Raw genomic sequence first — 71,776 nt, forward strand, 5'->3', positions numbered from 1 at the left:
TGTGTGCTGGTACCTGGGACGTATATTGTTGATACCATATTGTTTTTGTTGATCCTCTTTTCCACTTACAGAGCTAGTTTAGTGTTTTTCTTTGAAATAAATATTAAAAAACGAATACACATTATTTAGATAATATTTTCTTATCCCGGAGTTCAGCTTTAGGAAAGCAAAAAACTTTCATAAACAAGCAAAATATGTCACTACATCCAAAACTAACTTGTTAAAAAGAACTACCGGGTGCCTTCGACTTGCTGCATGGTACCATGGAAGCCTCAGCACCAACCAGTATGCAACCTGTGCCTTTACAAATGTTGGTGCTGAGGAAATGTCCCCACTGCATCTCACAATAAAAGGGGTGTCTTCCAGGATCCTGCTGAAGCCACATGTTGTATTGTGGGGTGAGGTATACCTCTGTGCTGACGTTTCTGAAAGCTAAAATAATACAGGTGTCCCAGGAATTCCCTGTGGATAAGTACCTGCTGCCTCTCCTGTGACCTTCACTTCGCTGTCCTGCCCAGTGTCGTACAGCCTATTCTTTAAAACAGGTGCTGTTCCTGCTATACATGTGTCCCATAATACCTGTTCATTCCTAAGAAGGCTGCAAGTACGGAACTAGCCATATGAACTGTACTGCACAAGGGTTTGATTATTTTATTTTTATTTTTTTTGCAGCGAGAAGAGTTTTAGGTTATTCAACCATCATATAAAAAAACATTTTGCTTAGTGGCCTTCTTTATAACTGACTGTACAAGAAATATCACCTGGTTTACGTTTACTTCTATGGTTTGTTGTATTTATTGTCCATAAAATGCTATGAACATGTACATGTTTATGTTGGATGATGTGTTAGTAATAAAAAGATAGAAAATGTTAGGTCTTTTAAAGTAAATATAAAGTTCATTATGCCTAGAAGATCTCCAATACTGTCTGCCGGTCTATTCCATTCAGCATTATGATGGGTTCTTGTCTTTACTGAGGCGATCAGCAAATTCAGTCAAGGTCCTTGTGGGGCGCCCTGCCATTCCTTTGCGCATGTAAGGAACCTCATCCTTGTTTGACATGACGCCAGCGATGTCTAGATGAGCCCAATGAGGCATGGTAACAAACTGCTTCAGGAATGCCGCTGCAGTACACGCTCCTCCAGACCTGCAACGTACCATAAAAGTTAGTCTACTTCTACGATACTGCTGAGATTTGCAGTCTTGAGTTGAGACTGCCAGTGACATCTTAAGCCTCTTATAGACCCCAGTGACTTCAGCTCCTCAACAAAGCACCTGCCTCTGCTCCCCCAACACTGCATGTAGACTAATAGTAAAGCCAAAACCTTGTATTCTGAATAGAGTGGGAAAGTGATAAATCCCCTGCCAAGTTTTTATCCATGTCCCCATCAGGAAGATCTAATTTTATTTCCCATCGTTACAGGAACTGATTGGTTAATCGGGGACCTAAAAAAAAAAAAAAAGATAACTTGCCTAGTGATAATTGCATCCCTTATTTCTTGTAAGGGCATCACAGGCACTATAGCAAAATCTCCCCAATGCGGTCATAGAAATAGAAACTTTTCTCCACTTTATATCCATAAAAATTGTCAGGAGTTAGGCTTTAATCTCTAAAGTCAACTGGTGCAGATGTTATTCGTTGTCCTGGACTAAAAATAGTTTTTTCTTTTATATAAGTAGGTTTTCTCAAATGGCCATAGCATTATGTTGTGCTGCCATTATTAATGCAAACTGTGCTGATTGACAGATAAGGTCAAAGAAATGGTATTTGAACCTGATTGAATTATATTGCTGGCATATAATATATAACACTGCAATTTTACCTAATGTATTTACTTATTACAGGCATATCGCGCTGACAATTTATCCAAAAATTTACATACTATACAGTCACACCAGTCCCTGTCGTTACAACTTAATTTTGCTATGCATACAGTTAGCTCCAAAGGCTACCACCAAGTGTGGGTACAAAAAAAAAAAAAAAAGGGGGAAAGCTTTCATTCATTCATTTAAAGCCATCATACCTGCTGTATTTTCCAACATTATTAAGGTCAGCAAGGGCAGACTCTGTCACTTGTTTACTATAGTGCTCAAAGAGAGGCATCCTCCATACTCGGTCCCCTGTCACAGCACTGGCCTGAAAACAATTAATGCAACAAGTTTAGAAAACACAGATTAATGGGTTTTAAAAGGATAACTTCTGACCATCAATAATTAAACCAATAGAACATGCTGAGAGGCCGAGCCATTGTCCAGTCAGACATTTATTGTCGGGATCCCTCCAGAGCCTGGACCAGCTCTGTGACGTCAGAAGATTTTAGCCCACTGTTAGCCGATTCTGTGTCACAGAATCGCAGAACTAAGTGCACTCCTGTGACCCACAAAAGAAGTATGGCCAAAAGAGATTTAGAGGGATGCATCCATAAAATTACAATCCGGTGTTCCCGATTAGGTGCCAAGGATTAGAACTTCATTTGGGAGTACACAGCTGGAACACGTCTTATTTAAACCTCAGATATCTGGGGTATTTGCTATTGACATGTGTAGAGTCATCCTGCCACGACCAAGAGAGCTCTCTAGGGTCCCCAGAAAAAAAAAAATTGTGAATGCCTAGGAGTCTGGCAACATATTTAAAAAGATGACCAAATGATTTGAAAGCAATCATTCCACTCTCATCTATAAGTGGCATGGACGTTAAACAACTAATTAGTCCGGGATTGGCCAGCCAAATTTAGCTGAAGAGCTGATTCTTTGATGCTAAAAGAAGTCTCCAAGAACCCTACAACTTCATTTTGGGGTGTTCAGGTAACTCTTGCAACAGTGTGGGTCAAAGTGCATACATCTAGAAATCAGAAATAGATTGTACCGATGCAACCTGCATAATAGGTGTTTGAAGAAAAAGCCTTTGCTGTCCAAAAAAAGAATATTGAAGCGTACAGTCTGCGACTGAAAACACAATAGGGAAAAATAATTATTTGATCTGCAGATTTTGTAAGTTTGCTCACTTACAAAGAAATGAAGGGTCTATAATTTTTAACATAGGTGTATTTTAAATGATAGAGACAGAATACCAACCAAAAATCCAGAAAAAAAAACACATTATATAAACTGAGTTGTAGTTCAGTGAGTACAATAAGTATTTAATCCCAAAGCAAAACATGACTTAGTACTTGGTGGAGAAACCCTTGTTGGCAAGCACAGAGGTAAGACGTTTCTTGTAGTTGGTTACCAGGTTTACACACATCAGGAGGGATTTTGATCCACTCTTCTTTACAGATTTTCTCTAAATCCTTAAGGTTTCTTGGCTGTCACTTGGCAACTCAAAGTTTCAATTGCTTCCATAAATTTTCTATAGGCCACTCCATGACCTTAATGTGCTTCTTCTTGAGCCACTCTTTTGTTGCTTTGGTGGTACGTTTTGGGTCATTGTAATCCTGGAAGACCTATCCACGACCCATCTTCAGTGTTCTGGCTGAGGGAAAAAGGTTCTCATCCAAGATTACACAATACATGGCCCCATCCATTGGCCCCTCAATGTGGCAAAGTCTGTACCTTTAGCAGAAAAACAGCCCCAAAGCAGAATGTTTCCACCTTCGTGCTTGACTGTAGGGACGGTGTTCTTAGGGTGGGTCATAGTCAGCATTTTTCTTCTTCCAAACACGGCGAGTCAAGTTAATGCCAAAGAGCTCAATTTTGGTCTCATCTGAGCAAAGCACTTTCTCCCAATCCTTCTCTGAATCATTTAGTTGTTCATTGGCAAACTCCAGACAGACCTGTACATGTGCCTTCTTAAAAAAGAGGGGGACCTTGTGGACGCTGCAGGTTTTCAATCCATGGTGGTGAATTGTGTTATCAATGGTTTGTTTGGTGACTGTGGTCCCAACTGCCTTGAGATCATTCACAAACTCCTCCTGTGTAGTTTTGGGCTGATCCCTCACTTTTCTCATGATCATCCTTACCCCATGAGGCGGAAATTTGCATGGAGCTCCAGACCGAGGGCAATTGATGAGTATTTTGTATTTCTTCCATTTGCGAATAATCGTTGTCTCCTCACCAAGCTTCTTGCTGATGGTCTTGTAGCCCATTCCAGCCTTGTGCAGGTCAACAATCTTGTCCCTGACATCCTTTGACAGCTCTTTGGCCTTGCCCATGATGGTGAGGTTTGAATGGAAGAAAAAAATTCTGTGGACAGGTGTCTTTTAAACATAAAGAGTTGTCGTTGGGAGCACCTTTTTAAATTGACAGGACTATTCTGTGTACCACATGAGCACATACTATAGCCAGTCTGTGGGAGCCAGAATCATTGTTGGTTGCTTGGGGATCAAATACTTATTTTACTCATTGAACTGCAACTCAATTTATAACATTTGTATCAGGTGTTTTTTCTGGATTTTTTGGTTGATATTCAGTCCCTAGCATTTAAAATACACCTATGATAACAATTATAGACCCTTCATTTCTATGTAAGTGGGTAAACTTAAAAAATCTGCAGGGGATCAAATAATTATTTACCCCACTGTATAAGCAAAGATAAGGCCTCCTGGAACAATGTGCTAAAGACTGACAAATCAAAGAGAGCTGTTTTGTCCCAGTAACAGCAGGTATGTTTGCCACCAACTGAAAACAGAATTTCAAGAGAAGAACCTTGAACAACTGTGAAGCATGTTGGTGAAAATGTTATGGTTTGCAATTGCTTTTCTGCCTGGGCAGCTCACAGTCAAGTCAACAATATGTTCTGCATCAGAGTGGGCTTATTTGTGAAAAAATATAAGTTAAGCTAAAAAGGAGTCTTTCCACACAATAATGTCTTGAAGCACACCAGCAAATCCACCATGGAATGACTCAAAAAGAATAAATAGAAGGCTATGTAGACTGCTCTAATCAAAGCCCTAGTTTGATTCTGATTGAAATTTTGTAGAATGCTTTTGAAACCAGCAGTTCATGGAAGAAAACCCACCAACAGCTTTCAACTGAAGGAATTTTGCTTGGAGAAGTGGTCAAAAGTTTAACTGGTGGGCAGTTATACAAAACGTAATTGTTAAAGTAAAAATATATTGTAAAAGTAATTTTTGCTACAGGGGGCAATATCAGCTTTTGATGCCAATGGTGTGTTTCAATGACTGAAAAGGCACATTTTCTAAGTGTTCTTATTCAAGTATATCATATTTATTTATAGGCATTGCTAGAATAAAAATCAAATGTCTATCTGTAAAAAAAAAAAAAAAAAAGTCAACAATTTTCACACGCCTGTAAGTGAGCATTTTATAGTATATTGCTTACATAAATGTATAAATAACAATCAAACCACATTTTGGCACAGATTGTTTTTATAAGTGATGGAGAACGAAGAACAAGAAGAAAAAAAAAAAAAAGTGTACTGTGCGTGTCTATCACTCACTAATCCTCCCCCTTTTCCAGCATTTGACTGCCCACCTAAAAGATAAACATACAGCTAGGAGGGGGCTGTACACGCCTCCTGTAAAAAAAAAAGTTAATCCATTGGCTCACAGTTGCAGCAAGGTAATCCCATTTAGAATCCCTATTTAAAAAAAATAAAAAATCTGGTTGCTGACTCCCCAGTGAAACCTCAGGCTGAAAGTAGTAATGAAGGAAATTCCTGGAGGGGTCCTTCCTACACTCTTCTCCTATGCTGCCTGACCTTCCCAGAGGACAGTGGAAGCAACTAAACAGGGAGGCCCTTGCAACTAGCAGAGAACCTTGGAGAAAAATAAACTGCATGTTGATTCTGGTGGTCCAGAGGAAACACAAGAACTGAGACATGCAGGTATGTATGAATTTTTTATAATGGCGGACATTGCGTTTCTTGCTTGCAGATGGGAGGAGCCCTCCCTCTCAGATGCTGCCCTGGAAGATGACTTGTGAAAACAGACATTCAGGAGGCAGCAGTATCGCTTACTAAATCCCTGCAACTACTGCTCTACCACCCTCAGAAAAGCAATCTATAGCAGATTGCTTTTCCAATAGGTTGTAGAAAGTGCCACACTTATATAGTTAACCCAAATGTTGCTGTCAAACAAATGAGAAGGCAGAACACGGCAGGACTGGGAGTAGCTATACTGTTCTGTTTGATGCTTTTTTATTACCTTTTTAGCAAGGGGAGCCCGCTCTATGAATGTCTTTGAAAGGGAATCTCTCTTAGGCCTCATACCTCTGACTTCTTTGCCAAGTCTGCCCTCACCCCATTCTCATATCCAACAAGAGCAATTCAGTTCACCAAAGAGGTATTTCAGAAAAAAGTCAGTGCTTTTAAAGTTAGGGAAGTAAAAAGCTTATTAATGAAGTTAAACCAGGATCAGAAGTGTGCACAGAAAAGATTTTTCAATCTAACAAAAACGGTTGGAATATTCGAGGAGGTGGCGTTTTGTATGAATTATGGGACCATGAATAAAAAATCAAGCCTGATTTATACATGGCATTCACATCTCCATTCCCTGTACCTTAGACCAGCTATTATAATAATTACAGTTTACATATCATTGTGTGAATGTATTTGTAAACTGCACAGTTCTGTAAAAAAGGAAATAAAAAACTCTGAACCTCTTGAAGATGAGTCCACAGCCAGGAAGAATTGGTGAACACACCAGTAGCAGCAGATCCCAGAGCCACGTCCATAGCACCTGCAAGAAAGTGTACTGTAAGCAGAGAGGAATATGGGCACTTATCTCACCTGACCTCATTGCATATGCTAGTTGTGTGGTCATCTCTGCCTATGATACTCTTAAATCACTGACATTGAAAAAGGTACATAGCAAGTGGTGTCAGAACACCTGATCTGCATATTTCAGGTCAGACAATCAAAGTATTGAAGCCATTGGACATCATGACAGTCAAGCAATTAGCATTTTCAGTAGAGTCAGCAATATTAGCTTTAATTTTCTCAGTTCAGGTTTCCAAGATTTATTCCATTTGCAGGATGAATTCAATTTCAATAACTTGTGAAACTCCCTGAGTGCTCCCTTACCCAGGACACACTATTATGTGAAAACAACAACTTAAGAGGCTGAAATGTATATTGTGACCAACCCCTCTATACTTTCCTACCAGTCAGCGAGGACAACCAGTTTTTAGCCAGTAGTAAGGTACGTTGCGGATTTTTAAAAGGAATCTCGGGTAGGGAACCACGTGAGCCATGAGAGCATAATGACCCTGCACTAGACACCATCGAGATGTTCAGCTCCAGCTAAATGTGCATAATCATGGAGGTAGTCAATGGGCAAATCAAATTTACATATCAGTAACACCTTTGCAATCCCTAGATCCAAAAATGACTTTGCATGTGTGGTCCACATCCAGTTAGTTACATTGTTATTTATTGGCAGATCTACCATAGCAGGTCAAAAGTCAGAAATAAAGCTCAAAAATAACTCAAAGCCTATTTTTATAGTTTCTGCATTGTACTATTCAATACCAGCATATACAGTACATACCAGTTAGCGTTGCTGCATTTACGATGGCTCGTGCGTTGAAATCATGTGCATAACAAAGGGCATCAGCCAACAGCAGTCGCCCTTCAGCATCAGTGTTGTCCACCTGTCACAGAATGTTTAGGTTTACCAAATTTGAACTTGTATTGAAGCATAGGGGGTTTAACAATTATGCAATGGGACAACAGTCTGACTACAGCAATACGGTAAGTTAAATCAGCAGTTCAGAAGTTATTGTTTGAACTGAAGCAACCCTCCCTACAAACTTTTATAGAGCTAACTATCCTCGCTAAAGCTATGGTAATCATGATCACCAGGACCAGAATCATCATAGCAACACTCATAGAAAATGCTGATCTCTGTACAGAGACACTTTAGCTGTGCAATACAACATTGTTCATGCATAGTTTACCCCTCCAAGCATGTATACATACCCAGCCATGCTCCCTCACTCACTAAACGTTTTAGAAATTAGATAGGATGACATCACGGCATCCCCATCTACATGACAGAGTTCAGGCCTATTAATTGAGTGCTCAGACCTGAACGCTCTGAAATAGGGAAGGTCACAAGTTCCAACATACCCAGAAGCCCCATTCAACCATTCAATTAGAAAGGGCTCAAGTATACATGCCGGGGGGGGGGGGTGGAGGGTGTCAACTATGTGCAGACACTGCCACTTTCTAAAAGTAGACTGTACATTCCCCTTTAAAAATGTTTTTTCTTTTTCAGAAAAAATGAAAAGGTGAACACACAACACCCTTCCCTCCCTCTAGTCCCTGATGTACTCACCTCTGTGGGTGATGAGCTGTCCATGCCCCTGCAGCCAGTGTAGCAGCCTGGGGATTTGAAGTCCCCATTCTTCTCCCCCTTGTTTCTGGCTTCCAGGACAGATCGGAGTGATTTGCTGTGCCAGTGCCGACCCAATCAGAACTGCTCTGATCCTAACCAGAAGCTCTACAGAAAGAAGGGGGAGAAGAGTGAGGATTTCAAATCCCTGGACTGCTACACTGGCTGTGTGGGCACTGCCAGCTCATCACTCATGGTGGTAAATGGCGCGGACTTTGGGGGAGTGGGAAGGGTGTACGTATACCTTTTTCTGAAAAAGTGAACTTCCACTTTAAAGCCAGCAAGTGTTTTACCTGAATCGTCTTTCCATTCTTTGCTCTCACAACATCACCGGGTTTATTTGCTCTGCCGTTGGGCATATTTTCACACAGTGGAGCCAAACCTGAAGAAAATTTGCAATGCAAATCAATGTATCAATCTCTTCTGAACATTGAACAAATTAAATGTGTTCTGGTGTCAAAGTCTAAGGACCTTAGAAATAATCTCTGTTTTTACAGCCTTTAATGGATTCAATAAACAAACTGGCCAAGTAATTCCTTTTTAGATGAACTGTACAAGACTTACAGCCATACAGGATGGGAGAGGACATGCCAAAACACTTCCTCTAACAGATCAATACATTTTGCCTACTTGTGCAGTACTAAACACAATCTGCTGTATTCTTTGCTAAGCTGTGGGGTCACTCATTGGACTGTAGATGTTTTTTTTTTAGACTTTAGATATGATTTAATATTAATTTTGTCCCTTTAGATTAGGTACCACTTTCTGCAGCAATTGTTTTGATGTTATTTTGTTTTTCCTCTTGTTAGTAGCATCCACTCCTCAGAAAGTGAATTTATGTACATGAAAATATTGCAATATGGGATGCGGTCTCATTATTTGACTGTATGGCTACATTTATGAGAACAGTTTGATGGAATGGCACACAAATATAGTGTATGCTTTACATAGATACATACTGAAATCTAGCAAATCAGCTTTCTAATATTAATCAATCTCTTATGTATGTATTGAGGTTGTTGTGTATAGATCAATAAATTGTTATTTTATGTCTAATTAATTTGTGTGTTGGTGATGTGCTTTGTTTTAAAGCCCCATGGGCAAACAAATAATGTTTTGCAATTGTTAAATAGGGATGGAGATGCATACTTATGTGCATCAGATAACAACAAAATTTGCTGTGTGGCCAGCTTTACTCTGCTTTCCATCAAATACCACCAGGCCAAATGGCAGCACTTTTAGTTAAAGGAGTATACTTCTCCTGGGGAGCACAGGAGTATATACTATATTTACCAAAAGTATTGGGACACCTGCCTTTACACGCACATAAACTTTAATGGCATGCCAGTCTTAGTCTGTAGGGTTCAATATTGAGTTGACCCACCCTTCAGCTTCAGCTCTTTTAAAATGAGCGAGTTGGGGTGGAGGAACTTGACTGTCCTAACCTCAACCCGATAGAACACCTTTGGGATGAATTAGAGCAGAGACTGCGAGCCAGGCCTTCTCATCCAACATCAGTGCCTGACCTCACAATCGCACTTCTGGAAGAATAGACACTCCTAAACCTTGTGGACAGCCTTCCCAGAAGAGTTGAAGCTGTTATAGCTGTAAAGGGTGGGCCAACTCAATGTTGAACCCCATGGACTAAGACTGGGATCCCATTAAAGTTCATGTGTGTAAAGGCAAGCGCTCTGATCTGCACTTCTGTGACCCATTTTTAGCTCTCAGCGGGCTAAAGCACGCTGTTGACTGATGTCACTCAGCCGGTCCAGGCTCTGGATCGGTCCCGAGTTTACAGTTAGGGTCCACCCAGATGCTTGAACCAGCTGCTTCTGTCGCCTTTACAGCCTAGTGCTCATGTGAGCACTTAAGGGGCAGAACTGGGAGCTGGCGACTGACAGTCACTGGCTCTTTGCTCAGGGAAGACCAAGAAATAAGCAAACAGTGATCTTTGATCGCTCAGTACTCAGTCTTAGAAACAGCAGGTGACAGATGCAGCATCGAATCAATGCTGCATCCACCTAGGAGAGTATAAAATGTTTATTTAAAAAACAAAAAACAAAAAAAAAGAACAAAAAACATACTTCTGTTTTAACTGATTTTTACTTGTGTTTACTTGTGTTCATACCACACATATTAAAGCATGCCACATTAACCTACCAATCAGATTGATGGGCAACTTTAGTGTTGCAGCAGTTAATATGGCAGAAGAGACAGTAGCAGCTCCACCCATATCTGCTCTCATTGCATCCATTCCAGACGATGGTTTTATAGAAATCCCACCACTAAAAAGAAAAAAAATAAATAAAAAAACAAAAAAGAATTAGAAAAATAAGATGGTAGAGCTGCACGATTCTGGCCAAAATGAGAATCACAATTTCTTTCTCGTACATCACGGGACACAGAGCCTCAGTAATTACTGATGGGTTATACAGGGTATCACTAGGTGATTGGACACTGGTCACACCCTAAACAGGAAGTTCAACCCCCTACATAATCCCTCCCCTTACAGGGATACCTCAGTTTTTTCGCCAGTGTCTTAGGTGTTGGACTTGTAAAGATGTCCTGTGCTGAGCTCCAAAGGGACTATCCTAATCCTATACTGGGGCAAGCCAGGCGAACCGGATCCATTTTAAAGTGTCCTTTCTAGGCCGAATTGGATGGTACCCGGGCCTCGTGTCTGAAGAAACAAACAAGGTTTTACCTGTAACGCTTCCTCTTTTTAGAGAGCTGGACCCCGCATTTCAGAATTTGTTTTTTCTAGCCTAATTCTTGGCCAGGTGCTTTACAGGCCCAGAACTGCGGATCCCCCTATCCGTAGGGGGCCCCAGTCTCTGAAGGTTTTCCAAACTGAGCCCACCGTGAGAGGTGAAGATTGGGTCTGTATAACAGAACCCTGCAGCTGGATAAGGTAAGGGAGATTCCACCAAATTTTTTAATTCTAGTAGGTTTCTCCTTTAAGTAAATGTATGCTATGCCTATTGTCTCCACCGGGGATGCCAAGAGCACATACCTTCTCATGCTGATTGTCTGTCTCAGTGTTTCACGCTGCACAAGCTCCTCCAGCCGAGCTCCAGGTAGGATGGGATGGGGGGCTCTCCTCAGGGATATTCCCCCCAAGATTGGGGGGGCCGCAGTTGGTCTGTGAGGCAGTTGTATACCGCTCTATCACCGCCGCCATTACATATGGAAGACCCCATCACCTGCCGGCCTCTCTCCTTCCTCCTCCACCCCCAGCCTCCCCTCCACACTTGTCCCGGAGGGTCAGTCGCGCGGGAAAGCGCTGTTTTTTGAAAAAAACGAGGGGGGGTGGTCAGAGGAGGGGGGGCGGAGCGTCAGCGCAACGTCCGGCGTGATTAGACGCCCACATCGCCGGCTGCAAGGCTATATGAAGCACACTTTTCAGGTGCACACAGCCTATGGAGGGACACAGAGCTGACGGTCGCATGTAAGATGGGACACAGACATTCCCTAGGCAGCATTTACTTAGGAACACTAAGACTGGGCATTGGTAGCAGTGGCTGTTGCCGGACTACATCGCTCAGCAGTCAGTGTTCATTTTTTGTGATACCTCCACCTTGTTGCTTTGCACTATGGGTAGAAGAGGTACAAATACCCCAAGAACCAGAGGCTCTAGGGAATCTCCCTCAGGTTCTGAGGACCCCCCTTCTGCAGCACCTTCCCCCCCTGAAGGGCCAGGAGCGGCTAGCCAGGGAGAGCCCTTGTGGTCAGGGGCTGCATCTGCTTCTGGCACTTCAGCCCCTGTATACATTACACAGGAGGTTTTTTCCTCAACCATTAATGGTTTAGAGGAAAGATTAATGGCCGTAATTGCATCTTCACTCAGTGGAAGAAAACGCATTAGGTCTTCCTCTGTTACCCAGGACCCTCAGGCTGAGGAACTCTGGGATAAAGGAGAAGAATCCCTTTCAGAGGATCGGGATGGGATGGATGATTCCTCCTCTGAGGAATCAAGTGGAGAAGGGTCCTCTTCGGCTTCTCAGGATGAGAAAGTCTTGGTACAGATCCTTGCTGGATTGGTCCGCTCCACATTTAAAGTACCCATGTCTGAATCAGTTAAAGAACCCTCTTCTTCTTTGGGGTCACTGAAGCCTCCTCAAACAACACATGCTTTTCCTGTTCATAATTTAATTGAAAAGCTCATTTATTCTGAGTGGGATCACCCATATGAAAACTTTTTAGGCAGAAAAAAATGTTTAAACACTTTATCCTATGGAAGAAAAGCTTACAAAGATGTGGGGGATACCGGCCGTTGATGCCGCCATTTCCTCCATAAATAAAAGTCTGGATTTGTCCGGTAGACAATGCTCAGATGCTCAGGGATCCTATTGATAAAAAGATGGAATCCCTGTTGAAGGATGTTTTCTCCTTAGCAGGTTCAGTAGTTCAACCTGCAGTGGCAGCAATTGGAGTCTGTCAATACTTAAGAGACCATGTTAAGCAGGTCATCAAAGTTCTACCTGAACAGCAGGCCTAGGGGTTGGCTAACCTTCCAGCGGCCTTATGTTTTGCTGTTGACGCCATCAGAGATTCTATCATGCAAACCTCTCGTCTTTCACTTGGGTTGGTACATATGCGTAGAATCTTATGGTTAAAAAATTGGTCAGCCGAAGCACCATGTAAGAAACTTCTGGCTGGATTTCCATTTCCGTGGTGCAAGGCTATTTGGAGAAGATCTAGACAATTATATCCAAAAGATCTCTAGTGGGAAAAGCACTCTCTTACCTGTTAAGAAAAAGAGTAAGCGTCCCTCTTTCAAACGGACTCTTTCCCCAATGCCAGGTGCATCAACCTCCAGGCAGTCGCGACGGCCTCCACTGTCCGGGTCTAAAAACAAGAATCGACCCCAGGGACAAAAGATGTCCTGGGGGAAGAAGCCTGCTAGACAAGACGCTAAGGCCCCTTTATGAAGGGGCGCCCCCACTCGCTCGGGTGGGGGGGGGGGGAAGACTGCTAAAGTTCTCAAAGCTCTAGCAGGAGAATTTCCAGGACAGATGGGTAATCTCCATGGTAACTCTAGGTTACAAACTGGAGTTCCAAGAATTCCCCTCTCCTCGTTTCCTCAGATCAAATGTCCCCAGAGATCCAGAAAAAAAGCAGTCGCTCCTTCTAGTGTTAGTGCGACTTTTGTCGCAAAAAGTCATCATGGTGGTTCCCACGAAGGATCAAGGATTGGGATTTTATTCCAACCTTTTTGCGGTCCAAAAGCCAAATGGGGATGTCAGACCCATTCTGGATCTAAAGGATCTGAATCGATTCCTAAGGATTCGATCCTTTCGCATGGAATCAATTCGGTCAGTAGTCTCCATCCTGCAGGGAGGAGAATTTCTGGCATCAATAGACATCAGAGATGCGTATCTGCATATACCCATTTTTCCTGCTCATCAAAAGTTCTTGCGCTTCAAAATAGAGGGGCACCATTTCCAGTTTGTGGCTCTACCTTTCGGGCTAGCCACTGCACCTCGAGTGTTTACAAAGATCTTGGCTCCTCCTCTGGCCAGATTAAGGGCTCAAGGTATAACTGTCATAGCATACCTAGACGACCTGCTCTTGATAGACCGGTCGGTAGCCTGTTTGAGCGGGAACTTGATGACCACAGTCAAGTATCTGGAACACCTAGGTTGGGTTCTCAACCTAGAGAAGTCTTTCCTAAAACCAGTAAGAAGACTGGAATATTTTGGTCTGATCAAAGATACAAGCCAGGAAAGGGTATTTTTACCTCAGGCAAAGATCACTGCCTTAAGGGAGCTGATTCAAGTAGTCCGCCTTTGTATGAGGCTGCTGGGAAAGATGGTAGCTTCATTCGAAGCAGTGCCCTATGCTCAGTTTCATTCAAGACTGCTGCAACACAGTATCCTGTCGGCCTGGAACAAGAAAATTCAGGCATTAGATTTTCCGATGCACCTGTCTCATGCAGTGTATCAGACCCTCAATTGGTGGTTAATACCCGAAAGCCTGCAGAAAGGGAAATCTTTTCTACCGGTTACCTGGACGGTGGTAACAACAGATGCCAGTCTTTCGGGTTGGGAGCAGTTCTGGAACAGTCTGCGGTCCAAGGGGTATGGTCCAAAACCGAGAGGACCTTACTCATCAACATCCTGGAGATCCGTGCGGCATATCTAGCCCTAAAGGCCTTGACTCTCAGGCTACAGTGTTGCCCAGTCAGAATCCAGTCCGGCAATGCCACAGCAGCGGCTTATATCAATCATCAGGGAGGCACCAGGAGTCTGGCAGCTCAAAGAGAAGTGAACCAGATTTTAATCTGGGCAGAAAAGCATGTGCCATGCATATGGGCAGTTTTCATTCCACTATTTAAGTCGCCAGCGGTTGTTCCCTGGGGAATGGTCTCTTCACCCCGACGTCTTTCGGGCCATATGCCAAAGATGGGGGGTTCCAGATGTAGATCTCTTTGCGTCCAGATTCAACAAAAAGATAGACAAGTTTGTGGCAAGGACAAAGGATCCTCTTGCATACGGGACAGATGCGTTGGTGATTCCGTGGCATCGGTTCTCACTGATTTATGCATTCCCGCTTATTCTGCTACTGCCACGACCTTCGCAGGATCAGGCAGGAAAAGAAGTGAGTACTTCTGGTGGCCCCAGCTTGGCCCAGGAGGGCTTGGTATGCAGAAATAGTAAGGATGACAGTAGGATCCCCATGGACCCTACCATCACGTCCAGACCTGTCATCTCAAGGTCCAGTGTTCCATCCTGCCTTACAAACGCTAAATTTGCCGGTTTGATATTGAAACCCACGTTCTGAAGAGTCGTGGGCTTTCAGGTCCTGTGATTTCTACCTTAATCAATGCAAGGAAGCCAGCTTCCAGAGTGATTTATCATACAGTCTGGAAAGCTTATGTATCCTGGTGTGAATCCAGGGGTTGGCATCCCAGAAAATATGTAATAGGTAGAATTCTTGACTTTCTACAAATGGGATTAGAAATGAAGCTGGCCTTGAGTACCATCAAGGGCCAGGTCTCGGCCTTATCAGTATTTTTTTAACGGCCACTTGCTTCACATTCTTTGGTCCGAAACTTTATGCAGGGGGTGACGCATCTTAATCCTCCGGTTAAGGCGCCCCTAAACCCCTGGGACTTGAATTTGGTTCTGTCAGTCTTACAGAAACAGCCTTTTGAACCAATACGTCAAATTCCCTTGGTCTTGTTAACAAGAAAGTTAATTTTTCTGGTAGCCATTTCTTCTGCTAGAAGAGTATCAGAATTAGCAACTCTTTCCTGTAAAGAGCCTTATTTAATCATACACAAGGATAGAGTGGTATTGCGCCCTCATCCTAGCTTCCTATCGAAAGTGGTTTCAGGTTTTCATCTAAACCAAGATATTGTTCTGCCTTCCTTTTTTCCAGATCCCTGTTCTGCGGAAGAAAGGTCACTACATTCTTTGGATGTAGTAAGAGCAGTCAAGGCCTATCTGAAAGAAACTGCTCAAATTCGCAAAACGGATGTTTTGTTTGTGCTGCCAGAAGGTCCCAATAGAGGACAGGCAGCGTCAAAATCTACCATTTCTAAATGGATTCGACAAATGATTATTCAAGCTTACGGTTTGAAACAGAAAATTCCTCCTTTTCAGATCAAGGCACACTCCACAAGGGCTATTGGTGCTTCTTGGGCGGTGCATCACCAGGCCTCTGTGGCTCAAATCTTCAAGGCCGCAACCTGGTCTTCAGTCCATACATTCACCAAATTTTATCAGGTGGATGTGGGAAGGCATGAGGATATCGCCTTTGGGCGTAGTGTGCTGCAGGCAAGCGGTACGAGGTCCTCAGGTCTGATTACACCCTACGTTGTGTGGTCCCCTCCCCTCAGATAGCATTGCTCTGGGACGTCCCATCAGTAATTACTGAGGCTCTGTGTCCCGTGATGTACGAGAAAGAAAATAGGATTTTTATAACAGCTTACCTGTAAAATCCTTTTCTTTTGATGTACATCACGGGACACAGAGGTCCCACCCCTCTAATACACTTATATTGCTTTGCTACAAAACTGAGGTATTCCTGCAAGGGGAGGGATTATATAGGGGGTTGAACTTCCTGTTTAGGGTGTGACCAGTGTCCAATCACCTAGTGATACCCTATATAACCCATCAGTAATTACTAAGGCTCTGTGTCCCGTGATGTACATCAAAAGAAAAGGATTTTACAGGTAAGCTGTCATAAAAATCCTATTTTTTTTTTTTTTTTTTTAAGATCACGATTCTCTCACGATTCTTACAACGTAACATCTTTTACACGATACAAAAAATTGGGCTAACTTTACTGTTAATTTTTTATTGATTAAAGTGTGTTTTCTCCCAAAAAAAGGCGTTTGAAAGACCGCTGCGCAAATACAGCGTGACATTAAATATTGCAACAACCGCCATTTTTTTCTCTAGGGTCTCGGATAAAAAAATTTTTATATATATATATATATATATATATATATATATATATATATATATATATATATAACATTGTAACACTTAGTCCTTTTTAGATCAAAGGAATAAACATCAGTCTGTAAATGAGGGAAGTTTAACCACTTAAAGACTAAACCTTTTTCTGACACTTGTTGGTTACAAGTTAAAATCTGTATATCTGTATTTTTTGCTAGAAAATTACTTAGAATGCCCAAACACTGTATATGGATATACAGTGGGGACAGAAAGTATTCAGACCCCCTTAAATTTTTCACTCTTTGTTATTTCGCAGCCATTTGCTAAAATCATTAATAGCCCTTTCACACTGGGGCGGGGGCGGCGTCGGCGGTAAAACGTCGCTATTATTAGCGGTGTTTTACCATCGGTATGCGGCCGCTAGCGGGGCGGTTTTACCCCTCGCTAGCGGCCGAGAAAGGGTTAAATACCACCGCAAGGCGCCTCTGCAGAAGCGCTTTGCCGGCGGTATAGCCACGCCGTGCCATTGATTTCAAAGGGCAGGAGCGGTACAGGAGCGGTATACACACCGCTCCTTCACCGCTCCGAAGATGCTGCTGGAAGGACTTTTTTTACCGTCCTGCCAGCGCATCGCTCCAGTGTGAAAGCCCTCGGGGCTTTCACACTGGAATTAAAGTAGCGGCACTTTCGGGTCGGTTTGCAGGCGCTATTAGCGCAATAGTGCCTGCAAACCGCCCCAGTGTGAAAGGGCTCTTAAGTTCATTTTTTTCCCTCATTAATGTACACACAGCACCCCATATTGACAGAAAAACACAGAATTGTTGACATTTTTGAAGATTTATTAAAAAAGAAAAACTGAAATATCACATGGTCCTAAGTATTCAGACCCTTTGCTCAGTATTTAGTAGAAGCACCCTTTTGATCTAATACAGCCATGAGTCTTTTTGGGAAAGATGCAACAAGTTTTTCACACCTGGATTTGGGGATCCTCTGCCATTCCTCCTTGCAGATCCTCTCCAGTTCAGTCAGGTTGGATGGTAAACGTTGGTGGACAGCCATAGAATTAGGGCCAAAAAGTTCTATCTTGGTCTCATCAGACCAGAGAAGCTTATTTCTCACCATCTTGGAGTCCTTCGGGTGTTTTTTCGCAAACTCCATGTGGGCTTTCATGTGTCTTGCACTGAGGAGAGGCTTCCATCGGGCCACTCTGCCATAAAGCCCAGACTGGTGGAGGGCTGCAGTGATGGTTGACTTTTTACAACTTTCTCCCATCTCCCGACTGCATCTCTGGAGCTCTGCCACAGTGATCTTTGGGTTCTTCTTTACCTCTCTCCCCAAGGCTCTTTTCCCCCCCGATAGCTCAGTTTGGCAGGACGGCCAGCTCTAGGAAGGGTTCTGGCCATCCCAAACGTCTTCCATTTAAGTATTATGAAGGCCACTGTGCTCTTAGGAACCTTAAGTGCAGTAGGAATTTTTTTTGTAACCTTGGCCAGATCTGTGCCTTGCCACAATTCTGTCTCTGAGCTCTTCAGGCAGTTCCTTTGACCTCATGATTCTCATTTGCTCTGACATGCACTGTGAGCTGTAAGATCTTATATAGACAGGTGTGTGGCTTTCCTAATCAAGTCCAATCAGTATAATCAAACACAGCTGGACTCAAATGAAGGTGTAGAACCATCTCAAGGATGATCAAAAGAAATGGACAGCACCTGAGTTAAATATATGAGTGTCACAGCAAAGGGTCTGAATACTTAGGACCATGTGATATTTCAGTTTTTCTTTTTCAATAAATCTGCAAAAATGTCAACAATTCTGTGTTTTTCTATAAATATGGGGTGCTGTGTGTACATTATTGAGGGACAAAAATAACTTTTTAACAAATGGCTGCAATATAACAAAGAGTGAAAAATTTAAGGGTGTCTGAATACTTTCTGTCCCCACTGTATATCCATATACAATGTTTGGGCATTCTAAGTAATTTTCTAGCAAAAAATACAGATTTTAACTTGTAACCAACAAGTGTCAGAAAAAGGTTTAGTCTTTAAGTGGTTAAACTTCCCTCATTTACAGAAGATGTTCATTCCTTTGATCTAAAAAGGACTAAGTGTTACAATGTATCTCTTTATCTCTGTCTAAGAGACTTGGCAGGCTGCCTGTTTTTTTTTTTTTTTTAGACCGCTGTCAGCTGTGAGCAAAGATCTCTGTATAGAATAGGAAAAGGATTTGCTAAGATTGCGAGGGGGGGCGGGGAGGGAAGAATCGCGATCTGATTCTTTAACGACTAATCATGCAGCTCTATAAAAGATGGGGTATCAAAAGAAATGAAAAAGGTAAGGGTTATACAAAAATGTAATACCAACATAAATAATGCAAATATTTTAAAACCAAGATACATTCCTTTTACATATGCTGGGTTTTTTCCTATGTCCAACTGCACGAATGTGCCAAGGTGGACTAACATGCTATTCAACGTCCATTTATAAAGAACAGTCATCAAGATCAGGAAGTATTACGAATAAGGGAGTTACAAAAAACTTTGAATTTACAAAAAGGTGGAGGAATATGAAACCCTTTTTTTTTTTTTTCTTAATCACAGGAACCTTCTCTTGCTACCAGAACAGAAATAACAGTGCTCACTGCATGCCAGTGCAGAGCTACTTTTTACAGCTAAAATGGCAAGCTGCAGTACCTAACTTACCAACAGGAGGTAACACTGGATCAGTTAGCAGAATGGGCCCCTAATTTTGTGTGCAGTGTATTTTTTATTTTTTTTTAAAGTGGTTGTAAACTCCAAAAAAAAAAAAAAAAACACCCTGCAAGACAAAAGGCATAATGAGCTAGTGCCGGCCTCCGGCGCTGTGATTGGCCGGAGCTGCGATGCACGGCAAGGCTCCTGAAGAAACGTCATCAGCAGGCTGTTTCTTCAGTGCGGATACAGTCAATATCTCCTAGTTTAAGAGATATTCACGGTACCTACAGGTAAGCCTTATTATAGGCTTACCTGTTGGTAAAAGCGATGTAACAGGGTTTACAACCACTTTAATGGGAATCCTAATAAATAGTTTTTTTTTTCAAAACAAATAATCTGGGACATGACTACAAAAAATGTTACATAACATTTAGTAGAAGTTAAATTGCTTGCATATAGAATTCCATAGATCAGTTTCAGAGACAACAAGACATTTAACTCCGACAATCTATTCAGCATCAGCACCTGTCAAAAGTGACTCCCTTCCCAACAAAGACCAGGGGCGGCTCCTTCGGGTCAGGGCTACCAGTATAGTGGATTTCCAACAGGACTGGAGGTTCATCAGACCCTTTGGCCACACTTAAAAATGCTCCCATCTGTTGCTCTTCTATCCATTGCTTTGACCTAGGGAGATATTTAAAAAAACATCAAGTTATTTTTTTCTCCTTTTAAATGATCAAAAACATTTTCCTAATTAGTAATAAACCAACCGCAAACATTTACATGTAATAATGAGATTGCAAAGTGCTGAAAAAGGAAACTGTAGTGGAGTATTGGTGGACCTAGTACAGAAAAAAACAAAAAAAATAATTGTTTTGTCCATGTCGATTCTTAAGACTCTTTATTGCATTTCCACAAAAAAAAGCATTGTCAAAAGGGATACCTTTTAGTGGCCAACTAAAAAAATATAAGCTCTGGGCACGCCATAGCTCCCTCTTTAAGTACTATGGCAGATAAAAGGCTGAAATCGCAAAATACACAAATATATATAAGGGTTATACCCAAAAGGTGCCCATTAGCACTGCAATGTGAAGAGAATGCTCATGACAGAGCTAGCTATATACACCATGATTTCAGTGTGGATGGAGGAATTTGCATTGCTAGCTGTGGCAGAGGGACAAATTTTCATAGGTCTTCAAAATGAGGACAAAATCATTACTGGAGTCCAATAAGCCTGTATTTGGCAGCTCACCCCGACCCCCTCCCAAGGATTGAACATTTGCCCATGTATAGAAATACAAGTGTAATAGGTCAAAAGAGAGCATGGGAAGATGTCTTGCCCTGCTTGTTGTAACCAGTTGAAAAAAATAAAGACTTTGGGCTCTTAAGGATTTTTCATTTGCCGCTCTGTTTGACTTCTTACACTTAGATATTGTGTTCAGACATCCACAGCACTCACAGCTGTCTGAATACCTGAACAGTGACTGCATCCAATCAGATTTTCCACCCACCTCCATCAATTTTGAAATTGGAATTTTTAGTGTTGCCTTGCAGAGGATTACAGGAGTTTGTGTAAAAATACATTCTGTAGCTATAAGTGAAATGATACATATCTATCTCCGATATTGCAGCGTTTTCTACCCTGCTACCAAATGATCGAATGTCTGCCGATTACAGGTGTCCGTATCCAACTGTCACTGTATGTCTGATTACCTTCTTTGGTTTGTTGTATGTAATGTGCCCCTGAGCTGGTTAAGTGTTTAAAACTAAAATTAATACAAAAATATCTGATTAAATATATGTATATATTTGATTAAAATGTTTTTTTTTTTAAATTCTGCGATTGGCAGTGAAAAAATAACGAATTTATGATTTATATTTTAGTTTCCTCCTGGAATCATGTTAAACAGTGCCAACACACAAGCAGTCTTTGTACTGTTAACAGAGAAACATTTGGGTCGATTTACTAAAACCTGGTGCAGCTGTGCATGGTAGCCAATCCACTTCTAACTTCAGCCTTTTCAATTTAACTTTGATTAAAAAAAAAAAAAAGGAAGAAGAAAAACTTGGACGCTGATTGGTTTCTATGCAGGGATGCACCAGATTTTGCACTCTATAGTTTAAGTAAATCAACCTCACTGTTTCATGTGACATTTTTATATTATGCACAGACACAAAACGTACCTTGTGAAGACCTTCACATTGCCTCCCAACTTTCCCAACTTCTCCTCAAATATCTGAGCAAACTTAGTAGGGGTCATGTAGTTTGCAGGCGCTTCCATCAGATAGCGGGCCAGGTTCTGCCCCTCTGCATAGGACACTCCTTTCTGCCAGGCCTCTACTTCTTGGCTAAAATAGAAAAATGCAAATCACACTCCTTGATTTCATCTTTACCATATACAGAGCTTTATTTAATCACTGCTGGTATTTAATCACCGCTGGGTTTTTTATTTTTTGCGCTATAAAAGAAAAAAGATCGCAAATTCCATTCAGTAAAAAAATGCATTTTTCTTCGTTTCTGTTATAAAATTTTGCAAATTTGTAATTTTTCGTCATATATTTTGGCCAAAATTTATACCGCTACATATCTAAAAATAACCCAAATCGGTGTATATTATTTGGTTTTTGTGAAAGTTATAGAGTCCACAAGCTATGGTGCCAATCTCTGAAAATTGATCACACCTGAAGTACTGACTCATTTCTTGAGACCCTAACAAGCTAGGAAAGTACAAATACCCCCCAAATGACCCCTTTTTGGAAAGTAGACATTCCAAGGTATTTAGTAAAAGGCATGGTGAGTTTTTTTAAGTTGTATTTTTTTCCCACAATTCTTTGCAAAATCAAGATTTTTTTTCTATTTCTTTTTTTTTTTTCACAAAATTGTTATATTAGCAGGTTATTTCTCACACACAGCATATGCATAGCACAAATTACACCCCAAAACACATTCTACTATCCTGAGTATGGCGATACCACATGTGAGAGACTTTTCCACAGCATGGCCACGTAGAGAGGCCCAACATGCAGGGAGCACCATCAGGTGTTCTAGGGACATAAGTTTCAAATCTAAATTTGACTACCTTTTACACTTTTGTGAGGCACTGTAGTGGCATGGATGTGGTATGGATGAGAACTGATGTGGCATGGATGAGTATGAATGGGGATGAATAAGCCGTGGATGGGGATGAATGAGCCGTGGATGGGGATGGCTGAGTATGGCCAGGTACGGCTGGGTACGACTGAGTATGGCTGGGATGGCTGAGTATGGATGGGTATAGATGGGATGGCTGGGTACGGCTGAGTACGACTGAGTACGGTTGGGTATGGCTGAGTATTGCTGGGTATGGCTGGGTATAGATGGGATAGCTGGGTACAGCTGAGTATGGCTGGGTACGGCTGAGTACGGCTGGGTATGGATGGGTACGGCTGAGGGGGGATGGGATGGCTGAGCATGAATGGATGGATGAGTATTGCTGAGGATGGATGGATGGCTGAGCATGGATGGATGGATGAGTATGCTGAGTATGGATGGGTGAGCATGGATGGATGGATGGATGAGTATGCTGAGTATGGATGAGTATGCTGAGTATGGATGAGTATGGATGAGTATGCTGAGTATGGATGAGTATGGATGGATGAGTATGCTGAGTATGGATGGCTGAGCATTGATGGATGGATGAGTATGCTGAGTATGGATGGCTGAGCATGGATGGATGAATGTGCTGAGTATGGATGGCTGAGTATGGATGGATGAGTATGCGGAGTATGGATGGCTGAGTATGGATGGATGGATGGATGGATGAGTATGCGGAGTATGGATGGCTGAGCATGAGTGGATGGATGAGTATGCTGAGCATGAATGGGTGAGCAAGGATGGCTGAAATAGGCACTGAGCAGCGCTGTGGGCACTACACATCCAGCCCACAGCACTGCTGCCACCGATCTCCCCCCTCTTCCCTCGCACTGTACCAATAGGAACCGTGACGCCGGTTTGTTTACTAGTGATCACTCCGTCATTTGACGGAGGGATCACGTGGTAAACGGCCGCTATCATCCTTGAGAGGACCCAGCAGTCACGGATGTTCTCGGGTGCGCGCCCCAGTCATAGTGCGCCCTCCCAGATTTATGCGACCATTTTGTTTTTTAACAGGAAAGCAGAGGGACTAGCAGGAACACCAGCACAGCTGCACCACATTTTGCACGCTCCAGTTTTAGTAACTCAGCTCTCACTGTGTCATGATTTTGGCATAGACTCGAGTACAAAGACTACTAAGCAGTCACGTAACAGAATAGGCAATCATTTTTTGTGGTGAAATCCGGCCTACGGTTGATGAAAAGAAAGTGGTTTCCTGGCCATTGTGAATTACATATCGTATATTAAAGAAGACAAACCACTAGTTTTTTTTTTTTTTTTTAGCGAACATACACAAAGTTATAATGCTATGGGAGCATATGTTTTCTAATAGGAAAGTAAAAGAGCATGGAACTATTAAATATTAACTACAATTTCAGGATATCGCCTATGAGCACTACATTTCAGCCCTGTGCCAAACCAATTAGGGTTGAATCTGATGATATTCTCTGAAATCACACAGCGATCAGGCTATCTCTTTTGTTAAAGCTCAACTCCAGGAAACTTGAAAAACTCTCATTTGCAGTGGGGCTGCTTTTTATATTGTGGAGTAATGTAAAAGCACCTGATCCTCCACTCCCCCATGCAATGGCGTTGAACTGTCCTTCAGCATCATCACGCGTAAAGCAGGACTATAGTCCCTGTATAGATCTTCATAATATCAAGACTTTAGACCACCGGAGCATGGGGGGAGAAGGTGCTTCGGGGATTCTAGTAGCATAGAGGAGGAAAAGATTGGGAAAGTAACTTTTCTTTCATATGCCCCCTAGACCTGAACATCTAGTTAACCCTTGCAGTTTGGTCAGAGCCCCACTGTAAGGCCTGGTTCACACCTATGCAGTTTGCTTTTGATCCGTTTCTGCAGTGCTTTTTGCACACACGTTTTTACGTGCCTTTCACGCTTTTTTTTTTTTTGGACAATTTGTTGTTGTGCAGATTAAAATACACAAAAAGCTCTACATGCTTTTCTGCAGCTTCTCCATTGAAGTCTATTGAACCAAAAGCGCATCATTTTGCATTTAACCACTTGCCGACTAGCGGGCCGGCTCCATTGCACAAATCACCGCACCGGTACGGCGCTTCATGGAATAGATACAGCAGGCATGCGCCCATGTCCACTGGCCACCCACGATTGCTTCACAGAGAAGCAGAAGGGGATCTGCCAATGTAAACAAAGCAGATCCCCGTTTTGTCAGGGGAGTACTGTGTGATCGCCTGTTCCTAGTGATTAGGAACAGCGATCTCTCTGTACTTCCAGTCAGCACACTCCCCCCCCCACAGTTAGAAACACCTCCCTAGGACTAACTTAACCCCTTGATCCCCCCTAGTTTTAACCCCTTCCCTGCCAGTATCATTTATACAGTAATCAGTGTATTTTTATAGCATTGATCACTGTATAAATGTCACTGGTCCCAAAAAAGTGCTGATCACTGCCATTACTATTAAAAAATAAATAAATAAATAATAAAAATGCCATAAATCTATTCCATATTTTGTAGATGCTATAACTTTTGCGCAAACCAATCAATATTAGCTTACTGCGATTTTTTTTTACCAAAAACATGTATAATACATATTGGCCTAAACTGATGATGAAGAAATTAGTTTTTAACAATTTTTTTTATATTTATTATAGTGGGTTTTTTTTCAAAATTGTCGGCATTTTTTTGTTTATAGCTCAAAAAAGAAAAAACGCAGAGGTGATCAAATACCACCAAAAGAAAGCTCTATTTGTGGGGAAAAAGGACATCAATTTTGTTTGGGTACAAGGTCGCACGACTGCGCAATTGTCAGTTAAAGCGACACAGTGCCATACCGCAAAAAAGGGCTTGGTCGGGAAGGTGGTAAATTGTTCTGGGGCTGAAGTGGTTAAAAAGTCCCGGACCCTTTCCAAAAACACAGCGGCTGAAAAAAAAGCTTAGATATGAACATGTCCCATAGGAAACCATGTTGAATGGTCTTTAGTGTGTTCCTGTAAAAAGCACTAAAAAACGCATTGGTGTGAACCAGGCCTAAGGAAGAATCTTCAAGTTTCCCAGAGTTGATCTTTAAGGATAGCCAAATGTGTGAGTGTTGGGAAAATAGTTGCGGCCACTCTGATAAATATATAGCTGGAGTGACTGACAAGAGGCTCTAGTATTTTTAGTACTTTTACCAGATCCGTAAAGGAGACAGCTAATAGATTCATGAAGTTGATATGTCGGATTCACAGGAACACAGCTTTACATTTATCCACATGTAGAGGTCTTTTTTTAAATTATAACAGAATTATCTTTGTGATCACATTGATATAAAATATTTAGCAAGTATTCCATTATACAGTACCTCCCATAAGGCCTTGTAGAAACAAGTTTCTTCTTTTTCTTCTTAAGCTCATCATATTCAAACAGCCCGAGGAGTGCACCTTCCGCTGCTGCCTGGGCATCTCCACAGGGGTCCACCTCCACTTGTTCAATTTCCATATCCTGTAGCTGTCTGCAGGCCACTGCACAACAAATCATAGAACAAATACACATTCCAAGATTTAAAAGTTAAATCCATTAGTATATTATATCTCTCGTTTTCTGTTTTATGTGTGCTCTTATTGTTAATGACGTTTAGGCCCCTTTCACACTTTTGCGACTTATCCTGCAACTTGGGACTGCAAAGACGCATGACAAGTCGTACTCCATGATTTCCATTGAGTACCATTCGTATCTGTGTGACTTCAAGTCCCAGCGACATCAAAGTAGTCCCTGCACTACTTTGGTCCGACTTTGATGTGACTTGAGATCCATAGACCTCAAAATTACACAGGCACTGCTTCCAGTCGTGACAAAATCGCACGACTTTCAGGTCGCACAGGGGCCTTAGATCAATTTGACATTTCTCATTTTAAAAGTGTGTATGAAAGTTCTGGCTGTAAGTGTTCGCCAAGAGCCCATTCACATCACACAGTGCCCAGTATTATGCCTATAATGCATGCAGTGGCGTAGCGTGGGGGGGTGCGGAGGGGGCCGTGGCCCGGGCGCAACATTTGGGGGGGCGAAATTCCACTCCAGGCAGTGTGTGACACTGCCGGCTCCGTCCCCCTAATGTTTACTTCCTGTGTCCCTGAGCTCAACTGCAGCTGGTGCCCTGTGATTCGGCGAATGGGGACATGTGTGGCAATGGGGCTGGCCTATCTGTGATCACGGCGGGGCTGGAGTTCCGCCTCCACCCCCATGTGAACACCGCTGCTGTCTTCACCTCCTCTTGGCTTCCCCCTGTCCTCCGGATTGATGCAAGCTACAAGCTGCAGGTGAGGAGGTGGATACAGTCATGGGAGAGGGAACAGCCAGGCGGAGAGATTAGACAAGCAGTTAGAGTCAGTATAAAAAAAATAAAGGTCTGGTCGTCAGTATAAGTGGAGTGTAGTGGACAGTGAAGTGCGGTGTAGTGGAGAGCGCGGTGTAGTGGACAGCGCGGTGTAGTGGACAGGTAGGTCAGTGTAGAATCAGGTAGGTTAGTGCAGTGGTCAGGTAGGTCAGTGTAGGAATCAGGCTGGTCAGTACTATTGAAGGAAGGGAAGGGACTTGGAGTGCTAAAATTCCGCAGGTTAAGGACGCAAGTTACTTGCCTTGCTCCGGGTGCTGACAACCCACGCTACGCCACTGAATGCATGCACTGGTATGCAATTTGAAGGCACGCTGCATTATATTCTTTTTTTTTTTTAACAGAAAAGTTTTTATTTGTCTCCAAAAGGAGAGATTTAAACATACAAAACAAACAAATAAAAAGAATGTACATATCACATATTGCTGCTACATAGAATACGTACATCGTCATAGTGAGCATTGTCAAATCAAAAAAAATTTTTTTACTACCTCACATTATGTTATTGCTTATATATTCCTACCATCTATAGGTGATTACATCAGGGAAAAGAAAAAACTTAACTTCATAGTTTATACAGGGTATTGATCATACCTCCTACCTAACAATACCTTCAGGTAACTAGTCAGAATCCTGCTTTTATCTATTCGCCAGTATATCTAAGTATTGGACTATGAAGGATCAAGGAGTTGGGGGGGGGGGGAGAGTGGAGGATGGAGAGGATAGGAGGGTAGGGTGAGAGAAAGAGAAAAGAAGGAAGGATTCAATCAGGGGTGAGGAGAAGAAGGGGGGGGGGGGCACATCCTATGCTAGTGCATCACATATTCTGTTGGTCTCGTCAAACTCATTATTTAGACCATGCTCCCCAAATTTTGGAAAATTTCTTAGGGCATTTGCAGTTAATGTATGTGAGTTTGTAAAGTGGTAATGTGGAATTCACCAGGGCCTTCCATTGGGAGATCGTAGGGGGGTCAGATCGTTTCCATTTCATTAGGATGGTTTTCCTTGCATAAAATGAGGTGTAGAATACGAACAATCTTTTGTGTGTATTAGAGATAAGATTATCGCATACTCCAAGAAGTAAGACAATTGGATTCATTTGTATTTGTATGTTGCCCACCGAGTTGATAACATCTACCACTTCCAACCAAAACTGCTGTATAATAGGACAGGACCAAACCACATGTATAAAGGTACCTAATTTCCCTTTACACTTCGGGCATCAATCTGATTGTGTCGGGTATATTCTAGACAATCTCTGCGGTGTGTAATATGCTCTATGAAGGAATTTGAGCTGAATATATCTATCCCTTGCTGACACCATAAGGGGAATGTACTGTTGTATTCCCTCCTCTCAATCATCAGCAGCAAGGGCAGGTAGATACATTTTCCACTTGTCATAGAGCTTGGTCCCCCCAACCGGTTCCTCACTCATTATCCTAAGGTATAGGGAAGATAGAATGTGATCTATGTTTTTAGAAGGCAGATGCATCTGGCAGGTACAACAATGCGTCATCGGCGTATAATGAAAGACTTTCAGTCAGTGGACCAACCGTTATTCCCCCAACCTCTGGGGATACTCTAAGTAGGATAGCCAGGGGTTCAATCGCTAAGGCAAATAGTCCTGGGGACAGTGGGCACCCCTGTCTGGTTCCTCTGCCTAAAGAGAAGGGGGAGGAAAGTATTCCGTTTGTTCTCACTTTTGCTGTTGGGTTACTATGTAGGAGCCTTATCCAGGAGATAAACTTGGGGCCAAAATTAAAACGTTCGAGCACCTGCCATAAAAACTCAGACTCCACCGAGTCGAAGGCCTTCTCGGCGTCAAGAGAGGCCACCACACCCGGGGAGTTCGTCTTCTCTGCATGGGATATATTAGTATAAAGTCGACGCAGATTAATGTTGGTGCCCTTGCCCGGCATGAAGCCCGTCTGGTCGCCATGAATTATAGAGAGGATGACCGAATTAAGTCTGTTTGCTAATATTTTGGTAGTTATCTTGGCATCTACGTTTAAGAGCGATATGGGGCGGTATGAGGCACATGATGTAGGGTCTTTATTAGGTTTGGCTATGACCACAATCACCGCCTCTGACATAGAAGGAGGGAGACTACCCTCTTGCAGCATTTTTAGGAGCAGGTTATGATATTTGGGGACAATAAGTTCACGGTTTGTCTTATAAAATTCTGCCGGTAGACCGTCAGGTCCCGGAGTTTTTGCTGGTTGGAGTGATGCCACAGCCGCCTGGACCTCCTTGACCGTGATTGGGGCATCTAGTGCAATGCGGGCCTCTTCTGAGAGTTGTGGGAATTGTATTTGGTCTAGAAAGGTCTGCAGGTGTTCTTTAGTAAAAGTGGCCTTGGAGGTATAAAGATGTTCATAATACCGTACAAATTGCTCATTGATACCTATGGGATCAGAACGGAGCACACCCTGGTCATCTCTTATGTGAGTGATATGCGATGAGGAGGAACGTTCCCTGGCCAGCCATGCTAATAGTCTACCTGTCTTTACTCCTTGCTCAAAAATTCGTTGTAACTGAGCAATCAACTGTTTTTTTGTGGTCTCAATCCTCATTAGAGAAATTTCCCTGTGTAAAGATTGCATAGCTTCATAAGTCAGTATGTCGTTATTGTGGAATATTCTTAAAATGTATTGCAGTGCTCACTTTCTTTTTTTCAACATGTACAGTAAGTACATGTGCTCCAGCATGTTATGATGCCTTGCATGTCATATTGCGCTGCGCATTGGTGGGAACTGTAGCCAAATTATCCTGTCCTTGCGTGCTTCCAGTCAACACCTAACTAAGCCTAAACCTGACCCACTCCCATTCTAAGCCTATTCTATCTACTCTGTAAAAGGAAAGATGCCTATACTTACCTATTCTGAAGTCACTCCAGTCTGGTCACATGGTCGGGTCCCAGTACCCGGCCTCAGTGCAGAGGGGGGTCAGTTGACAAGGGATGCCCCATAGTAAGCCTATGGGTGAAGCAGTGGTTTTCTGCGATCGCTCCTCTACACTGAAGCTGCCGCTGGAGAGATCATGTGACTGGACCATCTTGTCTTCAGAATAGGTAAGTATAGACATCTTTCCTTTTACAGGGTAGATAGAATAGGTTTAGAATAGGGGTGGGAGTGTTTAAGCTTAGTTAGGTTTTAAGTGGAATTACACTTTAATGTGTCCCTGTTTCCACTATCAGTCACAGTAAGGCATGGTTCACAATGCACCACCACAACATGACCAGATGCCAAACCAAAGACCATTACCTGACACTGCAGTTCTGATGTTCTCCTTCCTCTCATTCCAAACCTCATGATGGTTAAAACCAGCAGATTCTTTACCCAGTCCAACCACTACAACACTGGGAAACTCCTAAAAGAAACAAGAACAAAAAAAGGTTTTCTCTAGCGCATATATAAACGCAAAAACTCCAGCCAAGAAGAGAAGAGCACTGGCGGCCGATGGATTGAGGAATACAGTAAGTATTGCAGCCTTTTCCTCTAACCCCTAGAGTTAACAAGAATTGAACCCTTGCAGTGCGGGAGCGGGGGTGGTGGGGGGAGCAAGAGTTTTTTTAAACCCCTTTAAAAATAAACTCCAAGCACACAGTTGAACACACAGATTATGTAGAAGGAAGCGGTTTTACCTAACAGTGGATTTGGATTTTTGTGCAACCAGTCGAGAGATTTTCAAAGCTTTGCCCCACAGCCCAGTAGTAGTCTACTGCTACAGAGAGAGGCAGGTAATGGCTGCTTCAACTTTGTCTGAACCTCTATACTAATAGGAAGGTACAGGGAAAATTAGGAATATATTATATTAACAAGACTGCCATACAATCAAGATCAAATGAGTGGACATATTTTAAAAACTTGCCTTAGGCCGGGTTCACACTAGTGTGAATTGGATGGATTCCCCCCATCCAATTTGCAATAGCAGGAGATTGTGACTGGCTCTCTATGGAACCGGTTCACATATCTCCGCAGTGGTTCTGGTGCAATTTGCACAGGAGCCCTGTGCGTCTTTCGGTTTGTTTCAGGTCCAAATTCAGCCCAAAATTCGGGCTGAAATCGGACCTTAAACGGTGGAGGAGGCATCGGACTTCTGCTGTGAGCCGTTGCATGCTCATATGTGAACCCAGCCTAAAGCTTTGTACACACGGTCGGATTGTTGGCCAACAGAGCGTCAGACTTTTGTTCGAAGTGCGTGTGCTGGGAACTTGTCTTTCATACAAACGGTACACAATTGTCAGCCAACAAACACGAACGTAGTGAAGTATTACGTGAAACTTCAGCTCTTGGGCGCCACCCTTTGGGCACCTTCTGCTAATGTTGTGTTTGGTGAGCATTGATTTTGAGCATGCGTGTTTCTACTTTGGACTTTTGTGTGCCGGACTTGTGTACAAACGATACAAAATCTAACAACAGACCGTTGTGCGGCGAAAATTTACTAGCCTGCCATCCAACATTTGTTGGCTGAAAGTTGGACAACAATTGTCTGATGGAGCGTACTAACGGTTGGATTTAAGGCAAACAGTCTGTCATCACACAATTCCCAGACGAAAATCCGATCATGTGTACGGGGCTTTAAAGTGAACAAAAAGTGAACATAAACTAACTAAACTATTGCTGGCACCTCCTGATGACAGCCCATCAAGCTAGGTTATGTTTCCAAAACTTATCCAAATCACCGTTGGCACCAGCAGCTACTCAGAGAAGTTTATTTTTAATTATTTTTTTTTTTTTTTTTACTTTAGGTTCACTTTATTATTGTTTAGATTGCTTTATCCATTTTCTTTCTGGGGCCCCAAAGCACATTATCTGCTATTAAACTTGGGTGCACTCAGTAAAATGTTATACTAGAGGTAAATTGGCCAGGAGTCAATTGACCTACCAGCATGTCTTTGGAGTGTGGAAGGATACCGGAGTACCCGGAGGAAGTCTATGCAAGCACAGGGAGAACATGCAAACTCCATGAAGATAGATAGCATTATTTACTAAAATTGAAGCACACAGAATCGGATACAGCTCTGCATAAAAACCAATCAACTTTTATTGTTAAAGCTTAATTGAACAAGCTGAAGTTGGAAGCCGAAGTTACAGTGCACAGCTGTACCAGATTCTGTGTGCTCCTGTTTCAATAAAGAACCCCCAGTGTGTCCTGACCAAGAATTAAACCAAGGACCCCAGTGCTGCGAGGTAGAAATACTAACCACCAAGCCACTATTTCTATTAAACAAGGAATAATAGTATAAATATTTTATTATTAATAAAAATGGTGTATAACTATAAATAGATTGTGAGTTTTGATACATGTTACAATGAAATTCTGCCTATAGAAAAGAATACCTCATGTAAACCATAAAATATGCGTGATTTGCCTTTCTTGAGCGAAGGTCCAGATCTACAGGCAAAACAGACAATGTACCGGTTTATTTTTGTCAAACGTCAGTGACCATTACAAAGCCATAAAGCATATTAACCGTAGAGCTGCACGATTCTGGATAAAATGATTTCACAATTTTTTTACATTCAAAAATAAAAAATAAAGATTCTCAACGTAACATCATCTTTCGCATTATACAAAAAAAATTGGGCCAACTTTACCGTTTGGTTTTTTTTAGTTCATTGAAGTGTATTTTTTCCCCCCAATAGCTTTTGAAAGACAGCTGCACAAATACAGCATGAAATAAAATATTGCAATAACCGCCATTTTATTCTCTAGGTCTCTGCCAAAAAATATATATATAACGTTTGGAGGTTCTATGTAATTTTCTAGCACAATATACTGATTTTACGTTGTAAGCAACAAGTGTCATAAAAAGGCTTAGTCTTTAAGTGGTAAACTGACCTCATTTACAGACCGAGGTTTATCCCTTTGATCTAAACAAACCAAAAGATACATTGTTTCTGTTTATCTCAGCGCTGACCAATTGTGGAAATGCCGGATTAAGATCGTGAGGGGGGGGGGTTTGAATTGAGATCGCAATTTTTTTAATGATTAATCGTGCAGCTCTAACAAATGGTAGCAGAAGATTTACATTACCTTATCAACTGATCCCTCAGCTTCCCAGACACAATGCTATCAAACCTGTCCCCTGCCTGAGTGAGGACCAGATTTTCTTCCTCCTTATTTTTTTCATACACACCCAACACAAGACCCTGAAAAAAAAAAAAATTAATTTGATACATGTTTTACAATTGTGTGCGGCTGTATATAGAGTGAAGATTATTTTTTGGTCATTAGCATTTGGGTTGAGTTTTTTCAATGGTTAAATGCTGGAACATTGTTTACAAAAGTGTTCTTTGTACATATATGACAACACAGATTGGTTACAATAGCTTTGAACTTAATTACAGGAAAGCTGGCAGAGACAACAAATGAATGTATTAACCACTTGAGCTTCGAAAGCTTTAACCCCATTCATGACCAGAGCATTTTTGGATGATCAGCACTGCTCTACTTTAACCACTTCAGCCCCGGAAGGATTTGTCCCCTTAATGACCAGGCCCTTTTTTGCGATAAGGCACTGCGTCACTTTAACTGACAATTCTGCAACACTGTACCCAAACAAACTGACATTTTTTTTCCCCACAAATAGAGCTTTCTTTTGGTGGTATTTGATCACCTCTGCGCTTTTTTTTTTTTTTGCGCTATAAACAAAGAGCAACAATTTTGAAAAAAAAAAATATATATTTTTTTTTTTTACTTTTTGCTATAATACATATCCAAAATAAATATATAAAAAAACAAATTTATTCATTAGTTTAAGCCGATATATATTCTTCTACATGCTTTTGGTTAAAAAAATTTAAATAAAATAAAAAAAAAAAAAAAATCGCAATAGGCGTATATTGATTGGTTTGCGCAAAAGTTATCGCGTCTACAAACTATGGGATAGATTTAGGGACTTTTAATTTTTTTTTAAATTGTTTTTACTAGTAAAGGCCGGACAAATCTGGCCCTAAATGACACTTTTTGGGCACTGATCAATGTAAACATTACACTGGCAGGGAAGGGGTTAACACTAGCGGGCGATCAAGGGGTTAAACGTGTTCCCTAGGTGTGTTCTAACTGTAGGGGGGGGTGGGCTCACTGGGACATGACAGATCACTGTTCCCGATCACTGGGAACCATAGATCTCTGTCATGTCTCCTGTCAGAATGGGGATCCGCTTGTTTACACAAGCAGATCCCCATTCTGCCTCTGTAATAGGTGATCGCAGGTCGCTGGTGGACATAGGGTCCGCCCGACCCGTGGGCACGCTCCCGCCGCATACAGTGAGAGCGCACCAGCGTGCACCTGCAACTGCGTGAGTCACCGTACAGGTACAGCAATTCGTGCAGGAGAGCCGACTTGCTGCAGTATATCTGCGTGAGCTGGTCGGCTAGTGGTTAACTGGTAATTGTTCGGTCATGCAACGCTGTACCCAAATAGAATTTTTATCATTTTTTTTCACACAAATAGGAGTGGTATTTGGTGACCACTCAGTTTTTTATTATATAAACAAAAAAGGGCAAACATTTTGAAAAAAAAATTATATTTTCTCATTTCTGTTATAAAACATATGCAATAAAAGAATCAAAAACTAAAATCTCTTCATAAATTGAGGCCAAAATGTACTCCAAGTCTTTGTTAAAAAAAAAAAAATCTCAATAGATGTATAATAATTGATCTGTGTGAAAGTTTAAGCAACTAGAAACAATGGTATATATACTGGAATTTATGCAGCTATAGATGCTATACTGTAATGGCGGTGATCAGTGACTTATAGTGGGACTGTGATAGAGTGGGTGGGAGGGCAATCCAGTGCTAACACATTATCTGGGAGGGTCACTAACTGACACTAATACAGTAATAATACTGTACACTGACACTGGCTAGAAAATGGTTAACATCTAGGGGCAATCAAGGGGTCAACTGTGTGCCTAACAATGTGTAATGTGTGCTGCTTTTACGTTACTGTCTGGGTGTCGTCCCCCCCCCCCGCTTTACAGGGAGAAGAAAAAGCCAAATTGCTGTTCCTCTGCACACAGAGATCTGTGTGTTTATGTGATTGGACACAGCCGATTACAGCCAAAATCATTGGCTGAAATCTGCTGCCAAACTCGTGCTATGTCCAATGACAGCACGGGTTGGAAGGAAAGGATTGACAAATTGGGCACATTAAAATTAACCCTTGCAGTAGGTCAGCGCCAAAAAGAGACCCATTTCATGAGCAGTTGTACCTACTATTCCTAATGCCCGGTGTTTGTTTTCTAAATGTTTACATACTTACGGACCTTCCCAGGTCCAAAATTAATACTGAGTGGAATTAAGTTTGGCCCTCAACAACAATTCCAGTTTCTCACGTAGCCCTGGGAAAAATTATTTGCCCACCCCTGGTCTGAAGACTCCTACTCCATCTGTATGGTGGTAACGTGCCACCTACTGATCGGAGGAAAACCTGCACCTTACTACAACTATCTCATAGAAACACATACTTTTGACAAGTAGTCTCCAAACTGCAGCCCTTTGCTTGTTTCTAATCCGGCCCTAGGAGCATTATTCCTCACACTGTCAGCCACAGTAAGGCATAGTTCCTCCCACTGACACCAACGACGGGGCGCCACTCCTCCTCCCACTGATACCAACGACGGGGCGCCACTCCTCCTCCCACTGACACCAACGACGAGGCACCACTCCTCCTCCCACTGACACCAACGACGAGGCACCACTCCTCCTTCCACTGACACCAACGACGGGGCACCACTCCTCCTCCCACTGACACCAACGACGGGGCGCCACTCCTCCTCCCACTGACACCAACGACGGGGCGCCACTCCTCCTCCCACTGACACCAACGACGGGGCGCCACTCCTCCTCCCACTGACACCAACGACGGGGCGCCACTCCTCCTCCCACTGACACCAACGACGGGGCGCCACTCCTCCTCCCACTGACACCAACGACGGGGCGCCACTCCTCCTCCCACTGACACCAACGACGGGGCGCCACTCCTCCTCCCACTGACACCAACGACGGGGCGCCACTCCTCCTCCCACTGACACCAACGACGGGGCGCCACTCCTCCTCCCACTGACACCAACGACGGGGCGCCACTCCTCCTCCCACTGACACCAACGACGGGGCGCCACTCCTCCTCCCACTGACACCAACGACGGGGCGCCACTCCTCCTCCCACTGACACCAACGACGGGGCGCCACTCCTCCTCCCACTGACACCAACGACGGGACGCCACTCCTCCTCCCACTGACACCAACGACGGGGCACCACTCCTCCTCCCACTGACACCAACGACGGGGCACCACTCCTCCTCCCACTGACACCAATGACGGGGCACCACTCCTCCTCCCACTGACACCAACGACGGGGCACCACTCCTCCTCCCACTGACACCAACGACGGGGCACCACTCCTCCTCTCACTGACACCAACGATGGGGCACCACTCCTCCTCCCACTGACACCAACGATGGGGCACCACTTCTCTCACTGACACCAATGATGGGGCACCACTTCTCCCACTGACACCAACGATGGGGCACCACTTCTCCCCCTAATAACAACGATGGGGCACTACTTCTCCCCCTAATAACAACGATGGGGCACTACTTCTCCCACTGATACCCGTTATGCTGTATTGCTTACTCCCTCTGATGAGTGCAGCTCCCCTAAAGTGTGAAGGACAGTAAAACTTTGTTTAGAAAGTTTGGAGACACCTGCTTCAGACAATTGACCTACCAGAATGTTTTTTGGCATGTGGAAGGACACTGGCACAAGGACAGGGAGAACATGCACACATCATTTAGATGGAATCCTGTTTGGGGTTCAGATTCCTCTAGTGCTGCAAGGTAGAATGCCATCCATGAAGTCCCTGTGCATTCATCACATGCCGGGGGGCCCTGCACGGCTCCAAAATGTTGCACTTTGTCCATTGTGACGTGATCAGCCATCAATAAAACATTTGGTGGGTAGGGGGGACGATCCATGGTGTGCCAGAAAATATGTACATTGATTGGACACATAATTCTATGTAGAGTGTAGCCGGTTTTGGACCTCATCCCACAATGCTGATCAGTAGTATGTAGATATCCAAGACCCAGCAACTCAACACAAGCCAATACCTGATCTGTCTCCCTTCCAAACTGCCTCTATAGAGTGTCCAGCATGAATATTATATTACTATAAACAAGAATAGCAGCTTCTGTGTGTAGACACATCATGATAATACATGTGTCATGCAGACAGTACATTTAATACACAGCCAGGGAGAGAGGAGCTCACCTTCCTGCCAGTGTTGTAGCATTGAGCTGACAGTGACAGGCGCCGGCAGCTGCCGTGGTGAAGACTCCTCTGCAGGACACATCTGATCGGATGCAGCATGATGTCTGCAAGGACCTGTCACTGCACAGCTAGTGCCCTCTAACATGTGACTGGAGGCGCACAGTGATGACGTTGTAGCAGCTGGACTGCCCGCCCACTGCCCTATCACAAGAAAGATCCCAGACCCCGCCCCTTCATCACTTCTACATGTGTCTATTATTGTAACTCACGTCTGCCACCTAGCGGTACTGCACAGAATAGTCACTTACGGCATAGCAAGTCATGTACAAGGCACAAAGGATCTGAGAAGTGCAGAAATCCACAGCAACCAATCAGAGACCATCTGTTTGACAGCAAACCTCTAAAAGCAGGGCTGGCCCTATGTTCTTCATGTATTATTTCTTTTTAAGTTTGTATTTTACATGCTTTTATTATTTTATGTCCAGCACTGCATACCTCCCAACTTTTTAACATGGGAACAAGGACACCTATTAACAAAGGTATGTAGGCATAGGACACACCCCTTGCCACGCCCCCTTAAAGGAGAATTATACAAAAAAATGATTGGTTGAACTCACGAGTGCTTTTTTTTTTTTTACCACTACTATTCCTTTATATTGGGTTTTCACATTTACAAATGAAGCCATCTAGAATTTGGATGAAAGGTTTAGCACTGGGAAACACTTTTTGAAAGATAAAAAGTGCATTTTATATACAACTATATAGATCAGACCAAAATTTGGGACAAATGAGGAGGAAAGAGGGACAGAGAGACTTTGTTCTAAATCAGGGACAGTCCCTCGAAATCAGGGACAGTTGGGAGCTATGGCACTGTATGATAATGGAGGTAAGTGATGTGAGCCTGCAAGAAAGCTGTTACCTATATGGGCCAAACATCTGCAGCCAGGGCATTCCCCACCCTGTAGCTGCATGCATAGCTCACAACCGTCCCTGATATGGAACAAAGTCCCTCTGACCCTCTTTCCTCCTCATTTGTCCCTCATTTTGGTCTGATCTATACAGTTGTAGATAAAATGAACTTTTTTTTTTTCAAAAAGTGTTTCCCAGTGCTATATGATAGGAAGGAAGGAGGGAAAAAAAGAGAAGTGGCCAATCCTAGTGGAGTATTATTTTTATTATAAAAATGCAAATAGTAGTAGGTGGAAGCTTGTCACGTCCAGTAAGGAACAACACTGCGGGGAACTGTAGCCTCGAGGAAACTAGGGAGGACGCCGGCCGGTTGATTCAGCAAGGAGGTGATCCGAAGGTGTCAGACAAGGAAGTTTATTTCTCTTTTTGCAAATTATTTGTTTGAAAATTATTGTTATAGCGCTACCTTACCTAAAAATTGCAATTATTTTGGGGTTTATGCTTTATAACTTACATAAAGTCTTTGCAAAAAATTTTCACATAAAATGTTTTTTATTTTTTTTGTATAATTCTCCTTTAAGGGAGTGTGCCCTATGCCTACATACTTTTCCTAATAGGTGTCCCTCGTTCAAAAAGTTGGGAGGTATGTGTATGTATATATAAAGGATGTATACATTGGTCAGCCATAACTTTATGATCACCCATCTAATATTGGATAGGTCCCCCTTTTGATGCCAAAACAGACTTGACCCATCGAGGCATGAACACCACTAGATCTCTGAAGGTATGCTGTGGTATCTGCCATCAAGCCATCAGTAGCAGATCCTTTGAGTCCTGTAGGTTGTGAGGTGGGGCCTCCATGAGTCATTCTTGAATGATTTTTGCAGTGCGGCAGGGTGCATTGTCCTGCTGAAGAGGCCACAGCAATCAGAAAGTACTGTTTCCACGAGGGGGTGTATTTTGTCAACAATAATGTTTCGGTAGGTGGTACATGTCAAGTATGATCCACATGAATGGCAGGACCCAAGGTTTCCTAGCAGAACATTGTCCAAAGCATCACACTGTCTCCACCAGCTTTCCATCTTCCCATACTGCATCCTGGTGCCATCTGTTCCCCAAGTAAGGGATGCATATGCACGTGGTCATCCACATGATAAAAGAAAATATGATTTATCAGACCTGACCACCTTATTCCATTGGTCCGTATTCAAGGCCTGATGCTCACGTGCCCTTTTTAGGCACTTTTGGCTGTGGACATGGGTCAGCATGGGCATCCGGCTACATAGCTCCATACACAACAAACTGTAATGTCCATTTTTATTCTACTTTCAATACATTAACTCCAGGGACAACATGTTTACTTGATGCCTAATATATCCCACCCACTTTCAGATGCCATTGTAATGAGATAATCAATAATATTCACTTTAGGGGCGATTTCAGAGACATCTATGCAGGTTTCTGCACAGATGTCAATGGAAATCACACCCCAAATCACCAAAAGTAGTACAGAAACTACCTTTGGGAATCGGTCCGATGCTGCAAATGCAGCGACGCACCGATTCGGACGCTGCATTTCCGCCAATTGCCACCGATTTGGCATGCGATTTGACATCTTAAATCGCATGCAAAATTGCATCAATGTGAACCAGGGCTAACACACACCTAAAATAGCTGTCACCACAGCAAAAACATGCACTGTTCACTGTATCTGCTGTGACTGTGACACTCACTGTCACTCCAGACAGAAATTTAAAATATGGCAGCTTTTTTCAAAGAAGCAAGGATTCTTATTTTGAGCATTTAGAGAAAAAGCTTGAAGGAGAAGTTTGGGTTATATTAAAAAACAAACATACAGTACATACTTACCCCCATGCTTCAGCATCAATCTGTTGCTTCAGCCGTCTCCTGCCAGTTTTAAGACCGAAAACTGAGTGATCACATGACCACTGATCGCTCAGTTCTCAGTCTGCTCAGAGTGGAGCGTAGTGACTGTGAGTCACCGTTCTCTGCTCTGCCCCTCCAGGGTTTGCTGGAGCTCTGGGCTGAAGAGGGAGCAGGGGCAGCTGGCTTTAGCTCTCAGCAGGCAGCTGGGTGGATCTTGACAATATGTTTTGGATCCTTCCACAGCCTGGAGCTCTGTGATGTCAGCTGACAGCAGGCTTTAGCCCACTATAAGCTGACTCTGGGTCACAGGAGATAAAAAGTCCACTCCTGTGACCCAGAAGATAAGTATGACCAAAAAAGCACTGACCATACTTCTCTTTTAATGATTTTTATTGTTATAATGTTATAATGAAAGGAAGAAAAACAGTGCAAAAAATATTTCCAGAATATAATATTACAAAACAGACACTGAGCAACAGCAGATAAACAGGAATAAAAACAAAAAGTACCTATCGAAGTTGACTGATGTTTGGTTCCGTCAGAATCCAGATCACTGCAGTGTAAATCTAAAAAATTGAGAGCTCTTGAGCTACAGATGCAGCCATCTTTTCTGAAACCTGAGGAGGGTGGTTAATAACAAAACCAAAAGTCTGAGGAGTGGTCTGGGGTGTCAAAATGTTTTATATTGTTCAGCAGACACTCTCTTCATGCTAGTTTTTTTTAATGGAATCCATTCTTCCCAATGACCCTGTTTTACAACATTACCATTTGCAAAAGACCAAATATGACATGTCTTCAATATTGCTTATATATTTGTGTAGATGATTGTTATGACTATAATTTTATCAGATCAGGAATTATGGAATATGACTGGATTGTGAAAGCTGGCAGTGCACACAACTCAGACACCGCGTGCAAACTTTGTGTGTCCCCCACACTGGTGCTTGCTTAAATTTATTTAAAAATGTTTTATAAAACTTTATTAAATATAAACCTTTATTAAGTCATAGGTGATTTAGTGATTTAGGTAAGCACTGGTTTGAATGCGAGACACAAGAGGCTATATCCCAATTACTTGAGGATAAGGACTTTATAAGAAGAGTTTCTTTTTTGTTTACAATTGGATTGTTACTTTATAATAAGTTGTTACAAGTGTTTCAAGATTTATGCAGGAGGATTTATTTGGATGGCTGCACATTTCAAGATTTATACAAAATATTTGTATGGTTGTACATATATTTTTAAAGTTATGAACAGGGGCGGCCCGTCCATTAAGGGTGCACTGGGAGCCCCCCCCCCACCGTTCATCGTTGCCTCCCCTATCCATGTGTCCTGCCTCTTTCAGTACACTGGCGCATTGGATTACAATGCGGGGGGGGGGGGGGCTGTTTTTTTGAAGCACCAATTAGAGCCAGATTATATTAATAGGCTTCTATATTATTATATTAATTAATAGGCCCTATAGTAATAGGCTTCAATATAGGGAGGCTCAGGTCACAGAGAGTGAGCACCGAGCCCACCCAGGTGTGTTACAGCAGCAAATGAACATTCGCTGTTGTAAAACTGATCCTCCTCCTGGCTAATCAGGAAGCGGGTTTTCACACTGGTCACCCGATTGGCTGAAAGGACTGGCAATCCTATTGGACACCTAGGAGAAGGAGCGGAGGAGCAGCTGGGCCAAGCCTCTGCACCACGCTGCCTGCGATGGGGTAAGTGCTGGACCGGCAAACAGTGGGGGGGGGGGGTTTGCCGCCCGGGGGGGGGTGAGTGATTGTTTGACGTTCACCCCCCCAAAACTCCTCATCTAGGATGATCGTGATGTGAACATATACTGGGGAGAAGCGTATTGTCCAGCCTCCCCACAAAATGGCGCCCCCCAGCGAGTTCATACCATACTTGAATGTTAAGGGTCGTTGTCCTGCTGGAAGGTGAAACTCAGCCCCAGTATCAAGACTTTTGCAGATTCTAACAGGTTTTCACCTAAGATTGCCCTGTGTTTGGCTTCATGCATCTTCCCATCAACTCTGACCAGCTTCCCTGTCCCTGCTGAAGAAAAGCATCCTCACAACACGATGCTGCCACCACCATGTTTCACGGTGGGGATGGTGTGTTCAGGGTGATGGGCAGTGTTAGTTTTCCGCCACAAATAGCGTTTTCCTTCTAGGCCAAAAAGTTCAATTTTGGTCTTATCTGACTAGAGCATGTTTGCTCTGTCCCCCAAATGGCCTTTCGCAACCTTCAAATGGGACTTCTTATGGCTTTCTTTCAACAATGGCTTTCTTCTTGCCACTCTTCCATAAAGGCCAGATTTGTGGAGTGCACGACTAATAATTGTCCTGTGGACAGATTCTCCCACCTGAGCTGTGGATCTCTGCAGCTCCTTCAGAGTTTCCATGGGCCTTTTGGCTGCTTCTCTGGTTAATGCTCTCCTTGCCCGGCCTGTCAGTTTAGGTGGATGGCCATGTCTTGGTAGGTTTGCAGTTTTGCCATACTCTTTCCATTTTTGGTTGATGGATTGAACAGTGTTCTGTGAGATGTTCAAAGCTTGGGATATTTTTTTATAACCTAACCCTGCTTTAAACTTCTCCACAACTTTATCCCTGACCTGTCTAATGTGTGCCTTGGCCTTTGCGATGCTGTTTGTTCACTAAGGTTCTCTAACAAACCTTTGAGGGCTTCACAGAACAGCTGTAGTTATACTGAGATTAAAGTACACACAGGTGGACTCTTTTTTACTAATTAGGTGACTTCTGAAGGCAATTGCTTGCACTAGATTTTAGTTAGGCATATCAGAGTAAAGGGAGCTGAATACAAATGCACGCCACACTTTTCAAATATTTATTTCTAAAAAATTTTGAAAACCATTTATAATTTTCCTTCCACTTTACAATTATGTGCCACTTTGTGTTGGTCTAGCACATAAAATCCCAATAAAATACATTTACGTTTTTGGTTGTAACATGACAAAATGTGGAAAATTTCAAGTGGTATGAATACTATTTCAAGGCACTGTATATATTGCATATATGATGGCTGTGATAGTCCATTAACAGTAGTTATTTGTTAGTGTTGTTTTTTATAGTTTGTTTGCTGGGGACTCCGGATAATGAAGTGGTTTGAAGGCCTTTTTTTCTAATGTTAAATACCTTTTTCCTACAGGCTTTACACTATAAGTTGTCCTTCTTTCTCATCCCTCAAAGTTGGCAAGTATGTCACAGTGTTGCTTCCTTGTTGACCCAACCAGCAAGGTGCTTCTCTATTGTTGCTCCCTCAGTAGTGAGCGAGCTTCTGCAGTGTTTTAGCCAGTATGGGAGCAACGCCATAGAGTATTCTCTTTAGCAATCATGTTGGTGCAGAATCTATTTTAGGGCTCATTTATACTAGGAGGATGTAAATGTTATGCCAGTATTCTCCTGAAAATCAAGAACATATTCATCAATATAACACATCATGTTTCTGCCCACAGAAATGTTCTTTAAGCAGTGGGGTGGCCAAACTTGTCCAATACAAGTTCTGGACTGAGAACCCTTTGTTATTATGTGTGTGTATATACTGTACATATAGTATATTCATATATCCACATGTGATTTTCAGATGCCCATGTTGGCCACGCTATAGTGTGAATGGAACCGATTGTTTTGTCTATGCATTGGAACTGCGTTGGGCTGGTGTAAACAAGAAACTGTTCTATTGTTTGCATACCCTCATATACTATACTTGTGTTTATTATAGCACCAACATATACCCAAGTATAACAGGGCACAGACATTCATGTCTATGGGAAGCTGTACGCTGGACCTAGACTGCCCAGGTGGAGGAAACACGCCAGGCATTTATGGCTCAACTGCTTGTGTGCAATAGCCTTTAAGGATACAGTTCTTTAACAAACTAAACGTCATTCACTTATGGTTTACATCTACTTTAACATTCTGGCAGTTACTGAAAGTCTTGTATTATTGATACCACTGTCTACATTCATGGTCTTATCTCACTTCTGCTTGCCAGAATAGCCATAGCCTGATGAATTAAGTAATCAAAGCAATTTGATACTTATAGGTGAAAGACGACTCTTTACAGAGAGTTCAGCTTTCTTTCCGCTATGTCTTACTCTACTTCTAAGCACTCAGCTATTCTCTGCAAGGTAATGGCATAGCAATGGAGGTGGGTGTAACTCATTTTATGAAACCTGTAGCCAATGTGACATTAGTGAACTGGCAGCTCAAAGTAGTAAGAACGCTTGGTGCCTGCTTACTGTACAAGCTTTTTTCTAGAGTACTCTGGAACCCCAAATCCCAAGGCATGCTTTTATGAATATACAGATGTGTTTTTTTCCCCCACCCCATTCCCCAATGTCCCATAACTGTAACAGGCAATTTCATTGCCAGTTAGTGAGTTATAAATGTTCAAAGGCCAAAGAGTCAAACTTTCTATTTGAAGTATTTGCATAAAATACCACACATCTGTTTGTGCCTGCTATTGTTTCAATTTTGCTAACATTTATTACAAATACACATATTTATGTATCTCTTCCCTGCATGCTTTATGGCAATACCATTATAACACAGATAAACTGAAGTACCTGTATACATTAGGTGATTACTTCCTGCAACAGCACCAGGTAATCATCAAAAGGTTTGTGTTTATATCCTTTAAGATGTGACTGTGCGAGGCCCTGCCACTGTGAAAATGTAGGAGAAAATGACACAGGATTCACATTTAAGCCTAATGCCAAGTTCCAGACTATAGTTTCGGAGCAGAGAAAGTTGTGTTTTTGGCTTTCTATGGATTCTGTAAATGTGGATTCAAGCCTGGAGCTTGAAGGTTTCAAAGTGTCTTGGGTGGGACAGAACCTTCAATCCTGTGTCTAAATATTACTGGGTGCCTGCAGCCTGTGTGAATACACAGGTGTGCAGGGTCGTTATATATTGAAGCCTGAGGATAGCTCAGGGCTCCCAGTTTGGAGACAGGAGATCTCATCCAAGGGTCAGAGGTCCCGTTCCAAGAGTCAGGTTGGCTCCTATCAGGGTGTAAGGTAGGGTTGCCACCTCATCCCTTTAAACCTGAACACATATTAATTATACAGGTTCTGTGGCTGATTAAGATGGTAATTAAACTCACTTGGTGCCTTATCTGCATTTAATTAGCCTCAGAACCTGTGTAATTCAAAGGTGTTCGGGTTTAAAGGGATGAGGTGGCAACTCTAGTGTAAGGAGTACTCCTATCCAGAGGGCCAGGTCTGGCCGCGCTGCAGGTTGCTGTGACTAAAGGCTGAGTTAGCTGAAAGAACCAGGAGAGCTGGGCAACACAGTCATAGGGACTGGTAAGAAGAACAGCGGCGCTGCTGACAAGGGAGCCAGGTGGCTCTGCTTTTTCTGGTAACTGTTTATGTGGATGAACTCCCCTGTGTGGGCAACTGATGTCTATGTGAACTTTTTCCTTCATTCTTTCCAAAAACATTGGGCTGCCACACCCTAAAATACAGTTTGGACTGGCACAACTCATAGGAAAAGCACCTACCACATGAGCATAATGACTCCAATACCACAATGAGTATTTACCCTTTTGCAGCCAAATTAGGATAATACTTACTGCATTTCTGTTACATGCCACCATTTACATAACTTAACAACAAAAAATTACAATTTGCAGCTTACATTTTTACATGCTCTTTTCTGGAAATTCCAACAGGGAAGCATTCTACTTAGTGCTCTTTGTTATGAAATGAGTGGGGGGGGGGGGGGGGGGTAGATCTGAACACCTTCTATCTTAACAGAAGGTTAAGGGTTAGGGAGCTGGGCTTCTCCATTTTATGTTAAGGCCTCATGCACACAGGACGTTTTGAAAACCCTCCTGGAAGCCTTTCCTCCTTGCAGCAGCATTTTGGCAGAAAAAGAGTCTGATGCTTGTAAAGTGTCTAAAGCTTTTAGGCGCGTTTACAGGCATCAAGAGCTTGGGCGTTAATTCATTTTATTGGCCAGAATAATAATTCATTGAAATGAATTAACGCTTAAGCGATGAACGCGCCTAGCGTTTAGGTACATTTAGCATCGTCAAGCATTTTTTCTGCCAAAATTCTGCTGCTCCTGGAGACACTGGCAGAGGGTTTTTTTCCTGCCTCTAAATGCCCCTGCCACTAAACGCTGCTAAAAGCCTATGTGTGCATGGACACATGGAATAACATGTAGGGGAGCAGCTGCAAAAACATCCAGTGTGAGGCCTAATGGGAACTGGAATCAGTTGGTCCCCATCCCAAGAATTGAGATAGATCTCACTAAGTTAGCTGACAAATGCTTGCAGTCATCCATGATACCTTCTTCTCAGAAATATCTAAAAGGTAAAACATATTAAAAAAAATTAAGGTATGCTGTATGAATAGGAACACATACTAAACATATAGTGGGGTTTTCAAAAATTTTACTACAAAAGTGGAAATGCACTTTAACCTCTTTACGCCGGCCTCACACATATATATGCGGCCTCTTGGCGTGTGGGCCTTCACACCGAGCAGCTGCATAAATGCGGCGCTGTGCAAACCACTTACCAGAGCCTGTTACCTGCGTGCTCCCAGAATGGTAGCGGCCAGTTACCGGAAAGCTCCTGATACATACTAGCGACTGGGAGCTTTCCTATCATGTGATCACTGTGATGGCCAATCACAGTGGTCACATGCCCTGAATGCCTGTCTCCCGGCTTTTAAAACCCTTAAAAGGGCCAGGAGGCGGTCGACGGGAAAGGGTTAAGGAAATCCTTGTGGTTTAGTATCTTGGCCATAGTAGACTATTAACAGGCAGCAGTCTATTGTTGCCCCCCAGGGCCGGATTTCCCACGAGGCCATCGAGGCCAGGCCTTGGGGCGGCAGTGGTGCAGGGGCGGCACCGCTCCTGCGGCGACTTCTCGGCTTTCACGGCCGCCCCCCCGCACTAACATAGCAGCATGGCAGGTGCGGCAGGTCCGTGCCTTCTCTAATATCACTGCACTTCCCCCTCCCCAGACTGCCTGTCTTATTCACACAAAACATGAAGTGCGGCCACTCTAGACAAAGGGCGGGACTTTTTAAGTTAAGGAGTGGGTGATTGGTTGCTAGGCAGCGGGGCAGTCCCAGCAATAAATCACTCACTTTTAACGTGAAAAGTCCCGCCTGTTGTCCGGAGCAGCCAGGCTCCATGTCTTGTGTGAATAAGGTAGGGTTCTTTGGGGAGGGGGGGTGCTGTGCTGTAAAGGAGTTTGAGAGAGGACTGTGATGGGGGCTCACTCTGTGATTTGGGGGGTCAGTCTGTGATGGGGGTCTGTGATGGGGAGTCTGTGATGGGTCAGGACCAGTTTGTGATGGGGGTCAGACTGTGATGGGGGGTCTGTGATGGGGGGGGTCAGTCTATGATGGGGGGGTCTGCTATGGGTCAGATCAGTCTGTAATGGGGGTCTGTGATTTGGGGGGGTCAGTCTGTGATGGGGGGGTCAGTCTGTGATGGGTCAATCTGTAATGGGGGGTCTGTGATGGGGGTTTGTGATGAGGCGGGGGGGATGTGACCTAAGGGGGGGGCTAAGGACACTGATGTAAAAGGGGGTATGTGATGTAAAGGGGGGACTGAGGACACTGATGTAAAAGGGGGTCTGTGATGTGAAGGGGGGGGACTGAAGACACTGATGTAAAAGGGGGTCTGTGATTTCTGCACTAGCAAAACACAGGTCTCTGCAAGGGCAATAGAAAACAATTGTTTTCTATGTGTCCTGTTCACACTGCAACAGCGCCACTGCGTGCTGAGCAGTGTGGTGCAAAATGCATACTGTTTCTATGCACTGCAACTGAGCTGTGGTGCATAAAAATGAATGAAAATGTATTTGCATAAAGAACTATTTACGATCATCTTTGGGTCAAGAAAGGCTGAACTGTTTAGCTTTACTTGCCATTGAGTCAGAACTTTTAAATACTTTGTCCTACGAAGATATTATCGATGAGTTTGCCAAAAGAAAAGTTAGAACTAAAAAATTGTAGGGAGTTTCTTACTGCTATAATCTTTAAAAGGCATTATTTTCAGTGTTCTCGTGTGTGGAGATGTTTTTAATTGATCTATTGTAGCAGTCATCAATAAAGGACGAGAATAGTGGTGTGGGTGTGTGTTCGTGGGGGGGGGGGGGCGACATTGAAGGACCCGGCTTTGGGGCGGCAAAGGGAGTAAATCTGGGCCTGGTTGCCCCCATAAGGAGTACCTACTTTCTGGATAAATCGTTATATAGTATATTCGTTGCAGATTGTTGAGCTATGTTTTTTTTTGTGTATTGCTCTCCAATGAAGCAGAGCCCATTAGTAGGTGCTGCTACAGCTATGGTTAAAAAGGAACTTCACCCTTGTCGTAAAAACTACAACAAAGGCACCTTTAGAAATGTGAAATGATGGCAATCTACAAATAGATACATCTAGATAATTGCAGGCTTCTTATTATTTGCATAATTGTAGGTAAAAGCAAAAATGTTAGCTAATGAATGTAAGATGATTTCATATCAGCATGTATCAGCATATCAGCGCTACATGCTCGATTTGATTTTTAGTGAAGGGGGAATGGTCAACTTTAATGCAAATATTGAAAGAAATAGGTGGCCTGACACTGCTTGCTAAAACACAGGTTGCTTGGCTGTCTCTAGATCCAATACTAACTGATCCAGAACAAGCATTTATTAATGCTTGGTCATATCAAAACTTCTGATCTGCATATTTGTTCCTGGTAAGCGACTCAGAAAGCCATAGGATAAGCATGGCAGGCAGGCAATCAGCAAGTGTAGAGGGGGCAGGTCAGCAACTGACCCCAAAAACTCTCTTCTAGCAAGTTTCCTTCCAAATAACAGGCCACATACCAAAGATGTTCAACTCCACCCAAGGTTTATTGCAATGAGTGCAAACTGCTCACTCCCACCCAAAGCCATGCTCCCAGCTTGTTTCACCCACAGCAGGGCTTAATCATGGAGATGTTGGGGGCAAGGCTTTGGGTGGGAGTGAGCAGTGTGCACTCACTGCAATTGTAGCGCTGGTAGATTTGCGATCTACCATCTGATAGGTAAATTTAGTAACTTTTTTGTTAGGAAGGTTAGATTTGCCTCTGTTCCAGCTTGGCTGACCTTGCGTGTGTTTCCATACTGAGCCGTGGGTGTCGCTGTTGCCGCTGGCTGGTGTTGGAAAGGCAGCGTGTCTAAGTGTATGGATGCTCTTCTGTCCCGGAGACAACTCGGTGGAGGTGGACCTCCGAGTTGCATTCTGGGTGAGGGTATTTATGGGACAGACGCCATATTTTGGGGTTCGTTTTACAGCCACTTGCTGGCCCTCCTGGCCGACAGGTATGCATTAGAGTCCTATCTCGTGGTCCTCCGTTCCGGAGGCCCATGTCGCTGCGGCGCAGGGGTGGGCCCAGAAGCTTGTCTGGGGCCTACCACAGCGGCAGAGGAATGGTCCTGAGCTGTCTATCCAGAGTGAAGAAGCTGGACAACCGAGGAGATCCCAGGGGAGGACCCGTCATGGAAGGATCATGCAGCGTGCTGGTCTGGAGAGGGGTCTGGTGACTCGGTTGGAGGACGTATCCTAAAGTAATTATACAGCATAGTGTTGCCAGGTTTGGCTTAAAGGTTCAAGCACTGTGACTGACATTCATCATAGAAAGAACCAATGCATCCTGTGGCAGAGGATTGTACGAGTTCATCCCAAACAAGTCTGTGGCAGAGACTTTTGTTCGTGCTACGTACTGGCTGCTAGGCAAGTGAGAGAGGCCTATCCAGATGTGCAAGGAGTGTGTCCCACCAAGGGAGTGCATTTTACTGAAATATCAAATCCCAAAGGACATTTGCCAAGTATCTTACTAAAAAGGTATTTGAGTTTTCCCCTGCAGTTTTCCTTCTACCTATTTCTTGCTACTTCCTTCGTTGAAGGTTTAATAAAGCATTGAAAACGTACTCAAGTGTTGGTGCGTGTGTCGTCCAGAGGTAAACTCAACGGAACCCTAGACCCGGTGAAACAGAGGGAAGGAGAGTGAAGGTAACAAGCCCGCTTAAACCAGTAGCTCCACCGAGAGTTATTGCTACACAATAAACTTTGGGTGGAGTTGAACGTCTTTGGTATGTGGCCTGTTATTTGGAAGGAAACTTGCTAGAAGAGAGTTTTTGGGGTCAGTTGCTGACCTGCCCCCTCTACACTTGCTGGTTGCAGTAAACCTTGGGTGGAGTTGAACATCTTTGGTGTGTGGGCCGTTATTTGAAGGTGGACTACAGCGGAACAAGAGCAGACTCGAGGGCCTTGGCACACGGCTGATTGCAGGAAATCAAGGAACATACAGGCCTGCTTGTGAGCGCTGAAAAGGGTTCCTCTAGCAGGTTTCATTTGTTCTGTTTTCAAGTCAAGGTTGCCTAATAATAATAAAATCTCAGAAACCAGGTTTTATCACATTTTGTATAATATATTTTGGTGCAGGTTTATTATCATGCATTGCATTGTAAGTCATTATTTTTCTGATACAAAATAAAGAATACGCACACCATTGTTTTATCATACATAAAACTCAAAAATTACTGTTAATTTTAAATAAAATTAAATTCAATTTTTTAGGTGTATTTAAAGCACCCTTTGGTCTGATACAATTTTGATTCAGATTTACTTAAGAATGAGCTTCATTGTCTCAAAGTGTTCTTTTATCCACAGATTCCATGGGGTAAAATCTCACTGTAAGTCTGAAAAGAGTAAAAAAGTCTTGAAGTAATGAGCCATCATCGTGTCAGGAAGGAATTTGTATCTCCATGAATATCACTAATACATAATATCCTCTGCAGTTACGTTTGCCTCCTCGGTTTTAGTCTTCCGCTTGGGTAGGCGTATTGCAGTGGCCGCCATAAGCAGCATATTGAAAGCATGCATTGCTCCACTCGCCACACAAACCCAAAAGGAGTCTTCATACTTCTCTTCTAGAATAACAATCCTAAAGACGTTTTCACTGAAATTAGCCATCCGATCTGTCAGGTGGTGGAGCTGGACTGCAGCTATAAAGCTGGTCACCGCAAATACAATAAACAGACCTGCAAAGATATAATTTCCATGAATAAAAATTTTCATTTCGACACAAAAGATGTACTGGTATACTATATTTTAAAAAACGTATGCTTTTCCTAATTCTAATCATATTTTGTTGCCAAAGTAATGCTTACCTCTCATGGAAGAAAGATGGGAGCTGCCATTACTGGTTTCTATCCGAAAATTCTAGTTTACTAGATGCACCTGGCCTTTAGACATCTGAATTACTGTGCAAGAGTCAGCATGCAATAAATGAAAGCCAGGGAATAATAAAAAAAATCTGAACTATTTGCTTGTATGCAGCCATTGTTCAGGTATTCAGACAGCCCTGGGGACTGTGGCTGTCTGAATACAATAACCATCAGAGGAGATTCTTCTCCAGCCATGCTGTTTAGTCTGAATACCAGAATTGAGTGATTTCTCTTGCTCAGTCCATCGTGCTAAACTAGAAAAATCTAGCCTAGTGTATGACCAGCCTAAGTATGAGCATGTTAGCCAAGAACTAGCAGTTTCAGAAGTTAGCCCTGGTTCACATTATAAATCGCCTATGAATTGCACAGAAATTCCCATGCGATTCAGTGCAGTGCGATTTGAGCCCGTTCTTTTAGAATAGGCTCAAATTGCACCTCATCACACAAAATAGTGTGTGAACGATCAGTGCCCCGATTACCAGCCCAGGTCTCCCCTGTGAGGAGATGCCGCTGATCGGCACTCCTCGCCACACACACTGTCAGTGTGAGATGAGGAGAGCCGATGCACAACACTTCCTTGTTTACATGTGACCGGCTGTGATTGGACACAGCCGATCACATGGATAAAAAGCCATGGCCACGTGTTGCTAGGACACGGTGCGGCCCGATCGCCTCGCTGCACGCCCCTGAGAGCAGCCGTTCTGGGTGCCGTCATATAATGTCCACCCAGAACAAGAGCTGCACCGTCCCTCCGTCATTTGACGGTGGGCGGGCGGCAAATTATTAAAATTGTAGAAACTTCTAGATCTAGTAGATGGAGGTTAGGAGGAGCTGTTTGGAACATTCATGAGGGCCTCAGCCAATCCCCAGTAGAGGGCTGGCAGGGGGCAAGGCTTACCTCATAAATAGGCATAAGCCATGGCAGCAGGGGCAGTTGGAGACTGTCAGTGGCCCTCTGGGGTACTCCCTAGTCTGGGGGGTGATCTCGGGCCAGGATTTGGAGGAAGCCCTTCTTGGAGGCACAGGAGAAAGTGTGAGGACATTGTAAGTACAGCAGTACTACTGGGGACTTACAAGGGGGGGAGACTGCCACACGTGTCCAGTTCTCCCTGAGGACTGCATTGTGCCAAGTCTTCATCCCTTCCCTGGAAGATCTCCTGCAGAGTCAGCCGGGTGGGCTGGTGTGAGTCAGTCTGGAGGACTGCTGTTAAAAATTAGTCTGGAGGGCTAGTGAAGGAGGCAGCTGCAGCCAGGTGGGTTGGCAGTACCTGAAGAGGTGGTGTTGGGATCAGTAGCCACAGGAGGGAGGTTGCAAGCTGATCACTGTGTTCTGCTACACAACAAGGGGATTATGCCCCGTACACACGATCAGAATTTCCGTCGTAAAAACCTTGGATGGTTTTTCCGACAGAATTCCACTCAAGCTTGCCTTGCATACACATGGTCACACAAAAGTTCTCTGAACTTTCAACCGTCAAGAACGCGGTGACGTACAACAACACTACAACGAGCCGAGAAAATTAAGTTCAATGCTTCCGAGCATGTGTTGAACTGTTTCCGAGCATGCATAGGAATTTTGCTCATCGGAATTGCTACAGACAATCGGAAAAAATTCAGTCGGAAAAATAGAGAACCTGCTCTCAATCTTTTGCTGGCGGAAATTCTCCAACAAAAGTCCGATGGAGCATATACGCGGTTGGAATTTCCGAAAAAAAGCTCACATCAGACTTTTGCTGGCGGAATTTCCAATCGTGTGTACAAGGCATTAGAGTTCCTGCCTGCAAAGAACCATTTCTAAATCTGACTGGGCCTGTCAGAATTGTTTGCAGTGATCCAGCTGGCATCTGCAAGCAAGTAAAGTGCAGGAAGTGTCGAGGCTGTTTATAGACTGTGCATAAGAGGATGTCCCTGAAGATGCTACTAAAGTGTTGTTGCTGAAGTCAAGTGGGCATCCCGTAATTTCCCATCCCCATCCAAGTTATTAACCCTCAATAAACCACAAAAAACAAAGTCACGGACTGTTCTCTGAAGTGCCTGTGAAAATTCGGTGTGCTTGGCTGTGCAGGGTGGGGGATCCCATTTCAACTGCGGCTCCTTAAGGGGTGCGCTACATGTGTATAAAAGAAGTAAAAGTTGGAAAAAAAAAAAGTGTGTAAAGTATTATTTGGAACACATTTTACTGTTTACTGTGGGTGGTACATTCACACCACAAACAGTGGAACTGTGTTGGGTGGATTTTCCAGCATAGTCCCAACGCAAGACAAGGCAAAATGCCTTGCCTCCTATGTCCCCGGATCACACCACTGCGCTGCGGTGGTTAGCACGGTTAGACCAACCGACCGACTGGGTTGTTTGTTTGCCGCCCCCCCCCCCACAAAAAAAAATTGAGCACCAGCCACCACTGCCATACAGGCTGCCATAAAAGGAAAGTAATGGGAGCTTTGTAGTAAAAGACAGTGCTGCATTTGTGAAGGAATTATAAACAGTCATGTGAAAAGGTGACTTTTTCAACATATTTGAACAGGCAAATATTAGATCTTTATTCAAACAGTGCCTACAAATAAAGGTGATATACTGTATTTGAACAAAGAATACGTAAAATTGGCATGGTGCATTTATTCTCATAACCTAAATGTACAAAAATGCAGAAATGTCTGCTTGAAAAAGTAAGTACACCCCTACATTTACCACCACTTCAAATCCATTAAATTAGTGCCAATGATTACCATCTCCTAGGGAGTATGCAGCTAGAACCTGTCCTATTAAAAATGCAAGTATCTAGGGTCTAGTGTTCTCTTTGCATTCCCTGTGCCAGAATCAGAAAAAGCTCCTTTAGCCGGGCTTCACACTAGTGCGTGCGGAAAAATGCATCTGATTCGCACAGGAATCACACAGCTTTACTGTGCACATCACGTGCGCATACCTCCCAACTTTTGAACTTCAGAATGTGGGACACTTGAGGAAGGAAGTAACCGTGCATAGTGCGCCGTGGCAAATGTGGGCGTGGTCAAACTTCTGACAGTGGGAGGAGCTTAAGAGGCGTCATTAAACAAAACTCAAGCTTCCTTGTACCTATAAAATATGCTTTTATTATTGTTTCACAAGCAAGAGTCTCATGGATACATACAAACCCCAGCACATTAAAAAAAAAAAAAAAAAAAAAAAGATAAAAGCATGCAGGGTTTTGGGGGGAATTACGTACAGAGGGCAGGGTTTTGGGATGAGCTATGAACAGAGTGCAGGTTTCTGGGATGAGCTATATACAGAGCGCAGGTTTCTGGGATGAGCCATATACAGAGCGCAGGGTTCTGGGATGAGCCATATACAGAGTGCAGGGTTCTGGGATGAGCCATATACAGAGTGCAGGGTTCTGGGATGAGCTATATACAGAGTGCAGGGTTCTGAGATGAGCCATATACAGAGTGCAGGGTTCTGAGATGTGCTATATACAGGCTGCAGGGTTCTGAGATGAGCTATATTACAGGGTGCAGGGTTCTGAGATGAGCTATATTACAGGGTGCAGGGTTCTGAGATGAGCTATATACAGAGTGCAGGGTTCTGAGATGAGCTATATTAGAGGGTGCAGGGTTCTGAGATGAGCTATGTACAGAGTGCAAGGTTCTGAGATGAGTTATATACAGGGTGTAGGGTTCTGAGATGAGCTATGTACAGGGTGTAGAAGAGGCATAATTAGAACCTTCAGGGCCCTGGTGCAAGAAACCATGAAGGGCCCCCAAAATCCGGCCTGGGCCATTCCCTCCGAGCCCTTCCCACTGATCCCACGACCCTTTATGGTCCCACAGCAGATCCCTTTCACATGTTGTGCAGTCCTGCAGTCTTGGGCCCCGTAATGGTGGCAGAAGGCCAGGGCCCAGTCGCAAGTGCAACCTTTGCTGATAGTTCCTCCAGTGGTGTCAGTGTGGACTGTGAATAGTGTCAGTCAGTACAGCAGTGGACGTGGTCAGTAGGGCAGTAGACGTGGTCAGTAGGGCAGTGGACGTGGTCAGTAGGGCAGTGGACGTGGTCAGTAGGGCAGTGGACGTGGTCAGTAGGGCAGTGGACGTGGTCAGTAGGGCAGTGGACGTGGTCAGTAGGGCAGTGGGCGTGGTCAGTAGAGCAGTGGACGTGGTCAGTAGAGAAGTAGACATGGTCAATAGAGCAGTGGATATAATCAGTAGGGCAGTGGACGGGATTGGTAGTTTTTAAATTTTTGTTATTTTATTATTATTTTTTACCATTATAATTTTATTTTACAATTTTATTTTTTATATTTTTTTTACAATGATGGGAGGGGGTGGCAGTGGAGGGCAGGATGATGGGAGGGGTGGCAGTGGAGGGCAGTATGATGGGGTGGAGGGCAGTATGATGGGAGGGGTAGCAGTGGTGGGCAATATGATGTGGTGGAGGGCAGTATGATGGGAGGGGTGACAGTGGAGGGCAGTATGATGGAAGGGGTGGCAGTGGTGGGCAGTATGATGGGGTGGAGTGCAGTATGATGGGAGGGGGTGGCAGTGGAGGGCAGTATGATGGGAGGAGGGCAGTATGATGGGGTGAAGGGCAGTATGATGAAGGGCAGTATAATGGGAGGGGAGGCAGTGAGGGCAGTATGATGGGAGGGGTGGTAGTGGAGGGCAGTATGATGGAAGGGGTGGTAGTGGAGAGCAGTATGATGGGAGGGGTGGCAGTGGAGGGCAGTATGATGGGAGGAGGGCAGTATGATGGGGTGAAGGGCAGTATGATGAAGGGCAGTATAATGGGAGGGGAGGCAGTGAGGGCAGTATGATGGGAGGGGTGGTAGTGGAGGGCAGTATGATGGAAGGGGTGGTAGTGGAGAGCAGTATGATGGGAGGGGTGGTAGTGGAGGGCAGTATGATGGGAGGGGTGGTAGTGGAGGGCAGTAAGATGGGAAGGGGGTAGTGGAGGGCAGTATGATGGGAGGGGGGTAGTGGAGGGCAGTATGATGGGAGGGGGGTAGTGGAGGGCAATATAATGGGAGGGGGGATAGTGAAGGGCAGTATGATAGGAGGAGGTGGCAGTGGAGGGCAGTATGATGGGAGGGGGGGCAGTAGGCAGTAGGCAGTGGCCATGCAGAGGCTGCGTCTTAATTGACAGAAATGGGACTGCCTGCATGGAGATGAATGAAACACCTGTGCGGGTAAACATGGCCCTAACACGGGCTATGGATTCACACACCCCGTGTGAATGAGGCTTTTTTTTTGAGCATTTCATGGCTCAGGTTCACCTTTCAACAAGAATACGGTATTCCTCTTTAGGCATTGGATAGGGATAGGAAGCAAACTTGCAGGTACAGTTCTGTCCCAACTTGGGTTTAACACTAATGTCGTGTACACATGATCGGACATTCCGACAATAACAACGTGGATTTTTTTCTGACGGATGTTGGCTCACACTTGTCTTGCATACACACGGTCACACAAATGTTGTCGGAAATTCCAAACATCAAGAACGCGGTGACATACAAGATGTACGATGAGCCGAGAAAAATGAAGTTCAATAGCCAGTGCGGCTCTTCTGCTTGATTCTGAGCATGTGTGGAATTTTGTACGTCGGAATTGTGTACACACAATCGGAATTTCCAACAACAAATTTTGTTGTCGGAAAATTTGAGATCCAGCTCTCAAACATTTGTTGTCGGAAATTCCGACAGCAAATGTCCAATGGAGCCTACACACGGTCTGAATTTCTGACAACAAGCTCCCATCGAACATTTGTTGTCAGAAAATCTGACCGTGTGTACGTGGCATAACAACTGCACAATAAATCCCAACCTGTCCAATCACTTTTTTGGTTGGGGATTAGATTATCTCCTGACGGTGGGCAGCATTTCATAAGCCTTTCTTATACAAATGTTTAAAGTGGATCTTTACTGCATCTGAGCACCACAAACCAAAAACACTATTTAATTCATTTTTAATATTTAAAGCAAACTCCCCCATTCATTCATGCTTCTATACTTTATTTTGTTAAGAAATCACTTTAAAAAAACACCCCTAGCATTTCTGGCCGTGGCCATTTTGATTAAGGGTAAATGATTCATGTAGCATTTACTTCCTGGAATCCATCTGCTCTTAGCTCAGGCATGCATGCAGGTGGCAGCGTTGCCAAGTTCCCGCAGCATTTGTTACTAACAAAACGTGAAAAATTTAATGACATAACATATTTTTTTACTGACAACCTGAAAAATGACAGAACTCACCACACAACAAAAACACAATATGAAAACACTGACAATACACATAACAAGTAATTTGCCTAGTTTACATTTGAAATGTCAACGCAACATGACAAATTATCAGCCCCTGATATTTACAGACAGTTGTAAAAAAATCACTGATTTTTACGAACTGTCTGTAAATTTACTGACAATTGGTAACCCTGGCAGGAGGGTGTGCTTAGTTGAGAAACACCCTCCTCCTTTCCTACCTCCCTGAAGACTCCTGGTATGTATGACATCATTTTCCTTAGGTAAGAAACCAGGAAGTAAATAAAGAAACCAAAAAAACAAAAAACACTTAAAACAAGTCAATATGATATAAAGTAAAACCTTGGATTGCGAGCTTAATTCGTTCTGGAAACATACTTGTAATCCAAAGCACTTGTATATCAAAGCAAATTTCCCCATAAGAAATAATGGAAACTCAAATGATTCGTTCCACAACCATTTATTCATAAATCCTTCAGTTTATAGTCCATATAAAAAGATTATAGTAATGTGATAGGTTGTGTAACCATAAAATGTCCATCTACAAATGGCAGCCTCCACAAGGGGATTATAAGCAAAATCCAGCAGGAGCTACAGAGTATATAAGAGAAGAGAGGCGTCTCTAAGTGTAGCAATATGGTTACATTTAATGAAGGTACAACATTTAGCAACTCACAGGCACATATAAGTATGCAGGCATCCGGAGTAAAGCTGTCCACATAGACCGTCCTCCGCACCGCCGGCTCTCACCTTTGTCAGTCTGCAATCGTGACCAGGAAGACTACCCTGCAGTAGAGCGATCTGAAAGCGAGGTTTGGAGTGCTCATGGAGAGCAGTGTGGAAGGAATGGCGTCGATGGCGGTGCGGAGGATGTCTGCATACTTAGATGTGTCTGTTTTAATCATCAACCATGTGAGTTTCTAAATGTTGTACTTTCAATAAATGCATAGCTCCCAACTGTCCCTGATTTGGAGGGACTGTCCCTAATTTGGAGCAATGTCCTTCTGTCCCTCATCCCACATCATTTGTCCCTCATTTTGGTCTGATCCATATACTGTAGTTGTATATAAAATGCACTAATTATCTTTTAAAAAGTGTTTCCCAGTGCTAAACCTTTCATCCAATTACTAAATTGCTGCATTTGTAAACTTCAAAAGCCAATATAAACGAATAGTAGGGGGTAAAAATAAAGCACTTGTGGGTTTAAGTATTGATTTTTTTGTATAATTCTCCTTTAAGGGTGCGTGGCAGGGGGTGTGTCCTATGCCTACATACGTGTGCTAATAGGTGTCCCTCATTCCCATCTCAAAAAGTTGGGAGGTGTGATAAATGTAATAGATTTGCTTGTCTTGCAAAACGCTCTCAAACCAAGGTTTTACTGTACTTTCCTATCTATTTACTAATGCATGCAAAATGAGGATTAAAAATAATGAAAGTTGATTGGTAAAGAGAAGTTCCACTTATGCCGTGTACACACGACCGGACTTTTCGTCGGAAGGAACTTCAAGAGACTTTTCAACAGAGTTCCGACGGAGTTCCAACGAATCGGACTTGCCTACACACGATCCCACCAAAGTCCGATCGTTTCAAACGTGATGACGTACGACCGGACTAAAATAAGGAAGTTGATAGCCAGTAGCCAATAGCTGCCCTAGCGCCAGTTTTAGTCCGTCGGACTAGCATACAGACGAACTGATTTTTCGACCGGACTCGAGTCCGTCGGAAAGATTTGAAACATGTCCAAATCTAAAGTCCAACTGATTTTTCAACAGCAAAGGTCCGATGAAGCCCACACACGATCGGATTGTCCGGCGGATTCGTTCCGTCGGACCTTTGCTGTCAAAAACTCTAGTCTTGTGTACATGGCAGTAGTCTAGGTTCACACCTATGCGGCTGCGTTTGATGCGTTTTTCAGGCACGTTTTTTAAGTGCATTTTGCATTTTACATTTTTTTTTTCCTCTTTAAATGCACTGTAAAACACACTGTATAAAGCTGGTTGCTAAGGAGGGGGCCTGGGAAGCTCGTCACCTTGTCCCTAACAACCGATGAGTCATCAGCTGTCGGCTGGGGTTCCCGCTGAAAGCTAAATTAAAATAAAAACCGGCATAGGCCCCCCCTCCCCCAGGTACATACCAGGCCCTTTGCACAAAATAAAAAAACGCATAGGGCCCTCCCCAAAAACCATACCGGCCTCTTATCCGAGCATGCCGTCCGCCAGGTCAGGAAAGGGAGGGGACCCCCCTCCTGAACCACACCAGGCCACATGCCTTCAACATGGGGGGGTGGGTGCTTTGGGGCAGGTAGGGCTCTTCGCCCCCCCAAAGCACCTTGCCCCATGTTGATGAGGATAAGAGCCTCTTCCCGACAACACAAGGGTTGTCGGGGTCTGCGGGCGGGGAGGCTTATCGGAATCTGGAAGCCCCCTTTAACAAGGGGACCCCAGATCCTGGCCCCCCACCCTATGTGAATATGTATCGGGTACCTCGTACTCCTACCCATTCACCAAAAAAGCAGTAAAAGTTAAAAAAAAACAAGAGCCAGATTTTGACAATTCCTTTATTAGTAAAATAGCTCTGAGCCGCCGTCTCTACTGGTGTTGTCGCTCCCTGTGCCCTCGTCTTCTTCTGCCACCGTTTTCTCCCTGAGCTGTCATCTCCCGGTGTCGTCTTCTTCCTTGCCGCCTTCTTCTTCCTCCTCTTGTCGCCGTCTTCTTCTTGATGTCTTCTTCTTCCAGCCTCTTGTGACATGTGACGTGGGCGGGCGACGGTCATTGGATGGCCACGCCCCATGCCTATATATGAGGCGCCGGACAGTGTGGAACATAACAAAGGAGGAAGACAGCTTTGCAACAACACCAGCTTTTTTTGTTTGTTTCTTAGCGGGTAACAGGCAGCGGCGAGGAAGACGACGACACCGGGAAATGACAGCTCAGGGAGAAATCTTTGGCTGAAGAAGACGAGGGCACCAGGAGCAACGACCCCGGGAGAGACAGTGGCTCAGAGCTATTTTACTAATAAAAGGAATTGTCAAAAATTGGCTCTTGTTTTTTCTTACTTTTCACTGCTTTTTTGGTGAATGTGTAGGGTTACGATGTAACCATAACCATTCACATAGGGTGGGGGGCCGGGATCTGGGGGTCCAGATTCCGATAAGCCCCCCTGCCCGCAGACCCCGACAACCACAGTTGTCGGGAAGAGCCCCTTGTCCTCATCAACATGGCTGCAAGGTGCTTTGGGGTGGGGGGGGCGCAGAGTGCCCCTGCCCCAAAGCACCCCCCTATATTGAGGGCATGCGGCCTGGTATGGTTCAGGGGGGGGGGTGCTCGCTCGTCCCCTCCCTTTCTGGAACCTGCTGGGTATGGATAAGGGTCTGGTATGGTTTCTTTTTTTTTGGGGGGGGGGGGGGGGCCTACGCTTTTTTGTGAATTGTTTTGCAGGGAATTTTTTTTTTTTTACATTCAGCTGATGACTCATTGGTTGCTAAGGACGTGGTGGCTGGCTTCCCGACCCCCTGCTTAGCAAACAGCTATATAAAGTAGTAAAATAAGAAACGCAAAACACATCAAAAAATCGCATCACAAATGCACCACTTGCGTTTCTGGTGCAGCTCCATTGAAATCTATTAGCCGCAAATCAGGGGAAAAAAGTCCCCGACCCTTTTCAAAAACGCACCGGCCACAAAATGCATAGATGTGAATTAGTACCATAGGAAACCATGTTAAATGTACTGTAGTGTGTTTCTGCAAACTGCAAAACGCACTAAAAAAAAAAACGCATAGGTGTGAACGTAGGGTTAAACTTTCCTGCATGTACACAGACACATAAATACATATGCAGTATATGATTATATTCAATCTTACCAAATAGTACTTTATAAAACATGAGTCTTTATTGTGCATTAATTATCATCCAGATGTCACTTAGTAAATTACCTGCGATGAAGTTCCACAGACATATGCCAGCAGGACCTTTAATTGACCGATAAGGGACTTTCAGTGCATTGTAAATACAGAACCCAAGACTGATCAGAGCAAAAGAAATAGCAGTGCACAGGAAGAGGATAATGAAGACATGAAGAGCGGTGTTCAGCTGTTTCACCAGATCTGGGAATACTATAAAAAATAACAGAAAAGGACAATTATTGTGTAATCCCGTGACCCGTCACCATGAACATACCGTACAAATCAAAGAGCCCCATAGCAAATTTTGATGGGACCCCCTGGCAACCTATCTCCGTGGTACCCAACAATTTGTACTGGTGACCACTGGATTATTTTGCATTCCTAGCAGCAGCACCTCTAACCACTGCTATGCGATATCTCATAAGAACAGCTTTTTACATTGGTGGACACTAACAGAGCGCCCTTCTGTTACTTTGGTGCCCATCACAGAAATATCACTTTTTTATACATTGGTGCTCATTGAAATGTGACTCCTATTATATATTTTTGGTCAGTGAAAATGCTGCTGGTATGCTTTGGTGGACTGTGCAACCACAGCTATGATATACTGTACATTGGCAGTTAGTACATACATTCAAATGGCATTTATTGGTGGTCAGTGCAAACGTAGAAAAAAATACCCTGGCATTAATGCCCTGTACACACGATCGGACTTTCCGACGGAATATGTGCGATCGGAGCTTGTTGGCAGAAATCCCGACCGTGTGTAGGCTCCATCGGACATTTTCCATCGGAATTTCCGACACACAAAGTTTGAGAGCTGGATCTAAAATTTTCCAACAACAACATCCGTTGTGGGAAATTCCAATCGGGTGTACACAATTTCGACGCACAAAGTGCCACGCATGCTCGGAATCAAGCAGAAGAGCAGCACTGGCTATTGAACTTCATTTTCTCGGCTCATCGTACGTGTTGTACGTCACCGCGTTCTTGACGTTCGGAATTTCTGACCAACTTTGTGCGACCGTGTGTATGCAAGACAAGTTTGAGCCAACATCCGTCTGAAAAATTCCGATGGATTTAGTTGTCGGAATGTCCGATCGTGTGTACAGGGCATAAGAGGAAAAAGTGCCCCGCCATCGATCATCAGAAATATAATAGATTGTGGTCAGTGGTTCATAGCGGGAAAAACACCCAGAGGTTGATTTACTAAGACTGGAGAGTGCAAAGTCTGGTGCAGCTCTACATAGAAACCAATCAGCTTCCAGGTTTTGTCAAAGTTTAATTGAACAAGCTGAAATTAGAAGCTGATTGGCTGCCAATTTTTTCGCTCTCCAGTTTTAGGAAATCAACCCCTTAGTATTCATTGGCACCGCAGACCACTATGAGAGGTTGGGGAGCTAGGGGGCACTGTGAGAGGTTGGGGAGCTAGGGGGCACTGTGAGAGGTTAGGAGATCTGCAACTGACTGGAGGCTCTTAGGGGGTTTTGTGTGTGGGTGGTCACAGTGGGAGGGCTGCGGTGTTTAATTACAACAGGTATTTCATCCCGCATTACCAAGGAAAGGAAGTACGGGACTTCACTCCCCGGTGGGTGCCCATACTGATGGCAGATCTACTACTGCTGTGCATTAAAGTGGTTGTAAAGTGTTTTTTTTTTCTAAAATAACAAAGATGCCATACTCACCTGCTCTGTGCAATAGTTTTGCACAGAGCTTCCCCAATCCTCCTCTTCTGGGGTCCTCCGCTGGCGTTCTTAGCTCCTTCTTTGAGTGGCCGCATAGCAAGTGCCTTGCTACAAGGGCAATAGTAAGGGCTCGATTTCAATCTGGAAAGCATCTATTGACACACACAGTGTGGCTCAGCCCCACCCCCTGCCCATTCTATGCTCATAGGATTTGATAGACAGAAGCAGGAGCAGGAGCTCCTGCTGCTGAGCCTTCTGTGAGAAGACGGAGAGAAGAGCAGCAATGCTGCACACGGGCACAGCACTGGATCGAGATCGAGCAAAAGAAAGTATTTGAAGGGGGCTGGGGAGAGCGGACATGGAAAAGTTTTATTATCCTAAGGCATACAGTGCATTAAGGTAAAAGACCTTTTACCTTACAATCACTTTAGGGAAGTCATTGATCAACAACGCTTCCGTGTGATTTAGCAGTGCTTGGTGCACACTGCTTTGCAAACCTTGTATAAAATATGTGTATTCTTTAAGCAAAGAAATATCAAGGTACCGCTCTTGCAATATGGGCATTTTTGTTGGGTTGAATTACTTGCTGATTTGTTATATAACTTGAAGTTGGCTATGGTACATTTGCCCCTCCTTCATCACATTCTAGGAGCTGCACTCCCCAGTTATACAGTCAGGTCCATAAATATTGGGACATCGACACAATTCTAATCTTTTTGGCTCTATACACCACCACAATGGATTTGAAATGTGCTTTAACTGCAGACTTTCAGCTTTAATTTGAGGGTATTTACATCCAAATCAGGTGAACGGTGTAGGAATTACAACAGTTTGTATATGTGCCTCCCACTTTTTAGGGGACCAAAAGTAATGGGACAGATTAACAATCATCCATCAAACTTTCACTTTTTAATACTTGGTTGCAAAACATTTGCAGTCAATTACAGCCTGAAGTCTGGAACACATAGACATCACCAGACGCTGGGTTTCATCCCTAGTGATGCTCTGCCAGGCCTCTACTGCAACTGTCTTCAGTTCCTGCTTGTTCTTGGCGCATTTTCCCTCCAGTTTTGTCTTCAGCATGTGAAATGCATGTTCAATCGGATTCAGGTCAGGTGATTGACTTGGCTATTGCATAACATTCCACTTCCTTCCCTTAAAAAACTCTTTGGTTGCTTTCGCAGTATGCTTCGGGTCATTGTCCATCTGCACTGTGAAGCACCGTCCAATGAGTTCTGAAGCATTTTGCTGAATATGAGCAGATAATATTGCCCGAAACACTTCAGAATTCATCCTGCTGCTTTTGTCAGCAGTCACATCATCAATAAATCTGGCCTTCCTGTTTTTGAGGCTCACCAATGGTTTACATCTAGTGGTGAACCCACTGTATTCACTCTGGTGAAGTCTTCTCTTGATTGTTGACTTTGACACACATACACCTACCTCCTGGAGAGTGTTCTTGATCTGGCCAACTGTTGTGAAGGGTGTTTTCTTCACCAGGGAAAGAATGCTTCGGTCATCCACCACAGTTGTTTTCTGTGGTCTTCCAGGTCTTTTGGTGTTGCTGAGCTCACCGGTGCGTTCTTTCTTTTTAAGGATGTTCCAAACAGTTGATTTGGCCACATCTAATGTTTTTGCTATTTTTCTGATGGGTTTGTTTTGTTTTTTCAGCCTAATGATGGCTTGCTTCACTGATAGTGACAGCTCTTTGGATCTCATATTGAGAGTTGACGGCAACAGATTCCAAAGGCAAATAGCACACTTGAAATGAACTCTGGACCTTTTATCTGCTCCTTGTAAATGGGATAATGAGGGAATAACACACACCTGGCCATGGGACAGCTGAGCAGCCAATTGTCCCATTACTTTTGGTCCCTTAAAAAAGTGGGAGGCACATATACAAACTGTTGTAATTCCTACACCGTTCACCTGATTTGGATGTAAATACCCTCAAATTAAAGCTAAAAGTCTGCAGTTAAAGCACATCTCGTTTGTTTCATTTCAAATCAATTGTGGTGGTGTATAGAGCCAAAAAGATTAGAATTGTGTCAATGTCCCAATATTTATGGACCTGACTATATATGCTCACTGTTAAAAATCCAAAGACAACCATGATGCCATCATTTGTTGAAAGGAAATGTGCCCTTGGTGGAAAGTAAATCCAAGACCTTAGGGGCCCATTTACATCATTGTGGTGTGTTAACCACTTGCCGCCCGCCATATAGCAGAATGACGTCGGCAAAGTGGTTTCAATTTACTGACTGGACGTCATATGACGTCCTCAGGATATTGAGCCGCTGCGCGCCCCCGGGGGCGCGCATCGCGGTGATCGTTGTTGCGGGGTGTCAGTCTGACACCCCGCAACACCGATCTAGGTAAAGAGTCTCTGACGGAGACTCTTTACCATGTGATCAGCCCTGTCCAATCACGGCTGATCACGATGTAAATAGGAAGAGCCGGTGATCGGCTTTTCCTCACTCGCGTCTGACAGACGCGAGTAGAGGAGAGCCGATCGGCTGCTCTCCTGACAGGGGGGGTCTGTGCTGATTGTTTATCAGCACAGCCCCCCCTCGGATCCTACCCAGGACCACCAGGGAACCCGCCCAGGACCACCAGGGAAGCCGCCCAGGACCACCAGGGAAACCAGCCACACTGGACCACCAGGTATGCCCCCTAGACCCCCAGGGAAATACTGATCTGTGCAAAGGCAGCTGCCAATCAATGCCCAGGCAGCTGCCAATCAGTGCCCACTCCCATGCCTACCACTGCAAGTGCCACCAGGGATGCCCATCAGTGCCGCGTATCAGTGCCCATCAGTGCCACGTATCAGTGCCCATCAGTGCCATGTATCAGTGCCCATCAGTGTGCCTATCAGTGCCACCCATAAGAACCCATCTGTGCAGCCTTTCAGTGCCCATAGGTGTTGCCTAACAGTGCCCATCAGTGCCCACCAGTGCCACCCAGTGCCACCCATCAGTGCCGCCTATCAATGCCCATCAGTGCTGCATATCAGTGCCACCCATCAGTGCCGCCTACCAGTGCCCATCGTCAGTGCCCGCTCATTGGTGCCACCTCATCGCTGCCGCCTTATCAGTGCCCGTCAGTGCCGCCTTATCAGTGCAGGAGAAAACTTACTTATTTACAAAATTTTTAAACAAAAACAAAAGCAAAACTTATTTTTTTCAGAATTTTCGGTCTTTTTTTATCTGTTTCGCAAAAAATAAAAACCGCAGAGGTGATCAAATACCACCAAAAGAAAGCTCTATTTGTGGGAACAAAATGATAAAAATTTAGTTTGGGTACAGTGTTGGATGACCGCGTAATTGTCATTCAAACTGCGACAGCACTGAAAGCTGAAAATTGGTCTGGGCAGGAAGGTGTCTAAGTATTCTGTATTGAAGTGGTTAATGTTAGCACGTTAATGCTTCATTTGAATGGGCTGCCTAATGAATCAAAAAGCACCAAAAATGTGCATTTGGGTGCAACTCAGAATGTTGTATGTTGCAGTAATGCATGCAGTAATGAATCCTGCCTGAATGTCTACTGAGAGATGTGACCATGTGTTGGCTTGTTTATCTAATTTGCAGCAAATGCTAAATTAATGTGGTACTAATGAGATAACTAATATGATGACTAATGAGATGACTGTCAGACAGTTAAATATCTCAGTGGAAAAGGCATTCCATGTAAAAAGAAAGTGCTGGGAAATAAATTTTTCATCTGAGCCATGTTGGCTAGAATTGAAGTTGTTGGGGTGTCCCACCCTGAAGAGCAATCTGTGAACTTCAGCAGATTGTTGGTTGCAAATGACAAAGAAAGTCTCTTTGTCTTTGGCTGTTCTGTGGGCAGACTGAAGATATTTCTGCAAGGGGACCTGTGTCCCGAAGTGTGGTCCCTTGCATCTTAGCCTGACTGCCTGTTGCTTGAGATGCAGTCATGCCTTTGTGCCCGGAGTTGCCTTTGGAGAAGAAAAAGAACTGCTGGGAATGTAGTCAATGGGCTGTAACATGTCATGAATAGGGATGAGCCGAACACCCCCCTGTTCGGTTCGCACAGAACATGCGAACAGGAAAAAAGTTTGTTCGAACACGCGAACACCGTTAAAGTCTATGGGACACGAACATGAATAATCAAAAGTGCTAATTTTAAAGGCTTATATGCAAGTTATTGTCATAAAAAGTGTTTGAGGACCTGGGTCCTGCCCCAGGGGACATGGATCAATGCAAAAAAAAAGTTTTAAAAATGGCCGTTTTTTCAGGAGCAGTCATTTTAATAATGCTTAAAGTCAAACAATAAAAGTGTAATATCCCTTTAAATTTCGTAGCTGGGGGGTGTCTATAGTATGCCTGTAAAGGAGCGCATGTTTCCCGTGTTTAGAACAGTCTGACAGAAAAATTACATTTCAAAGGAACAAAGTAATTTAAAACTACTCGCGGCTATTGCATTGCCGGTCCGACAATACACAAAAAGTTCATTGATAAAAACGGCATGGGAATTCCCCACAGGGGAACCCCGAACCAAAATTTAAAAAAAAAAAAAAAGACGTGGGGGTCCCCCTAAATTCCATACCAGACCCTTCAGGTCTGGTATGGATTTTAAGGGGAACCCCGCGCCAAAATAAAAAAAAAAAAAGGCATGGGGTCCCCCCAAAAATCCATACCAGACCCTTGTCCGAGCACGCAACCTGGCAGGCCGCAGGAAAAGAGGGGGAGAAGAGAGCGCCCCCCCTCCTGAACCTTACCAGGCCACATGCCCTCAACATTGGGAGGGCGCTTTGGGGTAGCCCCCCAAAACACCTTGTCCCCATGTTGATGAGGACAAGGGCCTCATCCCCACAACCCTGGCCGGTGGTTGTGGGGGTCCCATAGACTTTTAAAGGGTGTTCCGCGGCATTCGAATTTGCCACGAACACCCCAAATTGTTCGCTGTTCGGCGAACAGCCAATGTTCGAGTCAAACATGAGTTCGACTCGAACTCGAAAGCTCATCCCTAGTCATGAACACTGTGTACATATTGCACTATAGGATAGGATGCCTTTGCACTGTTTGATCACTCTCTTTCAGGTGTTGCTATGTCGGTGCTTCTTTCTTGGTCAAGGAGAGACAGGGATCTAGCCGGATCACAACACTAACCTTTTTGTATAATCTTTATTCTTGTATATTTTAGATAGATAGTTAGGAAGCAATACTCTTGCTTTACTTGGCTTCAAAGTGTACATAACCCTTTTTGATATTTGAATGTCATATGTGACTAACTACTTTCATGTTTTAACACTAACGTCTATTCATGTGGCACGCCACACATATGTTATTCTACTGTTATACCGTTAACCCTTTTTCTGTTTCCCTACCTATCCCAGTTTTTTGCCAGGACACTCGCTCTCAGGCTTGTTAGCTCAAATTATTTTTCTGTAAACTCAGAGACGTCGTTTCTTGGACAGGGGGAGGATGTAGCACCCTGTATTTTAGGCAGGGAGCTCCTTACAATTTACTTGCCAGGAGTAGTTATCCTGGTTGATTGATAGAGATCCAATGGCCTTGTTGCACTTTTCTCTTCTACCACTAGGTGGCCGGGTACTTGGTGGTATTAGATATGAGAAAGGCAACCCAAGGTCAGGTTATGGATATATGGGGAGCAATTTTCTTGAATCCCTTGGCCTGCTGGAAGTATCTATATATTTGGGTGGAGTCAGGTGATCTGTGTTCTGTGCCACCTGGACGGCTGTCTGGGTGGACCTGTGCCATATGCCCTGGGCTGCTAGGCTGGAGATTGGGCCTATCCCGGGGGCATCTGGCTGCCAGGCTTTGTGAGGGCCTATCCAGAAGTAAGAGGGCAGCCCAGGGTTGGGATTGCGGCTTGCAGTCCAACCAGAAGTGACGGTTCTGCTGGCCGGGGAACCTGTCGTGGTCGGAGGTAGAAGGGAAGCTGTCGCCACTAAGGGTCCTTTACCAGGGACCACAGTGAGTAACTGAAGCAAGTACCGGAGCAGCATTCTCACCGAACGGGCATGGTGGAGAATCGGGAAACTTGAGGCGTGGATCGAGTCAGGGACCCGGCCAGCGGAGGTGGCGCTTGCAGAGCAGCCTTGTGAGTCAAGCCAGGGACCGAGCCGGTTAGCAGGGGTGAAGCTTGAGAAGTATCTGGAATGCCAAGCTAGGGACCCAGTAGGGAAGCGTGCGTGACGCTTGAGGGAGATACCACTGCAAAGCTTTGAGGAGCTCCAGGGATTCAGAGTCAGTGAATCAGAGGGTCCAATGAGAGACCAAGAGCTCAGCGGCTAAAGAACTACAAGTAAAAGTTGTAGTGAAGCTGAGAGGACTGTTAAGATTTGTGTTAGAAACTGTTAAAGACTGTTACCATAAGAGACAGCAATCCTGCATGTACAGACGTGACGCCTTGCTGGGGCCTTTCCCTGTACGGCTGTTCTCCTATTGAAGTCTCAGAGTCTGCCAATTGACATTGCAACTGCTTAAGGGTGTCCTGGCCCTAACCCTCTTTTCCTCATAAAAGAAAGACTGTAAAAGAAATAAACACCTCTTTTGCATTCAAGAAGTGTCTGGCACCCAATAACTTACACCTTGCACCCACTATGCCTCACAACCCACTACTTACAGAAGGATGTCAGCTATCTTTGGCCTTAGAGGTTCTCATTAAACTGGAAGAAGCTAAAGACTCTGCTACATAACGTATTTATTATAAATAAAAGAGTGCACTTACATATTCTATCTAGAAGTTAGCTGCAACGGTGGCCATGACTGGTTCACACACCATAGAAACACAGTCCAAATGTGTTTTTGATGTGTTACAGTGTGTTTTTTTTTATGTTTTTGATTTGTTACGGTGCATTTTTTCCCCTCTTTTTTTCTTCAACTTTAAGAAGGACTTGTGCGTTCCGGTGGGTTTAGGTGTGTTTTCCGATACGTTTTACCACGTTACATTGCAGTACAGTGGAAATAAAATGCAGCATGTTCTACTCTTTTTTGCTGGAATGCACGGGATGCGTTCCAGATGCATTACAGTGGGGTTTTTTTATACGTTTTCGATGTGTTACGGTGCGTTTTCCCCCTTTTTTTCTTCACCTTAAATAAGAAAATGTGCATTCCGATGCATTTTGGTGTGTTCCAATACATTTTACTGCATTCCAATGCAGTTCAGTGGAAAAAAAATAATGCAGCATGTTCTACTCTTTTTGCTGGAACGCACTGGAACTGACCACACTAATGTGAACTATGCCATTGGAAACCATATAACCTACTATCCATGCATTTTTTCTTTGCCTTCAATACTTTATTGAGAAGATGTCTCTTCAACAGCAGTACACTAATCTTCCTTGTACATTTCTATGCAGGGGGGTCGTGTCGTCACCAGTCTGAGCAAGCTGAGTTCCCAACACAGCCAGAAAACTGACCATGCTGTGCTTTCATGCCTAGCGTGATCAGTTTTGTTTTCATAGGAAAGCATTGGGACTGGCAGGATCACCAAGGATTTCACACTAAGGAAGCAATACAAAGAGAACAGGATACTTTTTCAAGTACATGGTACAGCAGACACATATCAGGAATATGAAATGTTAGGCTTACATATTCATTAATTAGTTTTACAAGGATTTTTTTGAATTAATTAGGAATTTACCTTGAAATGTAAACGTTCGTTTTCCCAGTCCACACTGCCTTACTTTGCCACCTTCGAAGAGCCCGTAGTAGATGTCCCCGATAAACTTCACCAGCTCTGGATCTGAAGCATTGACCAGGTCTACTCCAGTCTGACACAGAATCTTCCCAGTCATCCATTTCTGAGTCGCCATGGCAACAATTATCAGCACAAAAGATGTAAAACTACAAGCAGCAGCCAAGGAGAATATGGTTTTCTTGAAGCACCCGGGCATCCTAAGCTGCCATGCAGCAACAATACCACTTGTTATCAGCCATGCATATTGCCATATGTACACCCGTGTGATATTCCATTTTCTACCACAATTTGCTTGGCTTCAGTATGAGGATCGGGGTTGATATGCAGCACTTTCCGTGACACAGACTTCATGAAAAAGGGCACCTTGCAATGAAGATCTTCAGGTGAGAGACACGCAGGTGTAGTCTGAATCCTAGAGGCGGTAACCCTATCTCCAGTGCTCTGCTAGTGTTTCATAGACTCTCTCATTGTCTTCTCTTTAAATACTCAGGTGACAGCCGCCTTATACAAGCACCAGACTTTCATAGGTTGCTTGTTTACTTAGCTAGGCAAAATACTATTATTTAGTACAGGTAGTGCATAGCAGTTTTGGTTGTTTTTGTTTTTTTTAAATATCTATATTTTATTTACTAAAATGTGCTTTTCCCCAAGGGTGCTTAAGCCTTCCACAAATACCATGCTAATACCAAATACCAAGCCACCTGGGAAATTCCATTGTGGGTGAGGCTAGAAGCAGTGGATTGTGACCTGCTTAGTATTGGGATCAAACCTACTGAGAGGCTACAGTATCCAATCTTGTCACTCTTTATTCTCTGTGCCTGTGGAATTGCGTGAAACATCAGTCTAAATTGCTCTCCCAGCACCACCCACTACTACCATTTATTTTGCGGCCTGGTCAACTCTGGGCCTCACAGACCTCCGTCGCCTAGCAGGCCCTTACTTTCATGAGTCTGCTACTCCGACTAGGTCTTCTATGAACTGAATATCCATGTATGATAGAGTTGCCACCTCATCCCGTTAAAACCGAACACATAATAATCAAACAGGTTCTGTGGCTTATTAACGTGGTAATTAAACTCACTTGGTGCC

The 71,776-nt window shown here is 43.8% G+C and overlaps 2 protein-coding genes across 2 annotated transcripts; both read right to left on the reverse strand.

Annotated features, from left to right (window-relative positions):
* Positions 1–765: 765 nt before the first annotated feature.
* Positions 766–37,344, reverse strand: LAP3 (leucine aminopeptidase 3). The gene is made up of 13 exons (XM_073609597.1): positions 37,158–37,344; positions 32,916–33,031; positions 32,219–32,273; positions 30,140–30,245; positions 25,848–26,007; positions 21,575–21,739; positions 19,916–20,074; positions 10,454–10,578; positions 8,587–8,675; positions 7,448–7,550; positions 6,558–6,637; positions 2,024–2,136; positions 766–1,146 (listed from the first exon to the last, which is right to left on the reverse strand). Exons 1-13 carry the CDS (start codon positions 37,254–37,256, stop codon positions 951–953), a joined length of 1,566 nt encoding a protein of 521 aa, XP_073465698.1. The 5' UTR covers positions 37,257–37,344; the 3' UTR covers positions 766–950.
* A 13,040-nt stretch (positions 37,345–50,384) lies between these two features.
* CLRN2 (clarin 2) lies at positions 50,385–71,016 on the reverse strand. Its single transcript, XM_073612296.1, has 3 exons — positions 70,631–71,016; positions 61,344–61,523; positions 50,385–51,002 (listed from the first exon to the last, which is right to left on the reverse strand). Exons 1-3 carry the CDS (start codon positions 70,881–70,883, stop codon positions 50,737–50,739), a joined length of 699 nt encoding a protein of 232 aa, XP_073468397.1. The 5' UTR covers positions 70,884–71,016; the 3' UTR covers positions 50,385–50,736.
* Positions 71,017–71,776: the final 760 nt, after the last annotated feature.

The sequence above is a fragment of the Aquarana catesbeiana genome, linkage group LG01 (assembly GCF_042186555.1).
Source record: "Aquarana catesbeiana isolate 2022-GZ linkage group LG01, ASM4218655v1, whole genome shotgun sequence".
NCBI lineage: Eukaryota > Metazoa > Chordata > Amphibia > Anura > Ranidae > Aquarana > Aquarana catesbeiana.

What these genes read in the sequence shown, in the direction of transcription:
- LAP3 (XM_073609597.1), bottom strand. Translation starts at nt 37,256, where the DNA reads ATGCTGCATCCGATCAGATGTGTCCTGCAGAGGAGTCTTCACCACGGC. An exon ending in TATTTTATGGTTTACATGAG is followed by an intron (nt 30,246 to 32,218) that starts GTATTCTTTTCT and finishes TGTTTCTTTTAG; the next exon opens with GAGTTTCCCAGTGTTGTAGT. An exon ending in TGTGGACTCATCTTCAAGAG is followed by an intron (nt 2,137 to 6,557) that starts GTTCAGAGTTTT and finishes AATTGTTTTCAG; the next exon opens with GCCAGTGCTGTGACAGGGGA.
- CLRN2 (XM_073612296.1), bottom strand. Translation starts at nt 70,883, where the DNA reads ATGCCCGGGTGCTTCAAGAAAACCATATTCTCCTTGGCTGCTGCTTGT. An exon ending in ACGAACGTTTACATTTCAAG is followed by an intron (nt 61,524 to 70,630) that starts GTAAATTCCTAA and finishes TATTTTTTATAG; the next exon opens with TATTCCCAGATCTGGTGAAA. An exon ending in TCTGTGGAACTTCATCGCAG is followed by an intron (nt 51,003 to 61,343) that starts GTAATTTACTAA and finishes ATATCTTTGCAG; the next exon opens with GTCTGTTTATTGTATTTGCG.